The following is a 72089-nucleotide window of genomic DNA, read 5'->3' on the forward strand; positions in this document are numbered from 1 at the left end:
CATAAAATTATATATATCAATATATGTATCATATATAAGAACATACATACACATGCTAAGCTTTGCCAGATATAAGAGATCCTTCTTTTTCCTTCTAAAAAGAGACTTTATTCGAGCAACATTTTGTAAATGCTTCTTTTGGTCTAAAAAAAGTAATCAAATTAAGAAAACCTAAGGTAAAAGACTCTAAATACCTTTTGATACTTTAAAAAGAAAAAAAAAAAAAGATTTACCACTAGTTTTTTGTGTTACCTTCCTCATGCTTAAGAGGAGACGCAGTTTCAGCCCTTACCTTCTTTTAAAGGGGGTAAGGATGGCTATAAACAATATTATTTATACACAGTTTAGAAGCCTGCAAAATAACAAGTTACATTTCTAAGTAATGAATTTTTTTTCACTATAACTAAATATACAACCATTTAATCCGGTTAAATCCACACAGATGGTTTGTGAGTTTATGCAAATAAGCTTGCTCACAAATGTATCAATCATCTGACATTTGAACCTTCGTATAATACCAAAGGGTTTTTTCCAATATTTCACTCTAATCTCTAGTCCCAAAGACTTAAAAAACCCAAATAACTCCCAGGAGAAATTTATAGATAAAAACAATAAAACACAGTGTGCGTGTTTTTTCCCCATGCAGTGTTTTTATATACTTACTTTTCTTTTGAAATCACATTTGAAACAGATTTCTTTTGTGAAAATACAAACATTGCATCCACCTTGCTATTGCTGTGTTTCTTTTTAAAAGCACAATGAGGAAATAGTTATTACAAAATTCAAGACATGGATGGGTGTGCAATGTCAGACCAGTAGTATTAGAACATCACAAGGATACAGATTATTGCACAGGTTTTGAACTGACTTCAGTGAATCATAGTTAAGTATTGAACAAACAAGTGAAAAAAAGTCACGAGAATAAGCAACATAATCCCCTACTCTCAGTCAACAACCATCTACACCACAACAGCACCTCTTACCTGCTTGCTACACTTCAACTTAACATCTATCTTACCTTAAGACTTCAAAGTGGTCAGACAGAATCATAGCTTAGATTTCCAGAACCAAGTTTTGTAAAATACACACCTCAATCTACTACCAAAAAGAAAACAAAAAGGAGCCTTTAGACTTCCCAACAACAATGCTAAACAGCACTCAAAGCACATCAGTACAATACTAATAGAAAAAGAACTTGGTTCTTAAGAAAAGAAACGCAGTACATGTGAACAAATGCCCCCTGAGCCACTTCCTATAATCAATTATCCTCATTACTCACCCAGGATGCTTAGCTATTGCATTTAGACAGTTACAGGCCAAAGCCCTGCCTTTGATGATAGCTTACAGACTTTTTGCCTGTAAAACTGCTTACTCCCTTTCTGAACCTGCTGAAACACCTTGCCTCTATAACTTCCCATGCTAATAAAAAGAAAATCAAGGTCAGCTGCTTTTCCACAACAGCTTCATTCATCTCTTTAATCTGTTTTGATACTTGCTGCAGTTGGTATCACCTGGTTCTTGGATTACAGGATCTGGTGAATAACAGCTGTGTAGGTATCGCCTCTACTCCCTTCACAGTTTTGCAAATCTTGACCATACCTTCCCTCAGCTTTTTCCTTTCTGCAAAGAAGAGTTCTAGCTTCTTTATTCTCTGCTCGTAAGGCAGCTGCTCAACCTCATTTGAAGTGCTCTCCCCTGTATCTTCTCTAACCCCAGTATGTCATTTATAGAACAGTGAAGTGGCATTAACAGTTTTAACACTTTTCTACATGCAAGGCATAATAAGAGATGAGATCTCACTTGAGTTTATAAAGGATTCCTTCTTCTTTTGTTGAAGTTTTGATGAAGGTAAAGGAACATGATGTTTTGTAAGCACACAGGCTGCCTTAGAGAACAACTGCAGGTGTATCACAAGTTTCTCCTCTAAGAGAAAAAAATGAGACTCCCCATGTTCTGCTGCTATGCAGATACCTGACAATTAACTAGAAATGACCATTTCACACTTAAAAAGTCCTACAGCAGTTATTTTCTTTTGGGAATCACCACTCATAGCTGTAAGATACAATTATGGGAGTCACCCATATAGGTAGAATAAGTGCCACTTTTGTGTTAGTGTCAATTATGGGAGATAATAAGGCCAGCAGTTTCCTTCAGCAGACAGACTCTTATGTACACCTTCATTGTGATGTGGGATCTGCAAACGAGGTCACAAGGCAGATCTGGAAGGAATAGTTCTCGGGTAACACTGTAGTTAGATTAGGTAATATACATTGTAGATGATTAGTTCCATCTGCGAAATTGGTAAGGAAATAGAACTGAACCCCTTATTGAAATAAATTAGTTTGGCTGCTTATGATATATGAATCAACTCACAAAATTATCTAACACTATCTTAGATACAAGGAAAGTTGTACTTCTACTTAGCTTTGTAGAAACTCAAAGTATGTGTACATATAGTCAAAACAATCAAGGCACTAGGCAAGAAACACTTGAAGAACTGTGTGTGAATCATCCTGATCCAGAAAACCACAGAGAAATTAGTATCTCTTTAGGCAACAAACCAGCGCAAATCATGAGAAAAGCACTAGGGACATAATCTTCAATTTAACTTCCATACATTGTCCCGTCCAATGAACCAGATTTGAAGAAACACAAATCTGGAATTAGCAGTGTATTTCTATATTCTTATGATAAAAACTCCAGTGGGAAAAAAATGCAACAGGAAACAGTGCTCTCCAGCTGCTGCTCTCTTTCCTTCATCCAACAAATCCCTCAGAGAAACATTTCATGTTGAGATGTGTTTCTTTTTCCTCAGTTAGGAAAAAATACCTTTGATGTCATCGATGTTCAGGTTAAAAGCAAATGAAATAAATTACTCTCTTGAAAAATAAGATGAAGGTGTGCCTTTGGACAACAATAAAAGTGATTATTTGCCCTGTAAAACTTCAATGAAAATAAAAAATTCTTATTTATAGCATTCTGTGACTTTTCATTGTTTTATTTGAATCTGATTTATCACCATTTGGAATGCCAAGATTCCCAAATTTTTGCAACAGAGAATTTCTGTATTATATTCTGGAATTTACTGGAGATACAAAATTTCCACGTTTCAGTATTGAGCTGTATACCTTAGATTTATAATAACAGCTTAACTATTAATTGATACTATATATTTACTGTCCCCGCAATTGGGTTGTGGTAACTATGCAGTAAAAAATACAGCAAACAGTTAAACACAGAAAAAACCCCACTTACTTTGCACTATGCACGCTTTTTGTTCTGAAAACAATCTACAGTTGACTTGTATCTCCTTAATGATAAAAGAAGTATATGAAGACCACTATAGTTTATCAAAATAAAAAGTCAGGCAATAAAAGATTGGAACTGTCATGTGCAAGACATCAATATTCCAGAATAAAATACTACTTTATCTGCTGAAACCCCATAATTTGAGTGTCTGGGAGTGCCCGGTATTTCCAAGGGATATTAAATTGTGACTAGATGAGACAATGGCAAGGCAACCAACATACAGTACATCTGGAGTGTTCCAGACCAACAAACCATTGAAAAGATATCCAACTACAGCCGCTATTTGAGCTTGCTTTTCCTGTTTTAATTGAAGAAAAAAAATCACTACAGGATTAGCTACCTAGAAAACAGTAAACAGATTATGCCACCTGAGTGTTCAAGTTTGAAGATACTTTTCCAATCCAAAAGTCAGTCTGAGAGCAGGTGCTATTGTAATGTGAGGTACCATATAGTTCATTACTTGCCCCAAATGAGAACAGATCATCTTTCAAAGAAATACAAGACTATAGACATATCTGGAGTTTGAAATAAAACTGATTTTACAATATCATATAACCATAACAGGCAAAGACAGGACAGTATCAGGTATTCTGAATTGAAATATTCTCACCAGGGAAAGATCACTACAAATGTACAATGTTATGAGGATCATTAACTTTTAACACAGTAATTTTCAATGAAGTATTTTATCTGACCTATAAATGTTGAAGGATAGGAAGCTGGGTGGGCAGAACATTGATAAAGCCAAGCAACTTTGACTTCCTGACAGGAACTGTAGAAAATGTGGAGACAAATAAAAAAGCTTCTAGAGGTAACACTGTCTTCTGAGTTAGTAATAAATATTACACAGTAATTAAATTCAAAATACCACCGTAACTGTGAGCCATTTTCAGTACAACATTCCATGAAAAGCCTCATAATTTTTCATCAAGGTCTGATAAGTAATGTTAGTGAAATTCCCAGACAGTTGAACCAATTGCTACTTCTCAGCATTGCTACTTCCACAGCAAGAACAGCTTTATTAAAGCTTCTACCTGAGAAACAAAAAGAATACTCATAAACATGCAGAAGATACCAACATATCGCAGGGAAGTCTGAATAAAATTTACACTCACTTCAAATATAGGCTTAAACCAATCATTAACCTAATAAGGGTTCTGCTCTGTTCAGATTTTACTAAATCAGTTACCCCTGGAAGAAAAAGGAAGTTCAGTTATAGGGAGGAGCTGAATATTTTGAACTATTACCTATTGTCTTTAATTAGTATTACAGGTTGAATTTTATTTTCCCTAAAGGGGGGAAGGTTTTGATGAGATTCTAGTTCTTTACAGAGAGTGGTGAGGTGCTGGAACAGGCTGCCCAGAGAGGTGGTGGATGCCCTGTCCCTGGAGGTGTTCAAGGCCAGGTTGGATGAAGCCCTTGTGTAGCTCCAGGCTGGAGGTTGGTGGCCCTGCCTGTGGCAAGGGGGTTGGAGGTCTATGATCCTTGGGGTCCCTTCCAACCCATGCCATTCTATGATTCTATGTTCTTCTGCTAGAAGCTAACACCTACATAATGTTAATATGTCAAATGGGGCACAAGATTTCAGAAACTCTAATGATTCATTTTATATGTGAGAAATAGAAGAGCTTTTAAAAGGCACTATAATAAGTATCATGAGAAGTTCTACACCCCAAATAAATTGGATTAATTTGAATTAAAGATTAATTTTCTTCTGCAAGCTGTCCATACTAGAATGGAGATCAATTTAAATCTTATGTTCAGTTTTCTTATCATGCGTTTCATTAACTCATCATTCAAGTTTCATTAGCTTTCTTGTTTTGTCTGATGAAACTTAAGCTTTTAGTTTTATTAAAGAAGTAATTTGATCTGTCAAATCACAATAACTGTCTGAAAGTTTGTTACCTTTAAAGATTATTACAAAAACTTCAAGGATGGAACCTTACTGATTCCATGAAATGCTTCTGAACATAAAATTTCAAGCAAGGAGGGGAAAAGTTTTGGTTCTAATATCTGCATGGCATACAGGGGGGGGGGGGGAAATTTTGTACTCTTAAAAAACTGTTGTCAGCTGTGAATTTGCACTTGTATATACTAAGTGGGTAACAGAAAAGAAAAACAACCAACCCCCTACACCTGAACCACACACAAATCTAATCGCAGAATTACCATTAGTATTTAAACGTTACCAGATGTTCACTTGGGGAACTACTGGTGGGTCTTTCCTGGGATGATGGAAGTCTTACGTTACTTTTAGTCAGCCTTTCATAGGTGGAGCCCAACGTGGTGGGGAACTGAGCAGCCTCTCCTGTATGTAAGAGAGAAGGGGGGGAAAATGAATCTTACGTGACTCAAGTAGCTGAGATCAGTTAGGCAACTGCACTTAGCCCTAATGAAGCGGGGAGGGAAGGCTTTGGGTTTCGGTATGTTTTGCCTTTACCTAAAGGGACTGAAAAAGGAGATGCGATAGTAGGACGTGCTCAATTGAGCCGCCCGTCGTGGTTATCACGAGTAGGGATACGGAGTCCCGTGGCGGTGTGGTCCTGCGCTCCGTGCACCCGCCGCGCCTCGCAGCGCTCTCCTGAGCGCGCGGCCGGCTCTCGGCGGGCACGCGGGGACCCCGCGAAGCTCCGCGGAAGCAGCCTGACCGCAGGCAGCGGTGCCGCCAGCAGCTTCTTCTCCGCCACCGCTCCCGCGCCCTCCCCCCCCTCCCCGCCGCCACGGGCGGGCCCGACGGTTCCTCCTGCGGCCTCGCCCAGGCTGATTGGCGGAGGGCGGCTCCGTCCCACCCGCCAGAGGCGGGCACGGGGGACCTATCCTGGGAGTTGGGGCAGTGTGTGGGGTGGGAGGGCGTCTGGGGACGTGGGGGGAAGTTCTCCGCAACGGTGCGGGTGAAGGGGTCGCAGTAGTAAGCAGGGAGTCTCTCCTCACCTAGCCGAGGGTACCCTTGTGGCAGTATCTCCGTGGGGGTCGACGGTAACGCCGGTGTATGCGTGGGGCGGGCGGCCGTGTGACGGGCGGCAGCGCGGTGGAGTGGAGCGGGGGTAGAGAAAAGTGATGAGAAGTTGAGGGAGGACGGAGCGACGGTGCCCTCTCCTCGGCCCGCGCCGCAGGGTCAGTTCAGCCCCACAGCAGGTGCAGCAGAGCCTGGGCGGAGAGTATAGGCGGGCCTGGCGCTCCTGGCGCCGCAGCGCAGAGGGGCTCTGGCGGGAGCAGGGCCTCAGGCCGGATCGGAAGGAGCCGCGCAGCCCCCGCTCGACTGAAGGAAAAGAGTGGCAAGCGGAGCTCCGAGCAGCGGCTCGCTCCGGTCTTCAGCTCGTTATCAGAGGCAGCGACGCGAAGAAACGGCCCTGAAGGGAGAGCGGTGAGGGAACTCGTCTATACCCCCCGGGGGGTCAGCGGGAGGTGGATTGGGGAGGGTGAGGTAGTCCCGGCTTCGGCGCTCCGCTTTGAGGCGGTGGCGCGGGCGGAGGGTCCTTGCTCGAGCGCCGCAGGTGGGAAGGTGGGCGAGGAGGAGGGAGGCTCTCATTTCACCTTGCTGCTCTTTTCAGTCTTTCCCTCAACTCCCCCCCCCCCCCCCATGCCTTTTTTTTTCTTCTTCCCGCCCGTAACGCGAGAGGAAGCCGTGTGCACCTTGCATCACCCCGCGGCGGATGGTCTGGAGAGGGTGAGGTGGGACTGGAGAAGGGAGAGGGATGGGGGAAGGAGTGGGGTGAGGAAGTCGCAGGCTGACTAGAAAGAAGCCGCAGGGGAACGGGAGGCCGTGGCGATGCGGTGTCCCTGAGCAAGGGGAGCGGCGCGGAGGGGGGACGGGGTGACCTGGAAGTGTTGGGGGGAAAGAGCCGCGTCCTTGCGAGGGTGCCGAGGGGCGTCATTTCTGGGTGAAAGGACACCGCGATGCCCGCCACCCAGAGGTGAGCTCGGGCTGCTGCTGTGGGGAGATGAGGGGCTTGGGGGCGGCAGGGAGTGCGACCATCGCCCTGCGAGAGGGTTTCGGCGCGCCGGGCACGGCACCTGTGTGGCACGGCCTCTCGGGGCTTGCGGGAGTCAGGCGGTCCCTCCGGCCGGCCGCCCTGCACCTCGGACTCCGCGGCGGGGAGTGGCAGCGGGTCGCCCCGCGGCAGCGTTGGAGGGAGGCCCGGCCGCGCCCGGCAGGTACCCGCGCTGCGCCTTACGGAAGTTGAGCGGCGCCGAGTCGTGTGAGGAGGGCGGAACCGGGACCGCAGAGCTGTCGCCTCCGAGGCAAACGATTAGTCGCGCTGTGCCTGAGCGGAGAGCGGGCAGGCGCTTCGGAGAAGTTGGGCACGAAGCAAGCGGGGACAGGACGAGACGATGGGGCGGCGGGGCGTGCGCCGGGGCTGCTGGGGAGAGGTGGCAGCTGCCGCTCGGTTACGTTCTGGCTTAGTTTAGCCTCGCGTTTCGCCGCGCCCCTTTACATGAATCGGAGCGGTTACGGGGCCCTCGGTGAGGGGCTGTCAGTGATAGCCTTCCCGAAGTTACGCAAGTCGGGCAACCACATTTGCTTGTTGATGCCTCGTAAGTGTCGCTTGCCGCAAACCGGGAAGATGCGATGCGAGGGAGCTCTGCGCGGGCATTTGGCCTGGGGCGCGCCTCGAGTGCCAGTGTTACCCGAGCTCCCAGGGAAGCTGCCTTGCCACTGAAGGAAGAACGATGCAGAGTTGTTGCCGTGCCTCCCTTATGGGGTTAAAAAGAAGGAACACGGTTAGGCATGCAGTTTTAAGGGAATATGTCAATAAACTTGCAGTATTCAAACAAATATTAAATGGTTTCTTGTGTTTTATAGCTTGTTTACATAGTCATTTCAGTACTGACTATGGAAGGATAGGAAATCATTAGAAAATATGCAGCCTGTTTTGCATGCTCATCAGAGTTGCCGGGGGTGAACAGCAGTGGGTCTTAAACAGTAGAGATCATTGGAGGGCTTTCCCCCAGCAAACACCTTAAGAGTATTTTTGTTTTTCGTGTTATGACTAGTTGGGTTAGTTTTGGGAATAATTCACACAATATCATTTGCTTCTACACATTTATTCTAAAGATTGTCTTGTTATCTGAAGCTGCCTGCCTGGTTTCCTGAGCAATTATCACACAAGGTCATTTACCTGTTTTAGCTGAGCTAGTTTTATAGCACCAACACAATGTAGTATGCAATTAACCTTTACTTAACTTTTCCTTATTTTTGTTCTTCTGTTTTGGTCATTGGTTCAGGCTGAACATTGCAAAGGCTGTTTATTCAAAACTACTAACCAGTTTGTGCTAGACACACTCAGGTGGCTTTGATGCTATTGTGAAAATAATTTTGTTGAAATACAAGGCAATGAGTATTTGGCCTGAAATGTTTGTGGGGTTTTTTTTTGATTTTTATGGGCAATGCTTGCCATCAACTGAAGCTTTTTGCAAAAAGCAATTAATTTATTTAGTCATATGTCTGTGAAGTGTATAAACTCTAAGGTGAGAATAATGTTTTTGTTTGGTAAATACCCCTTACATTTTTATGTTCTTGGAGTGCTCAAAGCTGCTAGGTTGTTTTGAAGCAGGATGTGGATGGAGAAACCTACGGGACTAACCAGGGCTTGATGAGAGGGCATCTCAGACAATCATGGTGTCCTCATTGTGTACAGGGTGGGGTCACCTGAGCTTTGCAAGAGTCCTCTTACCTGGGTGAGTGGAGTAGAAGACAGGTGACTCACTAAGGAAGTAGTAACAAAGCAATGGATTGGTTGTGTGTGCTGGTGGCAACTTTACTTGGTGAATGGCTACTAGCTGTTGTAGCTCATTGGCGGTCATCACAGCTACAGTTTGGAACTGGCCATTGTCAAGGCAGGACTCCTGTAACTGCAGGCTGGCACCCTGTGATTAAACCTAGCTGATTTAGGTATTGTTTAGAGAAATTGAAGGTAATCAGAACCACTGTGTTAATGAAATTTTAACGCTGCAGCTGTCATACCTAAACCACTCTGGAGGTTGTTATTCAGATCAACTCTTCAGAATGACACTGTTGGTTCACTTGGAGGAACTGTATTGGGTTAGTAAATGAATACCGGGGTTCTGTGCATCATGACAACACAGTGTAACTAGTTTGTAAGGAAAAAATAAAGAGAACCCTGCTTAATTCTCTGTTGTATAGAACTTGCTACAGATTGACTTGGTTGATTTCTAGCAAATTGTTTTATTTCCAGGAATGGAAACAAAAATCAAGCTTTTTAAGGTTTTCTCCATATGGCAGGTGTGCTACTCCTACTTATGCAAACACTAGGTGAGAAGGGACTATGGTAAGCCTTATCCATGAACAACGCCACTGCATGTAGCTGTGTCTATTATATTGAGAGTGGGACGGAGGATGTTTTGCTGCAACACTTCAGAAATGTATTGCAATTAATTAATAGCTGTAGCAACAATGACTATCTGGACTTGATTATTTTATAATTGACCTTCCTGGGCATGAACTACATTATTTCTGACTTTAACTGCTGACTCTTGTATTGCTCACATCTACCTGCCTTAGAATCATAGAATGACATGGGTTGGAAGGGACGTCAAGGATCACAGAGCTCCAACCCCCCTGCCACAGGCAGGGCCACCAACCTCCAGGCCTGGATCTACGCAAGGTTGCCCAGGGCCCCATCCAACCTGGCCTTGAACACTCCTAGGGACGGGGCATCCGCCACCTCTCTGGGCAGCCTGTTCTAGCACCTCACCACTCTCTCTGTAAAAAAACTTCCCACTAATATCTCATCAAAACCTTCCTTCCTTTAGCTTGAATCCATTCCCCCTTATCCTGCCATTGTCTACCCTTTTAAAAAGTTGATTCCCCTCCTGTTTGTATGTTCCCTTCAGGGACTGGAAGGCTGCAATGAGGCCCCCCAGCAGCCTTCTCTTCTCCAGGCTGAACAAGCCCAGCTGCCCCAGCCTCTCTTCATAGGGGAGGTGCTCCAGCCCTCTAATCATCTTTGTGGCCTCTGAACCCTCTCCAACAGTTCTACATCTTTCTTGTATTGCAGGTCCCAGATCTGGACACAGGACTCCAGATGGGGCCTCACAAGGGCAGAGTAGAGAGGGACAATCCCCTCCCTGTCCCTTCTGGGCACCTCTCTTCTGGTGGAGCCCAGGATACCATTGGCCTTGCGAGCTGCAAGAGCACACTGCTGGCTCATGTTAATTTTCTCATCCACCAGAATCCCCAAGTCCTTCTCAGCAGGGCTACTCTCAAGGAGCTCTTCTCCCAGTCTGTATCTATGTCTGGGATTCTTCCAGCCCAAGTGCAAGACCTGACACTTCACAGTGTTGAACCTCATTAGGGTCACCTGGGCCCATCTTTCCAGCCTATCAAGATCCCTCTGGATGGCTTCCTTTCCTTCTGTTGTGTCAACCACACCACTCAGCTTGGTGTCATCCACAAACTTGCTGAGGGTGCACTCAATTCCATCATCGATGTCATTGATAAAGATGTTAAAGAGACCCAGTCCCAAGACAGACCCTTGGGGTACCCCACTTGTCACCAGCCTCCACCTGGACATAGACCCGTTGACCACCACCCTTTGGCTATGTTCTGTCAACCAGTTTCTTATCCACTGGATGGTCCACCCATCAAATCCACATCACTCCAATTTAGAGATAAGGATGTGGTGGGGGATTGTGTCAAAGACCTTGTACAAGTCCAGGTAGATGACGTTGGTTGCCTTCCCTTTATCTACTGATGCTGTCACTCCATCTTAGAAGGCCACCAGATTGGTAAGGCACAACCTTCCCTTGGTGAAGCAGTGTTGGTGGTCCCGGATTGTGCGCTCATCCCTCATGTGCTCCACCATGTCATCCAGGAGGATCTGTTCCATGATCTTCCCATGCACAGAGGTGAGGCTCCCTGGCCTGTAATTCCCTGGGTTTCCTTGCTCCCTTTCTTTTAAATGGGAGTGACATGACCTTTTTTTCCAGTCCTCAGGGACCTCTCCTGACAGCCACGACTTTTCAAATATGATGGAGAGTGGCTCGGCAACCACATCAGCCAGCTCCTTCAGGACCCTGGGATGCATGTCATCTGGCCCCATGGACTTGTAGACATTCAGTCTCATGAGGCAGTCTTGGACTTGCAGTGAGGGGGCTTCTTGTTGTACACTTTAGGACCTCCTATTACAGAAATGCTTACTAAATCGAATACCGTTTCTCTCTAGATCCTGACCCTTAACAAATTTTTTATAATTCTGTCAGTGTTACGGAGTGATAGTTGAAAAGAGAATCATGTTTGAGAAATACTGGTATTAACAGTTCAAATATTTCACCTTCTTTTGTTGGAATTTTATCCTTCACGATATCTTTGGGCTTCACAGTATCTTAGGGCTGAAAGTTGACATTATGATACAGCTCAAAGTGTTTGTGAATAGACACTGTAGAGGGCTTGTTCTGGTTTCCAGGAAGTAAAATACACTAGAGTCATTTAATACAATTCTCTCTTCTGAAATGTGTGATGCTTTTTCCATTCCTTCGCTCCCCCTTCCTCCCCGCACCCACTTCCCCCCCCCCCCCCCCCCCCCAGTCCCCAGACAATTATGCTTGGAGTGAATTTTTCTTAATGACAAAATGTTTTTTAAGTCTTGTGCAATGTTTCTAAGTTTTATTACACTTGGGTTGCATACATCTCAAATGGTTGATGTGTTAAGGTCTTGTTAATACTCCTTGTAGGGAAGAAGTCTTTAAACTGTCTGCAGATGTGTAAAGAAAGTCTCATGGGAACTGGCCACCAATATTTTTCATTGCAAGACCATTAAAATATTTTCCTTCATGGTGTTTTATTGTCTATTAGGAGAAGGATTTTCAGCTCCTCTTGTTGCCATTGTGTAATCATACTATGCTACTTCTGAAATTTTATTTTGCTAATTGCATGAAAGATTTTTGTGCTCTAATTCTTGGAGCCAGTGTGTTAGAGTGAGTCTTTTGGAAGTTTTTCAAACTGCTAGTTTTAACATAATTTTGTGTGATTTTCATTCCTGAAACAGGACAGTTACTGACATTACCTGTGCTTTTATAGAATAACTTTGTTGTTTAGCTGTTGGTACACTTAACTGACTACACCTGGGACTAAGGGACACTAACTATAGTCTATTTAAGTCTTGAACTCTTTGATCAGTAGGCAGTTTTTAGCTACTGGTCCAGTTCAAAAAGGTACTTTTTAGTATGGTAAGAAGTGATGGTGAATAGAGAAAATGCCATCAAACTTTGAATTGTTGAAAGCTGTCAGCGTAACAGTTGTGATTTCAGGGGTTTGAAAGACAGTGTGGATAATTGCTTTGTAAACTCTACAGCTTGGAGTTGGAAAAATTATAACCTGACATGATGGTTTTTCTGAAGTAGCACAGTAGTCATACCCATGATTTTATTTGTAGAGGGGGACAAGTATAACTTTCTTCTTATCTCTATGCTGTTAATGCGTCATATTAATGGATGGCTCAGCTTCATGAGAGAAGTGATTTAATACTGTTTTCTCTTCCTAGTCAATAACTGAAGAAAGTGTTAATTTGAAAACCTGGTTCAGATGCTGAGCTGAAAATAAGACTTGATGTCTTGGTGGAATATTGTACGTTTTAAAAATCAACCCCAAAAATTAAGGGCTTCTCACTGTATTTAAGAGAATGTAAAAGGTACAGGACCTTCTGACTTCCGTAGTTTAAGGCACTGTATTCCATTAATGAAATTGTTTTCATCTGTACATCAACACCAGTCTTAAAGTTATTTCATACAGTGTTACACAGGAGCATGTAACTGTGGAACAACCTTCAGGCATTAAGTTCTGAAATTCAGGGCCTCAGTTGTGAAGATGCTAATTAAAATGCAATTGCATGTGCTGAATTTGATTATTTCTTTTTCTTCTGTTCTACCCTTCCCACCTAGAAAGCTGGAAATATATGACTTAAGGTTTTGTAATGTAATACCAAGAACACTAATTCATAAAATAAAGGTATTTTAAAAAGAATTGGCCAACTTGCAATGAATTACTAGCATTAAAAAACAGTGTGGCCAGTACTCATGTGTTCTTACTTATCCTTATCTTTTTTCTAGAAGTTTGTCTTCAACTGCTTTTCAGGGCCTTTTTTTATCCCTCCAATTTAATGTTTAAAATGAGAAATTCTCAAATTCAGTCAAGTCCTGTATTTCTTAGTCCATGCTGTGAAGGGGGTCATAGCAGTGCATGGTGTCCTGCCTGCAGAGCAAATCTCTTCTGAATGCACCTCTCCTCTTGATTACGCCTGCCCTTGAACTGAGAGTGCAGGTTTAGTTAGTAATCTGAATATCTTGTTTCATGGACAATAATACTCTCCTTCCCCATTGCAGTTTGATTAAATATTTCTGTTTAAGATGAAGCATAGACAATAGTCATAGGACTAATGCAAAAGTAGGACATGTTCTGCCAAATACATAAATGTTTCTGTTGGAAATTCTACCACAAAATAGTCGTTCAAGTGAGTGCTTTTTTTTTTTTCTCTTGCTTTAACAATGGTTACTGAGTTGTGGTAGTAGTCCACATCTTGCTTGTTTCAGATTGTAAGATTTAGTTTGGGTTTTTTTAGATGGGATAGTCATTAGGGAACACAGGTGCTGTGAGCAACTAGCTAAATGTTTATTTTGTAAGTTACAACTTACTGTAGTGTAAACAGGTGCTGAAAAGTATACTTTTTCAATAGCATGGGCTGTGGGGGCATTAAACTGGACCTTGTGGCAATATTTTTCTTGAGAGCATTCTTGACTAGAATTTAACTGTTAGTGAAGAGCTTGCAGGTGAGGTTTGGTACAGGCAAGACTTAGGAGAGAGCATGTGCTGTAGGCAGCACTGCCTTCCGGGTGCTACTCTTGGAGAATTAAAGGGTTAATTAAATCTGGTTCCTACAGAGTCAGTAAGTCAGAAATATTGGCTGGAAGGGTCTCTGGAAGGTCTTCTACAAATTTCTGCTCAGTACAGAGCTCTTGGACAGAAAAGCCACAGCTGACTTGATCTTACGTTGCCAAGTCCTAGGTACCTCCAAGCAAGTTTCTAAGTGCTTAAAATTTTCATACAGCTGCTGTAAGAAAACCCACAGCAAAACACCCCAAAAAACTCCCACAAAGCCAAAGGTCTTTTTTTCCCCTTCCTGGAGCGTAGCCTGTACATTTTAGAGGATCCTTGAGTTGATTTCTGTTCCTTCTCAAGCTAGTAAGTGATGCGGTCCTGCTTTTGAAATTGGAGTCTGAGGATTAAACCACAGAGAGGGGAGATTTTGCATACAGGACATTTATTCTAATAACTGAAAGCAGACACTGTAAAACACAAATCTGAAAATAAGACAATTTCCTTAAAAAACCCCTGTCTATACATGTAAAAACAGAATCTAATGATGAACAGCCTGACCAAGCTGAGTTGCACTGTGGTGTGGTGTTGCTGCATACAGTCTTAAGCAATTACTTTAAATGAACCGAACAAGAGCAAAGCATTATTAAATTGAGGATTTAAACTTTGAATAAAGTTGTGTTTCCCATTGCAGAAACAAACCTGCTATGGTTTCCCTTGTGATTCTGTTTGTGTGGCTTAAAATGTAGTTATTTGCTATAGGATGAAGTCAGAAACTGGAACAAAGATACTCATTCAGTGCTTCTAGGTGTCATGTGATGGTGTGACCAGGGAGAGCTTGTACCAAGCTGGAACTAGCTGTAGTGAAAAACTAAGCATCACCCCCCAATTGATTATTAAAGATAAAAGACTAGTAAAATGTGTTTGAAGTTTATGTTGTTTGAGATCCTGAGGCTCATTTATAAGGTAAAAATCATGCTTGTAGCATGTAACTGTAGGCTACATTTGTTCCACCAACCTATTAGCACGCAGTTGTGCTCTGCAGTTTCTTCCAGCACCTTCTTTGGAAAGCCCTTTTATCAAAGGAAAATCTGTCAATGATAAAAGTACTTAAGATCAGGCAGAGTTGTAATTTTTCTTGTTTCCTTTTTAATAATTGAATCAGCTAGTATTTCAGCCTGACTTGGGATGCCAATGTGAAAGAAAAGTCTTCCTGGGCAGCTTTGACCCCTCAGTGGAGACACCTTATCTCCATCACTTGCTGTAGCACTTGTATTCTCCACAGAGAGGTTTTCATCTTTTTCTTTTTACCCCTACTCTCCTAGCTCTTGACTGTGCAGCATGAAACATGTTGTGAGATGAGGGTCTTCTGAGAAAGTGCAGTGTCACACCGCATAAGCAGAACCAATGGCTTGTGAGCATCTTGAAAAGCAAGTGTCTTGAGGAAATGTGGAGTAACCTGTTGGTTTCTCTGTTAATACGCCCACCCTTGATGTCACAAGGTTGTTTCTGATTGCTTGCTTTCTGCTGCAAAGTGGCTGGAGAAGGTTGAGAAACATTGCTTTCAGATCTCTGTATGAGGACAGAAGGTCGCCAGAAGTAGAGGGGACTCTGTCATTCAACTTGAATGTTGGTACCAAAACCCTGTGACTTCTGTAAATTTGCGCTACCTGAGAGAGAGATGTATAATTTGGCAGAAAACACTTTTGTGTTGCTTTAAATGAGCTAGACAAATCTCTCCACAAAGAGTATGTCTCAAATAGATGTTTTATCACTCTGTGTAGTCAACCGTTATCTTCCCATATGCTGGGGGTGAACTAACTATGGTCAGCAAGGACAAGACCTGCATAATAGTGCATGCTGTGTGGAGAGCTCAGTCCTGTGCACTGAGTCAGGTTGCATTTGGTTGGAGGTCCTTAGGTTTTGGAGCAGGTTCTTAATTTCTTGGGTTTCTGCAGTGTGCTTCCTTTCTGTCCTCAGGTCCAGGGTGGCTTGTCACCTCTTTTGCGACACCATGTGCCTATGGGCTCAGTTTTGCTCTGGTGCTGCTCCTAAAATAACAAGCAGAGCCTGAGCTGATTGATGTGTCTCCATGCTGTCTTCTGCTCCCTGTTCTGGAGCAGCCGAGGTGCTGGAGCCAGGAGCCCATTCTGGTCTTGCTATGCTGCTTTGGACCCAGGCCAGCAGCAAAAAGGATGGGGTTTTCCTTTATGTGGCTTTTCTAGGCCTGGCTAAGTCTTACATAAGAATTTGCAATAGCAGTTGGTTTTAGCAAAACAGTGACAGGTAGACTAGTGTTTGCAAATGCTACTCCCCACTAGTGAAGGTTTACAGGTTACAAGGATTTCAGAAGGCCTTGTTTGAACTGCCCAGTGCATAGCAGGACAAAAGAGAACTTGCCTTTATTGCCTTTTTTACTTTCCTTTGGGTTATTAAGGTACGTTTTTAAGGTAGTTTGAATTAACTGGCTTACCTGGTAGGCCCATGAAAATTAGTGTTTAATTGGATGTAAAATCTTTATGGAACTCACTTTCATGCAGCTGATGGGACTGACTTTTGGAAATGGATACTGATAAACTAGTGATAGTCAATAAAATGTACATGTCTTAACTGAATAGCTTGCTCAGTTCTGGAGCGTAGTGTTAAGAAATGTAAAGTCATGTGAAGGGGAATGTGCCTTTGCCCTGTTGCAGCATATTTCAAGTTGTGAAAACATTTAATTAGACTTTAATCCTTTACCCTCAGGTAATCTCTTCTTGACAGATGCTGTCAATAAATACTGCAGTACTATCATCCCAAAGTATGTGGACCTTGCTATAAGTGACTTAATTTAAAAAGTTGAATGTACTATTGTTAATAACTTTAAAAAACTTATACGGACTTAATCTATTAATAGAATAATAAAGGCAGTCATCATAGCTTTTTAATCTTTTAACATGCCCTCAATCTCTTTCAAAGTTGAGGATTGTTTTCCATAACCATGAAGACTCATTTAAAGGTGTTCTTTCAGGGAGCCTGTGATAAAGTGCAAGCAAGAATCTGAACTTGGTCACTTGCTATGCATTCATCTTAATACGTTATGCCTTGCATAAGATTTCTGTTCCCATGTAGCTTTGTAAGGTCTATCCACTAGCATGTATGTTGAAAATAATTTTGCGTACTCACTGGAAAACCACTGTTTGAAAGGGAAGTACCTCTTCTACCTTGCTACCTTCCGAACAAGGATTTTAAAAATTGTTTTTCTACAACTCTTGAGTACAAAAGCTTAGGTAAAATCCTTCAGTGTTTGATAAAACCTGTTGCACAAATAAGCTGCTAATAAAAGGGGTTTCAGAAATTGCATAGCTGTCTGACTTCTAAATAACTCCTTTGCTGTTTGTGTAAGTGACACAGAAAGCCTCTGCCAGATGATTACAGCGGCATTGTAATGCCTATAAATCTTCCTGTTTTATCTGTAGATAGGATGTTCTTGTATGAAATGCTTTAGTCACTGGATAGAAGGATATAGTTGTTCAAGAAACTGTACAAAGTAATTGCAAAAGCCTGTCCTTGTTTACGTAGATGTGATTTCTACCTACAATTTCCACTCACTTCTTAATTTATTCATTTGGTTGAAATAGGATCCTGTACTTACAAGCTGAATCTTACCACTTATCTTAAAACATTGCAACACAAAATGACAATTGTAGCATGCACCACCTCACCATCAACAAGATGTGTGATAGGAAAAATGTAAGAATCTAAGTCTAAAGGTTGTGCAATACCTGTTATCAGAGTCTCTTCCTGGATAATGGAATGATTTCCTGCTCCCAGGCTCTATGCATTCACGCATTTCTGATGCTTTCATCTGGTTTACAAAAGCACATGGGTTGTAGCAAACGCTTCCTAATCTTAAACTGCAGTTTTCTGTCTGAAGTCAGTTTATAGGGCTGATTTACTTTAAAGCTCCTAAAGGATTATGGACTAGTATTTCCTGTTGCTTACGGAATATGTACTGTACATCAAGTATTAAAAGTTAAGAATGTATTCTACAGCTGCCAGCTTAAAGGCTTTAGGAGTTAAGTTGCGCTTCTAGCTTGAAGAATTTAGTCTTTCTTGCTGTTGCCTGTTATGCCACTAATTAAAATCTTCCTGTCTGTGATAATTTGACCATCTTTTGAGATTTGCTGTTTTACATAATCTAATCAGTGCATTTTCTCACTTAAGTAGTACTTTCTTACTCTGGTGCTTGGTCAAAGAAAACTGATGTGAACTGGTATTAAATCTTATAGGAAATGTTTTGAGGGGAATTTGAGAAATTATTTGTACTGCTTCAAGAGATGTCTTAGAAGTCACAAATAGAATCTTTTCTCTGGTCCCTCTTCCCCAGTTTTGAATCAATGCACTGCATTCATGCCTGTGTGTATGTATATATTTTTGTCTTTATCAGCCACGTGTGTCTGGCTGATACAACTAAGGTTTGGTTTGGGTGTATATGTCGTTATCACTAAATCATCCTGTAAGAAGTATTAGAGAACCTTTTATTTGTCTTGGAGTATTTTTCTCTTTTAGCTTTACACCTAACTAAGTGCTTTTTGTTAGTCGTTCCTTGCTATCTTAGATTTGATAAAATGCTTTGCTTACAGGGCTTTTGGTCACGCAGCTAGCATTGTAGGGCTTGGCTCTGTATTTGTTTAACTGAAGCATTTACAAGCGTGTAAGGCTGGATACTGTGCTTTATCTGTAAAACTGTTTAATAACAGCTAAAGAAAACAGATTTGCACATGGGATTTTGAGTTGGTTGGAGTTTCAATTAATTGGGTAACACAGGTAATTCATTGGATGACAATCTGAGATTCATGCTCATTTCTTTCTCTTTAATGCTTCTTTAAGGGTGATAGTAAGCCATACCCAGTAGCTGCTTACATGCTTTTCAGAGGGAGCTTGTGGTGATCTCAATAACAGGTAGTCTTCCAGTCACAACATAGCTCATCATTTTTCTTGCCACACTTTCAACCTTGTGCTGCCTCTTACAGCTACAAAGCATACTGTATAAAAAGAAATGAAGGCATTATGTATGTTTTCCTGTAGTAAATGCTACCATTGGGTGTGGTAAGGTGGATTGGTTGCTGAAGTGATGCTGTGCTGCTTGTGGTTCTGGTCTTTGACTTTGATGTGAGTAGGTGGGGTAACTGATGTTCAGTTTGGCTTGCTGAAAGAAAAGCAATAGGCTCTGTAGCAGCCTGCCCCATGGCATGTAACTGCTCAAGATCTAATCTCCCTATGCAGAAACATCAGATTTGCAATTTCTATTAGAAAGTTTAGCTGTTGGTAAAAGATGCCTTTTCTGTTCAAAAGTTTTCTTTTCTGCCTTTTTTTGATACTATGAATTGGCTCAGATCACTAATGTGAAAGTTCACAGACTTTACAGCTGTACAAGCAGGATTTGTAGTAGTTTTCCTTCTAAAATACTTAGTTCTGTGCAGTGAACTGATAGGAGTAAAAAGAACTGTGAGCAAGATTACCTCCATATTACCAGAACTATGGTGGTAGCTAGTAGTATGTATTGTTTGCTGAAACGCATCCAACTCTCAAATCCCCCTTCTTATAATTACGTTCCTGTGAGGCAGGTAATGGGCATTGTCACTTCAGTGCTGCTCAGCACCCCTGCTTGGGTTTGTAGAGGTGGTAGTTGTGTTGGTAAGCCAGCTTCTTTTCCTGTGCACTGCTGTTTAGGTGCAATGGGTAGTTTGAGCTCTTTGAGATTGCACCTTTGCTGTCAGAATAGTGCTGCCCTTTGCTATGGAAGACACGGTTGTGTGCATCGATCCTGGGCTTCTGACCAAAGTGCCCGGGTAAACTCAAACCTTAGCAAATCTAAATAAAGGCTGAAAGCAAGGGAGGAACTCAAAAAAGCTAGTATAGGAGCACTGAATTCAACCTCTGTAGAATCTCATTTGCTACTTTGGAAGTCAGGAGGGTTATATGTTACTAGTGAATAGTATTATGGTGTGTGTAACAGTATGCAAGAACTGTTAACTCTTTTGAGTAGTAATGCTCAGGTGGTTTGAATGCAAGCTGTGCTGCACCTGGAGGTGCTTGAGAGCCTCCTTTGCTTCTAGATCTCATTACAATGGAGGATAGCATTGCCAGCTTGAAAATTATTATTTCTGTGAGATTCAGAAATGGTAGATAGGTAGTCAGTGGTATAAAATAGAAAAAAAAACCAAAAAGCACATTTCAGTTTTAGGGGGATTAGCAGATGATTAAGGATTGACAGTAAATCTAATCCTTGGTATGTATGCCAGTACTGAAATTGACTATAGCATGTACTATTAATTTGAACAATTAAAAGATAGTTTAAGATTTTATTTCATTTTTATATTACTAAAATATTCAGACTCTGTCATGTAATTCATATAAATGTAAAGATCATTCAATTCAGTTTTGTGTTTTCTAGTCTCAGCACCTTACAAATCAGAGGAAGAGTCGTTCTCCTGATTTTTTTTTTCCTCTGAAAACCACCAATTTCTGTTTGGCTACACTTGGACATCCAGATCCTTCTTGGTCTTTCTGGATGAATGGAAAAAAACTTTTTTTTTTTAACAAAAAAAAAGCAAACCCACACCAGAATTTAGGTCTGTTTTGGTCAGCTGAAAACAATCCTCCAGCAGTTTTCTGTGGATGTGCTTGGTTTTCTGTCACACACTTTAAAACTGGTACTTTCTCTTTAATTTGAAAAAAACCTCTCATGTAGGTCATTAACTTTGAGAAGTCATAGAAATAGGTTTAATGTTTAACCTCTTGGTATTTATTTAATATTTGACTTCACTGGTGAATTCTTTGCAGTTGGTTTCACTTGTATAAAGTGACTCTCTTTTTTTTACCTACCATTGCTTTTAGGGCTTTTTGGCTGAAAGTAATAACGGCTTCAAATTGATAATTTTGTGGGATACTGTTTGCTTGGTGATGCTTGGTTTTGTTTTTTAATATTAGAAAGTTTGGATTTTTCTTTTCACCTTCTAGTAAAAAAGGTTGCTATATATCAGCTCAGACATCAAGAGTATCTTGTTTAATGGAAGCAAATCCTAAGCAGAAAGACTTTGGATAGTTAAGAACCTGTTTTTTATCTTGGAGAAATGCCTCATCGTCTAGCATTGGGTTTTCTTTCTCCTTTTCTGTAGGATACTTGACACTTTTTCATGCTCCTGATACTCAGAAACAAAGCAGTTCTGTTAAACATTGATTCTTTTTATTTACATTGGCAAGTGTTTTATTCTGAAAGTTAACTGCTGGAATATGACGAAGTTATTGGGAAGAGTCCCGGTGGTCTGGTTTTGGATGAGCTGGCTTCCAGCAGAGCACCACCTCACAATTTCCCCAACTCGTGTAAAGTCCTCTCTGCCTAGGGGATGCTCATTGTTTTTGGAGATGAGCTGAAACAGAAAATCCCACTAAAATCCATAGGGCCTTCACAGCACTCCCTGTGTTGGTGGAGATACTTGATGTGCTGGAGGAGTTTGTTGCTGAAGACAGTTGGAGTGAAGGGGCATCCCAGAGCTGAGCTTGTGCAGTCACATGTAGCCCTGCTCATGGCACAGGGCATCCCCTTCGGCCTCTCTCCCAGTCTGCCAAATGGGAATTATGCTCATGGTTAATAGTTACAAGGTGCTGTTACATGTTGCCTGCCTTCATGCTAAATGCAAACCATCCAAGCTCCCTGCTTCTGTCTGGCAAGACTTCATCCTGCAGATTCCTGCCAAAAGTTAAATGCAAGGTCAATGCTGTTTTTCCCAGTAAAAATGTTGCTTAATTAGAGTTTCTCTAATAGTATCATGTTTAATATATCTCTGGCTTGGCAGGCATGTACTTTTTGCTGTCTTTATGGAGGATGCTTGCATGAGAAGTGGAAGTTGCAAAAGATTTTTGAGTATTGATTATTTTTATCAGTTCTGAAGATACCAGAAACGGGAGACTGCTAGGGAAGTTTTGTGTCATATCTTGATGCCAATAAATGTCAAGAGGTGAAAAACTAATGCTTGCTCATTTGTTGGTAGTTTTATTGACAGGTGTTCATGTTCAGTAGATAGTGCCTTATAGTACTTTCATAAATGTGAAATACCCCATGCAATTCCCATTTAAAGGTTGCTGCTGGGTGAGGGTGGGGATAGGAAGTGGTGAGGTGGTACTGTCATTATCACAGCAAATACAGCTGTAGTTCCCATGGCTTTTGGTGGCATGTGCTTAACTCTGCCTGCAAAAAATGTGCCTTAGGGCTAAGGGTGGTATCTTCCTGTGCCCTGCTCCTGGGCCTGTATCCTGACTAGCCATTAGGCTCCTTGTACCTTTGATTTGTACTGCTGATAGAGGTGCTGCTGATAAGAAGTGTTAACTGTTTCTTAGTTTCCCAATCCTACACCTCCATTCATGGTTTTGTAACATCCCTAGTGTTGATGGGAGCAGTAACTTAATACTGTGGGAATGCTTATAGCATGGGGAGATGTAATCAATACTGGGTTCTTTCCAAGTTTTATTAATTTTTTTTTCTCGGATATTTCATTGATGAGCCATTATTTACTTATTCTTTTTCAAACCACACTTACCTAAGAGCCTTATCTTCCAGTGGAACCCTCTTGAAGATAGCTGAGCATGGCTTCTTGGTACCGATATTGAATGCTATGCCAAGCTTCTGTATTTCTACCCTTGCCAACCCTCTGCTGTGACTTGAAACCTGCCAGATGGGAGTAAAGTGGGATGGCGAGCTCCTTGGAGGGCAGCAGAACTGTGGGGGTGCTGTGGTTTTCTACGAAGCCTCCAGTGAAAAACAAAGGCCTTGACTAAAAAAGCAATTTAATACTTTAAACTCTTAGGCCTTTATGCTGCAAGGTAAGCAGTTTCTCATGTAGTAAGAATGCTTTGTCTAGTTTTACCAGAGAGTGAATAGGATTTCTGGTTCAATAGGATAGAACTACTACTATTTGCCAGGGAATGGATGTTTTAGGGTAATCTCCAATACCCTAATTGGAACAGCTGAAGAAAACCCAAATTTATCTGTCCTGATTTCAGTGACTGGTGCAGTTGCAGCAAGTAACTTCTTCCCTCTTCCACTGAAGCGTCATCTCTAAAATTGAGCTTTGGGCTTAGAAACAGTGAAGCATTCAGGTGCTTCCCAGAATGCAATGTTAACCTGTGAGTGGTGGTGATGTGGAGATCTCAATGAATTTATTGTGTTTGTTACTACTGGCCTATGGGTACCCTAATGTTTTCATAGACTCCCAGAATCACTAGGTTGGAAAAGACCTTTGAGAGAGACTTGAACTGTACCTGCCCACTACTAAACTATATCCCTAAGCACTTGATCTACCTGTCTTTTAAAAACATCCAGGGATGGTGACTCAACTGCCTGCCTGGGTTGCTGTACATCTTCATGCTGAGGGCTTTGTCTCAGGAAATTAACAACCCCTACAAATAAAAGTGCATCTGCCCAAATGAATTCTTTTCTGCATACATATCTGGGTGCACAATACTGCTGGTGATAATTAGTGATGGGTCAGTAATCTTCCAGGCATTGGTTAACACTTTCTGAAGGCAAGTGTGGAGGAAGCTTCAAATCCAGTAAGAAAACTTCTCTTCATGTGAGAAAATTGTTTTAAATAATGTACCTTCTGGCAACTTTCCAGCTTTACTTGGACTTCATATTTGCTTACACATGTTTCAAACTCAAGCCACTTGCAGAAGTTGGAATAGGAGACAATTGGGGCATCTTTCAGAAAGGTCAATTTTATATAGTAGTGATGCAAATATGAGATGCTGTGTTTGTGTAACCCATATAGCATTAAAGAAAAAAAAAATTCTTAGTCCGAAGAGATCTATTGTAGGAGGGCTGTAAAGCTAATACTGTAAGGAGACAGTAAGGACTGAGTAGCAGTGTTAGCTGTTTCTGTTGTGCTGCTTTGTAGAGGACACTGCAACAGACTCAGGTTTCCATGTGGCTTCGTTTGGCATGAGAAAAGAGCAGATTGTTTGGTTTGGCTTGTACTTGTTTCTCTGTTCTAGGAGGGTTAAAGTGACTGAGGAGCTTTCTGACATGCCCCCTCTGCACTTCTAATGCACTTTACTTTCATTGGGTGCATACAGTGTTTTATAGGCTTTACCTGAAAAACTAAAGGTGGGGGGAGAAGGTATTTATCTTCCCTTTCTCTGTCAACCTGCTACTGTCAGGAACTGTGTGTGTTTAGGAAGTCAGTGGGGTTTTCAGCATAGGGTAGAATTAGCGCCCAAGTACTGATTTAAGTAGATTGAGGAATCATGTACTTCTAAAAGTGCTTCAGCAGAAGTTGTGATGTGCATGACTGTAGTACTAGGTCCCATTATCTCACTTGCTCTTATTACACAAAGTATAATGTTGGAAAGCTCAAAGTAGTTAAGTTGGTTCTTATTTGATGTCTGCATCTGATGTCAGATTGTGACTGTCCAACCCCATATATTTGATCGCTGTTGATACTGAAGAAAAACATGGTATGAATTTGTCCTTTTAGGAGAAGATCTTTATCTTCTCTATTCCTGTTGGCTTATATCGAAACAAAGGCAGAAAAAGTTAGTCTTAAATCAGAGTAGAGTTGCAGCTTGAAGGGAGGACAGCTTGAAAGCTGTGGGTGACTGTCAGACAAGACCTCGTGGTATAAATGCTTATAACCATGTTAATAGTAGTGTGGTGCTTTCAAACTGCAAAATTAAAATGGACATATTGGGAGGAAGTTCCAGTTGAGGGGGTGGGACTGAGTTGTAATCTCCATGGAGGGTACCAGTCTCATTATTTCAGTTGGTTTTCCTGCGATTTAATGTAGGTCTCGTATTGAGATCTGTGTTGGAAGGAGTCTCCTGTCTACCTTTACTGCGGAATGGAAAGGGAGGGCAGGTGACACGGCAGATTGCATTGGAAACCGAGCACTACCAAATGCTCTTTGAAGCTGAGTGGCTTTCTGTTACCTATGACCACATCAGATGCACCTTCAGAACAGGGAGATGCAATTAGGTTTTGTGGAACAGCCACGTACTAACTTTTTTTAATTCCTAGGTAGCATACAAACCTGTCCTCTGTTGATGTAATGCTTTTGTTTCTCGTTTCAGCTATGAAGCTGTACGCTCCAGCTTTCATTCTCCTGTGGAGTGCTGTCGGGATAGCGAGGGCTGCCAAAATTGTCGTTGTGCCGCCAATTATGTTTGAAAGCCATCTTTATATCTTCAAGACTCTGGCCTCAGCCTTGCATGACCAAGGTCACCAGACAGTGTTTCTCCTCTCTGAGGGCAGAGAGATTCCTCCCTCTAATCACTATAGACTCCAGCGCTACCCAGGGATCTTTAACAGCAGCACGTCGGATGATTTTCTCCAGTCTAAGATGAGGAGTATCTTCTCTGGGAGACTGACAGCCCTTGAACTATTTGATATCCTGGACCACTATTCCAAGAACTGTGACATGATAGTTGGCAACCAAAAACTGCTGCGTGCCCTGAAACAGGAAAAATTTGATCTGCTCCTAGTAGACCCCAATGAAATGTGTGGATTTGTTATAGCTCATCTTTTAGGGGTTAAATACGCTGTCTTTTCCACTGGCCTCTGGTATCCAGCAGAAGTGGGTGCACCAGCTCCCCTATCGTATGTTCCAGAATTTAACTCCCTGCTTACAGATCACATGAACCTATTTGAGAGGATTAAAAATACTGCTGTTTATCTTATTTCAAGATTTGGAGTCAGTTTTTTGGTTCTGCCAAAATATGAAAGGATAATGCAGAAATACAAGGTTCTGCCAGAACGGTCCATGTATGACTTGGTTCATGGATCCAGCTTGTGGATGCTTTGTACTGATGTAGCACTGGAGTTTCCAAGACCTACACTACCCAATGTTGTTTATGTGGGAGGAATCCTAACCAAACCGGCCAGCCCTCTGCCAGAAGTAAGGTTTGCCGAGCTTTACAGTAATTTCTGTGGTATCTGGTTGACCTCGTATGAAGAGTCGTGGTTTTTAAGCAGTGAATTTCTAATGGTATCTGATGTCTTTTGTTGCTGTTTGGTGAAATAGACTTTTAAGAGTCACTAGAAGTAGATTGGTGTGCTTGTGAGGGAAATTCAGACACAGACTCATCAAAAAGAATTTTTTGTGTGGTTCAGGAAGTACTTTGCTTTCAAGTACGGTGTGAATTTTGCTTTTGAGTAGAGGAAAAAACTGTGCATGCTGTCTTGGAAGTTACATTTGTACCTCCTAACTGTTAAAGTAGGAAGAAGGGAGAATGGGTAAATATCGCTGATGTTTAAAGAAGCCTGATAGGTTATTCTATCTAATTTCATTGTATTAGTGTTTTTTTACAGTGAGTTTACTTCCCTTGATTTGGGACATTAAGATGCCTTTAAAACTAGGTGTACATAAACATGAACAAACTGCCTATTGTACTCTGACATGAATTTCTACTGTACACCACTAGCTATTGGGTACTGAACTTTACCCTGAAATAGTGATAATGACTGGCTTGATTCCAGAAATCCTGGCTGCACAGATTAATTATTAAGTTTGATCACTTCAGTATACCATGTGATCTTTGATATGGATACTCAGTACCTCTGTTCAGCGACACAATGGTGAGCACAGGCAGAACAGAATTTCACAGGAGCCCATGTCACTTACACTTTTATTTATGTACATGTAAACAAATAGGTCTTGACTTGGAGATAATTATTAATGGCTGCTTCTCCCTAGGTAGTAGAGAGGTAGGTAGACCTGCAGTGCTCAACAACTTCTAAAAATGCTTTGTTCTGCCTGGTTTTTTTGCATGAAAACTGCCAGGCCAAATTTTCACCTGTTCTAGCCTGAAGGTGGAAGTCTGGGGGGTTCTGTTGCTTTATTTGTTCTTTGCACTCTTGGTAGTATCTTGACTTAGCACTACTTTTTTTTCCTGCACCAACCTAAAAAGCACCAGACAACTCTGATTTGGACAGCAGGATGTGGAGTGCTGAGCTAATTTCCTCATCTGTTTTTCCAACCCTGTGTTGACTTGCAGCTCAGATGCATTTAGGACAGGCACTTACATTGCACTGTGCACTGGTGGCTACATCCCAACCTATAATATTGTCTGTTCTCCAAAGTGTCAATGGTGGTGCTGCTTCTAACTGGTTCTTCCTTCTGTGTAAGTTAACATTTTTGCTTAGGAAGCCTCCAGCTGCAGAGATATCCTGAGGAAGCAAACTAAGAGTAGCACTGTGCTGTCTAAAAGTTCAGCTGTGTTCTCTCCAGGAAAACCTTGCTGGCTGTGTTGAGTTTCACCTCTTTGCTATCCAAATGGACATTTTCTTGTTCTGTAAAAAGAAAAATACCTTTGCTTCATAAGTTTGGGCACACTATCAACATTGTCTAGTTCTTGTCTCGCTAGATTGATCTTCAGGGTACACAATTAATGGCTCCCGAAAGCAGCCACTGTCTTTGCTATAAAATGCAGTGAAAGAAAACAAAAGGAGCCCGTTTCCTTTCAATGTTTTGCTGTAGGGATGTGTGTGTAGATATATATGTATTTGTAGAGACAGATATATTTGGAGCCTTTTCAGAATATATTTCTGTACTTTCTAAATTTACTATGAAACAATTGATGTCAGCCTGTTAAAGTATCTTACAGTGGAAGAAGGCAGAACAGTAAAATACTAATACAACCAGAATGATGGTGACCTTGAACAGGCCTGTGCATAGAGTACGTGCTGGCAAATACGGTGGGATGTCCCCTCCCCCCATCCCCCAATAACCCATAACAGTTGTTTGTGACCGGAGACATTATTTACCTTCTCTTCAGCTTTATCCAGCAATTGATTCTTAATGCTCTAAGAGTGGGATTTGATTGAGAGGAACAAAGTGAGTGTGTTCATCTTTTATCATATAAATTGTCCATGCCTAAACTGTTAGACATAATCCACTGTGGTATGTACTGTAGGTAAATTACCAGCAGTCAGCTACTTTCTACCTAACAGTTAAAATTGGTAACTGTTGCTTTATCCTGGCAAATTAAAATTGCATAGTTAGTGCTGTGACAGTTTTCAGCTATTACTACACCTCTGAAGCTAGGTGGAACCTTTGCTTTATTTTCGGCAGCTTTTAGCCTGATGTGTTAAGGTAAACCAGAAGAAGAGCTGGTTCGTGTTTCTGGGCTGGGCTGTAAACAGTGATGCTTTAGGGTCTCAAAAATGAAAGCGATGTTCTTGCCTAGAGATGGTTGTCAGAAGAAAGGCAGGTGTGTGAAGGTAACAGCTTTAGTAGACAAACTTAAGCTACTATTACAAGCTGTTCAGCTTATGTTCTCCAAAACCACTTGTAAGTTGCCTCATCCACTTTTTCTGATGGAGATGTATTAGGAGAAGAATCTGTGGTGTCTCTACAAGTCTAAAATACCTGCTGAACACAGAATACCCAGGCAGCTTGGCAGCGGCTTGTTGGCACAGATGTTGGGTTTTTTTTTTTTGAGAGTGGGTGGAAGAGAAGTAATTTGTTCAATCAAATCAAAATTCCTACACATAAGAGAAAGTAGCAGTTTTCTGCTAATAAGTAACATCTGCAAAGGCAGATAGTAATAATAAACCATGACTTCTACAAAGGTCAAGCCTTTTAAACTGTTACAGTTGTTTAATTATAGGGGATAGGGTTTTATGGTTGCCTAGTCTGCATCTGTGTTTTTCTTAAACTTTCTTTCTTTGAGGAGAAGTTATAAAACCACTGCTTTAAAGGTAACACATAGCAGGAGGCGCTAAATATCCGTGCTGTGTAACAGTGCATGTGTGAGAAGAGGCAAACCTGACTCTTGCTTTGCTTTGTCCTTGTCTCATCTACGTTAAGGGTTTTGTAAATCCCCCACTCATCTGTACTTACTACATTCAGTTTCCCTTTGTAAAAGTATCTTGTGCAGGTTTTGGAGGCTAAGATGGAAACCTTTTCACCTGTGAACCACATACTTCTGATTAGGAGACTCTTGTCTCCTACCAGACTTCTCTGGCATTTTGAAGGGCTCTGTGATGTGCTTTACGGAGGGATGCTCTCATTGACCACAATAGATGCAACTGAAGTCAAGCTGCTGGACCGTGCAAAGTGCTGGCCCCCATGCCTTGATAGAGGCAGGCTCTCTATGTTAGCTGTGCATCTTGTGCATTGTCTATGAGGGGAACTGGCCTTACTGGGGTGTTCCCTTCCTGCCCAGCACGATTCAGTAACTAGCAGTAGCTGGTCAGGCAGCTGCAAATCACACCTGCTGTGTCAGATAGCTGCTGCAGAGCTCTGTCAAAGCTCTGTCTGCGGTGTGCGGCACCTGGCTGCAGTATGCAACTTGCAGATCTGTCTTTGGGTTGCAGCCTGCCCAGATGTCCGTCTGCACTTGGCACTCTCTCCCTCAGTGTGGTTGCAGGGCTTAGTGTGCCGAGGAGTGGGAGCCAAGAGCCAGCGAGGAGAGTAGCAGGTCCTTTAGAGGTCACCACTCTGGTGCCTTGCAGCACAGCATGGGCAGCTAGGACCTTTCTGCTCTGCATAGCAGGGTCTCTCTTTGCAGAGAAGCAGTATGTCAGTGTCTGAAATTCCTGGGTGATGGCGTGTTTCCTCTTGTGCTGCTCTTTTTCCTGATGCACGTGGATGAAGCTGAGCATAACCTGTGTCACTGTTTTTCATTGTGGTAGAAGGGCTGATCGTGGCTTAGCAAACTTGATGTAGGCATCGATGCAGTTAGGAATCTCCTTCTGTGGTAGGAATCTCCTTGCGTAAACTGTGCTCTCTAAAAGGCAAGGAGGTGGTTACTGTGGCTGTGCCTGTAATGGTGAATGAAATCCTGTGTGCCTGTGGGGAAGTGTCCAGGGTTTGTACAGTTAACTCCAAAAAGCGTATTTTGAATCAAACAGAGGACATCATGTTCAGAATTAGCCGTAAAAGAGCAAAAACTGGAGACAGACTGAGTATCAAGTCTCTAAGATTATTGGTGATTGAAACTATGAAGTGTGCGGTGTTATGTGACAGTATTTTCTGAATAACTGCCAGTGGCTGTTGGGAAGGTAAAAGGCTCCTCTGCCTCTTTCTTACCATATTTCTTCAGAGGGATCTTCTGAAGCTGAACAAAGCTGGCTTTTTCAAGTAAGATACGCTTTAAGAAACAATGGAGAAATGTCTGCTATGGTATTTATTATCTTGTGACTAGTTTAATATGTAGTTAGGCGTTAATCAGCCTGATAAGACATGTCCTTGAATGAGGGTAGAAACCCCAAGGGTGCTATGATCAACTGCTTCAGGAAGTACCTGGTCTCTGGTGAGGAGGGGGCAGAGGACACTAGAAACAAGCAGACACCTTGACTGCAAGAAAAGCAGGAGAACAGTGTTTGAGGAGGACTCATTTTCATCAACTGTTTGATGTATGTGTGTTTGGATTTAGGTTGGATCTTACAGTTTGGATACAGTTGTACTTCAGATAATCTGTGTCAGTGTTTACAACAGAAAATAGTCACTAACTAAAACAATAAACCTGGTAGGTTAAGGTGAGCTGCTTTTTTTTTTTTCACATCTGTGCAGTTTTGAAGTTCCATAACTAATAAGTAACTACCTTTGTGTAACACAATGCTTTTTTAAATGCTAACTTTCAGGTGGTACTTTGGCGTGAATGCCATTTGTCGTAGATAGGGTAAGAGAAGTACAGGACAGGTTTTTTTCCTGTACCTGAATAAACTAGATTTATGCTACAAAGGTGGTTGTTCATGTTGCACAAGTAGAACCTGTCCTTTCAGCCATAGCTGTCAACAAGTAGTGATTACAGTCACACTACTCTTTCCTCCCCATAGATGTCTTGTCCTATATAGTAATACAATTAGATTAGACCTAGGTATCAAAATGCTGGCATAGGACCATTACTTTTTTTTAATCTGGGGAATAGTTCTTCAGAGCTACTTTTGACAGTAAATTTCTGGTGATGCAAAGCAAGTCCAGAGCCGTTTTAAAATGCATGTGACTCTCATCTGAGGGGGCAAAAGTCTTTTTCCTGATGATAGAAATGATGGGGCACTGTGTAAATTTTGTGCTATATGGTGATGTATTTTAACTCTGAAATACACTTCCACATAAAGCTGCTGCTTTCCCAACAATCGATCTTCTGCTGCACAACTAAGCCTTGCTCTTCATGCACCCACAGTCAAACTACGGAAGTTTTATGTTTCAGACTCTAGTATGGCCAGGTTGATGAATTCTGCCTATTCCTGCTATACTGCTGCATTTTAGTTTGAGGAAGATAAGACTTTGGATGTTGCATAGGGCAAATTATGAAAGGTAAAACCTAGAGAAGTTATTTTACTGTATTTATGTACTGACCAGAAACCATTCATGTTATCAAAGATGCTCTAAACAATTTTTCTGGTTTTAAATATTCTAATTCATCCTTCTTGCATCAGAATATGCAGATCAACAAGACTGGTTTATTTTGGTAGTGTGCAGTACTTCACCTGAGTTTCACTTGCAAGTTTTTAAGCCTGACCTGTATGTAGGATAAATAATGAGTTAATGTTTTTTCCATGGCCTACTTATCTACCATACTGTAGGATAATTTCTAACATTATGAGAAACAGAGGATAAGGACTTAATTCCAAAGACATACTTTTTCTGTAGTATTTAGGACATACTTGAGTTTGAACACCGTTTTTTGTATAGTTTGGCACATTGGGATGTGTTCCAAGCTGACATTTACGAGCAGAAAATGTTACTGATTTTTTAAGTTTGCATTCAAGCTAGCATTTCTTTTCAGATGTCCTAACTGTTTAAAAGGTGATTCAAGTGGGTAACTCCGTGTTCAGCTAATCATCTGCTTCAGATCCTGTGGCTGAGTGAGTGTTAGCATCAATTGTTTGGAGTGGTGAGGTGCCTGCAGCAGGGGTGTCCGGAAGCTGGTGAGGAGGAGGAGGGACCATGCCATGCCTGGCATGCCATGCCTCCCTGCTACAGGATTAGTGGCTGAGAGCAGATGGGGTGTGACCTCCTTTGTGGTGTGGCTTTGAGCACCTCTTAACTGACCTTTAAGGAGTGCTGGGAAAATAAGGAGTGCATCTTCAGCTTCTTTGCCTTGCAAACAATGACATTCTCATTAAAAGCTTGCCTTCAAGGGAATCATACAATTTGTGCTTGGCTGAAACCTAATGTGCAGTAATTTTTTTCAGTGCATCATGGCCTGTCAGGTGAATAATGGGGAATTGCTCAGCAAATGCTGCTGTGGTGCTTGGTCTCTCCTCATGCTTTCTGCAGAAAGATGAGGGGACATAGGTACAGTACAGGGCTCTCCTAAGAGTTTGGGGTCAATTCTGCTCACCCCAACCAAGTGGCAGAGCAGAAGAGGTTAGGGTAGCCTTATTATAGAAGGATGTGAGATTTTGCCACTTAAATGCAAGCTCAAAAGCCAGCTGATCTTAAGTACAGATAAGAGATGATGACTGATGGCCTGTTTAAAATACATAAATATTGTTTAAAAATGGTATATATGTGTGTGTATGTATTATAAATACCAGAAAAAGAGAGAAGGCAGGTGGTAAAGTCCAGGGAGAAAGCCATTATTTCATCTGAAGAAGACATGAAGAACTTGCAGCTTTGATTTCATAATAACAGGTTAGAATTATCTCCTACCACCCACAGAGCTCAGGTGTCATACTGGAACAATGAAAGGCCAAATTTCTCACCTAAATTAGTTCATAATGTGGGTTTATGGATGTGGCTGTATGCCAGTGTCTGTAGTGCAAAAGTCTGTATTTAAAATTCATCTTCTTTTCAGTTTTTTTCTTGTATTCCCTGCAATTTAATTTAACCTGATGTTTTATAGCTTAAGTAAAAACCTCTTGTTACTTGTACAGCTTTTCTACTGCATACGCAGCTACTGTAACTGCAGGAGGGTTGGCAAAATTTTGGTTTGCATTTATGTTTAATAATCATAAATTTGCAACTTACATGATAGAGCTTCATGCTTAGGAAAGTAACTTTCTTTGGCATATTTTTTTAAACAGAGTACTGCTCTGGGATAATGTCAGCCAGGTTTTTAACCTGAATCCTGGGTTTGAGGATATTTCTGCTAGTCTGTGCAGTGAAGTTAATAACCTTTCCTGAAGGGCAGCTTCTTATTTTCCACTCTCATTCATTTGCAAGGCAAGGTTGCTTTCCCAGGGTGCCTGCCAAAGGTCCAGTGAGTAATGGATTTTTGATGGAGAGTGTTGCATCAGGGAAGTACTTGCACGGCAGTTTTCTGATTGACCTCTAGTTTTAGGTAGACTGTGTTGTCAGAGCCTTCATTGGATATGCCTGTAACTCTAGAGAGGGCTGAGATACAGGAGAAAAGACAAAGGCTTGTGGTACTGTATTTCCTGCCTGCATTTTGAAGTCTGGATTTCATTCCTCTTTAAAGTTAAATGGGCTTAAACATTAAATGGGAAAAGGTAGTAGAGGTCAGGGATGAGAAAGTGCAGTGCTTTAGACTTTAAAATCCTCATAAGATTTTAAAGGCATTTTTTCCCCCAATGCATTTTGATAAGCCATGTATGGAGTAAATACACCAAATAATTAGCAAGGCATGTAAAAGGCAAAAGTCTGTATTTCAACAGGGCTGAAGCTGTGTCTAGTGTTATCACAGAAGCGCTTCATTAATGGCATTGTGGTATTAATGTGTGATGACAGTGCACTTAGCAGTGCTTGGGGTCATAATAGAAAACAGTTCAGATGTTACAGCTTCTTTTCCCAACTGTGAGTATTGGCATGGCTTTCACTAGCAAGAAAATAGAAGAATTTAGTCTAATGCTGTAATCTGTCTGTGTAATTCTAATGTCTACGAAGTATTGGTTTTGGAATCATCTTCCTTTATGCTAATAGGAATTACAAAATATGACAATGCAAATACTAACTGCATGGATTTTGCATATGGTAGATCTCATTTATAGAATGAAATTTGTCAGCATCTTAATAATATGTGGCTGCAGGTCAGCCAACACCTGCATATCTAGGGAGGATGAGATGTAAAGCTTGTTGAGACTTGACAAATACCCTACCTCTTCTGTTTCACTTTGGGGAGTTTCAGGTTTACCTCAGACAGGAGAATAAATGGAGGGACCAGAAAAAAGAGGGGGTCAGTGACTGACAGCAACTTATATGTGAGGAAGGAGAACAATTAACTTACTATTAATCCAGAGGGAAATGGTGGGGTGGGGAAGGGATCTTGCCCTAGTTGGGAGCAGCGTGGCTGCTATTGGTGGAACTGGCTGAGCCTGATGATATGGAAAGGAATAAACCCAGACAAAATGGAATGTGTGCATTTGCCTCATGCAGTTATTTTTAAAAGTTGGGAGTCAAGTGGAAAAGTAACCTTCAGAGTGTGACACTGCACTAGCTGATGCAGAGATGTTCGGCTGAGCCAGCAGAAGGCATCTGGATGTGTTGAGTCAGGAAGGTGTGAGCCATCCTCTGCTCAAGGTGTTCACTGTGGTGTCCACTGTCCTTTGCTTGAAAAGCCCTGTTTCTGGGTTGTAAACTGATTTTCAAATACATGGCAAGCAAATACAGTGTGCTTTGCTTCAAGTAATGGTGTTTCTTTAGGTTTGTTCTAGGCTGCTGTGTTGGTTTTTAACTTTCAGATTATATGGTAGGACCTGTTCTATGAGAGTAAAGGTTATGTAATGATATTTATATGTCTTTAACCACCTGTACAGAAATGTTGTTCTTAGTAAAATTTGGGAAGAGGTTAAAAATGGATTAAAATAATATTTAAATATTTAATAAGTACTATTTACGAGTTGCCACAAAAGGGTGCTAGGAAAAATGTTCTGTGTACCATTCGGCTAATCAGTCAGCATCTCATTTCTAAAGATCATTTAATGAGTCTGCCTAACTGTTTATTTTGAGATAGATCTGGTTTTGTCTACTCCAAGCAGCGTTTTGTAGATGCCGTTGCATAGTATGCCTGTGCTCCCCACTGGGGAATGCTGGTTTGCAACCATATTCAAAGAACAGACACTTGTGCTATTACACTTTTGAATTGAGCAGCTGAAACAGGGAAAGCTTCAGATATTAAACCCGGTTATGTTTGCATTTGTGTACTTTGTTTATCTGAAACAAAGCTCAGTATTAGGCACCACTGGTTACTGCCAGCTGGGTCCTCACTCTATAGTCACAGCTGTGCATTTAGCATCTAAGCCTGCTAAGAATAGCTAATTAGAAAATCAAACAGAACAAAGCTCACATAGTAGGGTTGGCACAAAGTATTCCTGTCTGAGAATGGTAAAAAGATTTATTTTTTTATTCTTCCCCTTCTCCCTCCACACACCCCTTTGCCCCCCTTCCCGCTGCCTATAGTACAGCATGTACAGCATAGATCAGAAAGTGCTTATTCTCCTTATGTGAGCACAGGGAGAACCTCAGAGTATGTATTGGTTTCTTACTGAAACCTTCGCTCTTCAGTAATGTGTCACACAGAAATCATTACTCATAGGCAGCCAAATGCAGAGAAGAGAACCAGGCAAGGTCGTAGTGTCTGCTGCTGTACAGAGCTCTGACTGCAATAAATATTACTCGTGTGAAGGGAGAACCCTGCTTAGACAGCCCATGGCTAGCATATGTGAAAGGCTCAAGGCAGAGTTTTAAAAGCCAGCGTGCAACTTCTTGAGGGGGTGGAATGGTCATAGGTCCTGTCTGCTACCCTGTGAAAGCTCCCTGTCTAGGGAGGGAAGGGAATAGTAGTGCCTGGCCATCTATGCCTGACCTGTGAAAGTGTCATTCCTCCTGAAGACCTGTGAGTGTGTTTTAATTATCTCTTATTAAAAGGGTTTATGAAAGTACATTTGATGTAGAATATAGTTGAAGATGAGTTATTACCTCCTTTGGGATTTTGTATGCCAGGGTCAGACAGTCACTGTAAGTGAAGCTAGAGATTTGAGTGAACAAGTAGGGAACTTCAGAAGAGACTTGTTTACTTCAGTCTGTTGCTCGTCTACTTTGCCTAAAGAGCATGCATTTGTGCAGAAGCTAATGGGAAAGGAGGCAGGGACAAGATGATGTGTGACGTGTTTAGCTGTAGGTGCTCAGATTTCTCCTTTGGACAAGCCTATTCCCTGATTGTTGGGATAGTCGGGAGAAAACAGCCTCCCCCACTCAAGTCACTCAGATATACTTCTCCAATCCTGGACTCTTCAGAAATGCTTAAGTGTGTTAAAATGTCTGGAAAATCTCAGTATGCACCATCTTAATACTTCATTAATGTTAGCTTGTATGAACTTACAAAGAAGAATAATTACACTTAAGTTTTAATTTAAAATATTAAGTATTTTTTCCCTACATAAAAAAAATTGCACTCAATATAAAGTGAACCTGAAGGTTATTTAAACTGGGGAAGAGGAGGTTCATTTCCGACTGCAAGCAAGGAGCTGTAAAACAAGGAATTCTGCTTCTAATGACTCATCCTGATTGAGTGCGTTTTCATACTCCATGTAATCAGATTGGGAAGAAAGAACGTGCTGGAGGTCAAAAGTGTAAGTGGATTTCAGGACAAGGAGCAAATTCATAGAGGATGGGCCTAGGTGTCTGAAATGGTTTAGCATACAGTGCTGGAGTGGTGATTACACTGAGACTGGTACTGGGGCTGCTAATATGGCTGTATTGAATGGGAAGGTAAGGAGGTGACTGAAGGCTGTAGTGGCTAGCTGGGCTGAAATTGTAGGCAAACCAAATTGCCCTTATATCAAATTGCATCAGCGTGTTCTCCTCCGTGATTCAGGTTTTGAGAGTTGCTCAAAGACTATATTTTGCATTGCTTGTCCTGCATCACAGCTATCGCGGCATATGCTTTGTCAAGTGAACACTAGGAATGTGTATGTGTGAGTTAAGTGGGGTACACAGCAGTAATGCTGAAGTATGTCCTCCACACGCCAGAATCCTAGGCGAGTTTTCACCTACTGTGACTACCACTTCTCTGCCATGTATGCCACAAAAAACAGGGCAAGTACAAGAAAATACTGAGCCTTTGTGCTTGGTACCAGATGGATCTTGCAACCAAAGGCCTATAAACACAATTCACTCAGATGCAGTTTCATTAGATCTTCAGTTTAGAAAGTCTGTGCTAAAAAGCTGTTGAGAGAAATAATGATAAAGGAATGTGTGAATAATGGACTCTTCCAGGTCACAGACTTGAGGAGCTCTACAAGAAAGCAGTGTATGTCCCCTCATTCTTAATTTCCCAATTTTTACACAACTCCTGCATTTTTAGCAATGCTTAGTCATCCCATGTAATTAAGGCTGTTACACTAAGAATTAAAGAAATGTATGCAAGAAACACGCTTGTCCTGAGAGGTCTGTATGTAGTTTGTTTTCTGCAGCCTGTGCACAGTACTGATCTCCGGCACCCCTCTGGGAAAGCAGATTGGAAAGGGGCTGTAGATCAGAAAGCAGGCAAGCAGTTCCTCTTACTACCAGCTTGATGTAAAGGTGAAAATAAATTGGGACAAATTTGAGGCGGGGGGGAGAAGCTTTCAGTTGATGCCAAAATAGACTAAGCAGAGTTGAAACTCTCTGAATCTTCTTGAGGTTGGCACAGAACAGTTGTTGACCTTGATTGTGAGAGGAATAAAAATAATTATTTTTAGTTTAACACCCTAAAAGAAACCCGGAGGATGACTTCAGGTTCCTTGGCTTCTGATTTAGGATGGCCAGGCATCATCCAGTTCTGGTCTGGAAGTGCCTGTAGCACTTGTATTTAACACTTATGTACCTGTTGGATTTGCCTCGACCAACTCAGAGCATGACAAACCTCATTTCACTTGTCCCTTCCTTGTGTGGACCTGTCTGTAGAGGAAGCATGCCTGATTTCTGAAGTTAATTAAAAATCTTCTTATGTGAACTTCTCTTGAAGAGCTCATGAGTTTGTGTTGCCATGCTTTGGAAGTAGATCATGAGAGGGAACACTGGGATAATAGCACAGTTTGTATTCTGTTGATTTTGAATTTTTTTATGTGATCCCATTTAATATGGCAAATGAATTCTACCTTTTGAGTCTGATCTTGTTTTGCATATCAAGAGTTTAAGTTCCTCTTTATATGTGTTGTACTCCACCGAAGCAGTGGGTTAACCTTCAAAGAGAAGGGCTGCAAAGATTTGGATGGGAAATCATCCATAATAACATGAAACAGGTCACTTCTCACACTATTGCACAATAAAATGTGAAAGACAGGGTTCCTCTGATTCCATGGTATGTAGTAAAGTTCCTTTCTTTCCCCCCTCTATATAAAATTTTAAGTGTTTAATTGTTTCATATATTGGGCTTTTTGAATGCGGTTTTAGAAATTCCATTGTAAGGAAGCATTTTATACCTCCTTTATATTTATATAATGATGTATATCATTATTATTATGTGAATATACTAGAGTTGTGAAGTCTCACAGAATTTCTAATTAAGCACAGAGGAGCAGTAGTAGCCTTGGGAGCCATTCCTCAGCTAGAACAGACTGATCTCCAGGAGCAAAAACCACATGTCTGACCAAGCATAAGTAGTCACAGGTAGGACTTTCTTATGCTGAATGAGAAATATTTGAGCAGTAGTGTCACCTGTCTTGGCTGTGTCCTTATTAAAAAGGAACCATACCTCCTGCTGGACTGCCACTGATCACAACCATGGCCCTGCAATTTAGTCAGTTTTCAGTCCTACCTTGCTGTCTGTTTGTGTAGCCAGTACCTCATCAGTTTGTCTGCGAGGCAGTGGTGGGAAGCAGTGCTAAAAGCCCTGCTCAGGTCAAGGTAAATAAGGTCCACTGCACTTGCCTCATTCACTGAACCAGTTTTCTTCACTGTAGAAGGCTGTTGGGTTCATCAAGCTGACTTTTCCTCTGTAAATGCATGCTAACTGCTCCATTTGTGTTGTCCTTACTATGTGTGAAAATGTCTACATCACTTCTCAAGGGTTGTGGTGAGGCTGAGCAGCCCACTCCCTGGATCATCCTTCAGAAAACCGAAAGTGACACTTACTTTTTCTCCCCCCTCCCAGGCGACAAGAATCTTTTCAAATTGCCCTGACCTTTCAATGATAGTTGTGTTGGAATGACACTGGCCAGCTCCTGGTCACCTGCGACACTTCTGGGTGCATCCTATCAGTTCTCATATACTTGTGTATGTCTAGTTCCTTTTGAAATACCCTACCCTGATGCTCCACTGAGGGCTGGGGGAGCTCTTACTTGCTCCAGACTTTCCCTCTGGTCAGGGAACTTGGGGCTGCTGAAGGTCAGCTTTACCTGTAAAGAAGTGTGAAGTACCTTAAACTGTACCATGCTTTTAGTAGCTAGGTCCCTTGTCAGAGGTCTTCCTTTGTCTGCCTATGCACCTTGCAGCCCTTCATGTCCCTTACCAGATTCAGCTGCAAATGGACTTTGGTATTTGCTTAAGTTCCTGCTCATCAGCATGGACTATGCTCAGACTTGAAAGAGGTGATGGTTGAATATCAAGCAACTCCCCTGAACTGCTCTTCACTTCAGGGCTGTATCCCATGGGATTATTCTAGGCAGCCCTCTGAAGAGGCCAGAGTCAGTCCTTTTGAACTCTGGAAGATTCTGCTGCTATCTTCCTTGTCCTCTCAGTATCCTGAGCTCCTCTGTCTCATGGTCACAGCAGCTGAAGCTGCCCTTCATCTTTGCATCCTAGACAAGATCTTCCTTCTTTATATGCATGAGGTCCAGCAAAGCATCTCCTTATTGGCTTCTTGAGCACCTGCGTTAGAGCTACCATCAAGAAGACACTCCAGAAACCTCCAGGTTGCAGCCCCTGTAGCAGATATCAGGGTAGGTGAGTGCCCTACGAAGACCAGAGGCTGGGAATATTTGGCTTCTTCCAGTTGTCAGAAGAAAACCACCTTGTAATGGGTGGCTTCAGCTCTCAGAATATAACTTTATTGAATGTCACAAATGGGCAGAGAGCTGTCTTTTACAGCATGGTACTGCTTTTCAGAGTGGTTTCTTCTAGAACACACAGAAGGTTATTATCTATTTAGCTTTACACAACAGAAAGGAAACAGTTGTAGATGTAGCTGGTTTAACCACTAAGTAAAAGAGACTATAATATAATTACATTTGCAACATGCCTTAGGTCCTTAAGTAAGATTCAAGGAGAAACTTGAAATCACAAAACCACTTGGAAACTTTCATGTCAGAAGTTCAGCCCATAATAAATGATTCAGCTTTGAGGCAGGTCAGAGACAGTTCCCCTCCTTTCCCTCCCTCTGCAGATACAGGAAAAAAGGGAGAAGTGTTCTGGAAAAGGATGAAGAAAAAATTAAAAGTATGGATTATAGAGTGTAGTGGGCAGGTCTTCCTTTAGCCTGCTGGTTTTTGTGGTAGTCCTTGTGGCTGTGTGCTCAGATAAAATATCACAGCATTGCTCTGTTACAGTCTGGCCTGCTGTTTATTGCAGGACAAGAGGCACATTGTGAATGGGGCTCTTTATTTTCCTTTACTCATTTCTTATTGCTGCACTGGTGTTGAGCAGTCTTAGGCTTAAATTTGGCGGGACAAGAACTAAACCATATCCTTGGAAATACCAGGTATTTTTTGGCAGACTGACATATCTGTATGACAGTGGTGTAACTTCTTGGTTCCCACGCCAACAATTGAATTACAAAAAATCAGAATTTAACTCTATTTCCAAGAGCAAAGGGCACATGGAGGCTTTTTACACTTTTTTCTACTGTTTTCCCCCTCTTCCTGAAACCAAATGACATTGGTTTTGTCTGAGAGTTGTTTAGCTCTGCTTCTCTCATATGCTAGGATGTGTTTTCTTTCCACCCTGCAGAGCCCTGCTGTCCTGGTGACCACCAGTGAGCACAATGTCTGCTGACTTGCCTTGTCATGAGTAACACAAACCCCACTTTTCACCACATCAGTCCTGGCGTTTGGATCTTGTGGGGTTTCCTTTGCCACTGTACTGTGACTTGCCCGAAGCATCAGCTGTGAAAGAATTACCTGTGGTTGAAACCAAGGTTTTTAGTGCAATTAAACCCTAGATCTGCTGTGGGGTGCTACCATGAGCAGGCTGACCATCTCTTGGTGGGAGCCGAAAGCCCTGTGTAGCAGAAGACAGGGGGCTTGACCTGCTTCAGGAGGGTGCCCTGTTATAAAAGCCACTGCCTTCGAACCCAAATCTTATGGTGTGGGTCTTGGGTTCACCCCAGGAGATTGATGGTTCTGCTTTTGGAGTGTTTCTAAGCACTGCTTTCTGTGTGACAGCTTTCCTTGCCCAAGCTGAGGCAGCCCTTGAATCCAGGAGGTAGCAAAACTGCAATTCAGGACAGGCTATTTCAGGCTAATGACAGGTGGAGAGTGAGCATAAGGATGTAAAGGGCTTTGGCCTTTGTTGCACTTGTGCATGTGGTAACCTGCTGTGGAAAAGACATGCAGTTAGGTCTAAGATAAAGTATCAGAGCAAGGAAAGGGACATCTACCTGTACTTGCCCTACAGATGCAGTGTTGTTGTTTTCTCCTTGAAATGTTCAAACAGTGGAAACTGAAGTGTTTTTTGAAGCTCTGGCTTATTTCACGTTGTTTATTATTTTTAGAAAAATGAAATAAAAACAATCCTTTTGAAGTACTCTCTCACTTTTTTTAAAGGCTAGAAATAACCCAGTTGAGTCCCAGGCTTCACCCACATGTATCCTGTGGTGTACTTCCAGTCTGATACTACAAGATAGATCTATTTATATTTTGCAAAGTTAAAATATAATGTGTTAACATGTGAATGTGTGTCAACTGATAAGTTAAGAAAGGGCAAATTGTCTTATCAAACTGGTTGGTAATATGTAAGTTAAACCCCAGAATTTTGCTGTTCTGTACCGTGGATTCTGAATTATCGAGTCGTCGTACTCTGAATCCTGAACTGTTTTTGACTTTGGAAACTTGGCTTGTGAAGTAACACAGGGACCAACAACCATTCTTCTCGGGCAGTATTTATTTAATCAGTTCCTGTGCCTTACCTATGCTTCTACAGTGCTCAGTATGAATTTTAACTTTAACAGGATCTCCAAGCATGGGTGAACGATGCTAACGAAAATGGCTTTGTCCTCGTTTCATTTGGAGCTGGCGTGAAATACCTGTCAGAAGATGTAGCAAATAAGTTAGCACATGCTCTGGCAAGACTGCCTCAGCGAGTGATTTGGAGGTAAGTGCAATGATAGATGTACTAGGGTCCATTTGAAGCATGCTTATTTCCTATTGTACCATCTTGTTCTAGAGTTGTGGAAGCTGAAACCAAGATGGTCTGGGTGGAAGAGAGGACCTGAATCTTGGAAGACTCTTTGTAGAGATGTTGCGATCCCTGGATAATTAGGGGGAGCAATGGTTTTGTGGCAGAACAAGGCATAGGTTATACTCCTATACTGATCTGATACCCTAGAAGGACCAGGGACAGTGAAAAGAGTCTGAGGCTGTAACATTTGTGACATACTGTCATCATTTTTGATAAAGAAGCCACACTAGGGAGCAGGAATGACATCCTGATGATTTAATCCTACTTAGGATTCTTTTTTTACTTCTTTCTTTCTCTTTTTCCTCTTTTGTGTGGGGCCTTTTCTCCTTTTTTATCTATAAACATAGAATTTTATAATTGCTTTTTTCACTTTGAGAAGCTGGATGGAAGAAAAATCTGTAGGCGTAAAAAAATCAGAAATAAACTCTCAGCTCTGAAAATATCTTGAGTGGTGCACTCAACACTGCAAAAATCCAAGAACTGTGTAGTCAGCTCTGCTTCACATGGCGCGTTGCTCTGCAGTATAATTCAGAGGAGGTCTTGTGAACCACTCGTTTCCAGATAATCAGTGTCTTACCACCTAGGGCTGCTGTCCTTGCTGCACTTTGAGTTGTGTTAGCAGTCTATTTAATGGCCTGTTCCCTGCCATCTCTTACACACAGTTTCACTGCTGTGTGTAACTGAGTTAGTGAACTCCACTACTTAACAGGGAAATGATAATTATTCAGGCTGTGGCACAGAACTTTATGTAGTTGCAATAAAGACCGCCTTAGTTTTTGTTTGGTATGTTTGTTTCTTACAAAGCGTGCCACACTACTTGGCTAGTAATAGTCCTAGCTGATATTACTGTTTTTTCTTTTGTTTTATGCCTGTAACAGGTTTTCCCCAGAATGTTTTTCTGTAGGAAGATCCACTTGCTACAGTATATAAATCAATCTCTATGGATTTTTCTTGGGGATAGCTATTAATGCAAAAGTAACAACTTCAGTTGAAGCCATCTGTTAAAATTGTCATTTTTTTTCTTGCCAGTATTTCCTCACCAATGCTTTTTATGGTTTGGTTTTTGTTTGGCTTTTATCTTATTGGCTGAATGGCTTTTTGGGTAGGGAAACCCACCTCTGTATCTTTCTGTCATGATTTGTGGAATGGGATGATGCCCCTGGGACTAGATCTAAAACATGGTCTTTGGGAGACCTGAGTAAGTGGTTTTGGTCACCCCGGTGGGCATCTTGAGATCAATAATTAAATACTTAAATATGAAAATATGAGTCTTTTGATTTTTTTGTTCTTCTGATTGTTGAACTATGGTCTATGTTGGATGCAGGTGACTTTCATATGAGACACTTGTGAAGATGAGAGGTAGGACTGCTTGGCAGTCTTATGTCACGATGCCAGATCCAGGAAATCTTTGTAGTTCAATACACGCTTCTGATTATGGAGTACTAGTTAGACCCCAAACCAGTAACATAGTTTATTTGGTTTTATATAACTTATCATAAATAATGTAGCCTCTTTTCAACATGCAGAATGTACAAGCCAGGCATGCTTAATTGGGAATATGTAGGTGATCCTGTGTGCAGTTATAGTTGTAATGATCTCTAATAACCAGTATGCTTGTCAGTCATTTGATGGACCTGTCACGAGACAACTCTGTCCTCTAGTTGTCACTGGTAATCTTTCCCCCTCTTTCTTTTCTGTTTAGAACATATTCACATTTCTGTATGAACTGTATATAGCATTAATATGCAAACCAGTTTGTGTTTTAAGCCTCTATTTTATGGGCTAAACTTTTCCAGCAATCTTGGTTCAGCAAGGTATTGCTGTTGGGTTTCAGGTAGTTGAGCAAGTAATAAAAATACACTTGTCTTGGGTTGATCCCGAACTTTTCATTGATAGCCTCTTGCCTTATCAGCTGAGCTGTCAGCCTTTCCAGGAATTAGTAACTCTTTTTAAAAGACAGTATCAGCTAAGAGCTACAGGACTGAAAGGGAGTGACTCATGTTGATGGTAGGGATTGTTACTTGTGTGCTGATGGGATGTTCTTGGAGTTAGTTAGTTACCTAGTACCTGCCAGAGTTTTCAGTTAAGCAATAGGCTTGGAACCATAGAGATGTTATCAAACCTCCTGCCGGTTGTAGTTGTAAGATTATATAGGCTTTGAGAAAGAACTACATTGCATTACATTAGCAGAAAATGTTGCATTTCAAGCCAGATTTCAGACCTGAATGATAGCGAATAGCTTCCAACTTATTTTTATTTACAGTGTTTTGTTTGAGCCTATTTTTTTTTTCTTGTAATCATGAGCAAATGTTATACCCATGTAACTAGAAATCTCCTTAGGCCTTGTAGGTCATTTGTTTTGATTCTCTGGTTTGAGTTCATTGATTTTGGAGGTCTGTAACTCTGTTTCCATTTGGTTTTTTTGTTTTAGGTTTTCAGGAAACAAACCAAGGAATCTGGGCAACAATACAAAGCTTATAGAATGGTTACCACAAAATGACCTCCTTGGTGAGTATCTATTTTGATATATCACTTACTCTCATTCAGATTCCTTTTCCAACAATATTCTACTGAGCTAGCAGTCACAAAGCTAGGATAATTTCTGTAATGGAAGTCACAGAACAAGGATATAGAATTTGTCAGAACTATAGAAATTATTAATATCAGAAAGGTGTTTGATTTCATCATCTTTCCCTGGTACTAACTCCATTTCTTCCTTAAGTTAGTAGGGTGAAAGAACATAGCTATTCTAAAAGCACTTTGACCTAATAAATGGGGAAAAAATGTTTACAGGTGTCTTCTACACTATGGAAGCTATGCAGCTTGAGGGGAAAAAGTAGGAATTCTCTTGGATCTGCTCTTGTAGGAAACTGAAGAATAACTTAGTCTCCCTGTTACAAAAAAGCATGGCGTGGTGTTCACTGGTCTTTTCATGGAAAATTCATAAAATTGAGCATACAGAATTTGTTCACATTGCTTCAGAACAAGTCTTAAGGGTCTGTACATACTGCTGTGTATACACACGTTTATTTCTCTCAAAAGAAAGCTTTAACAGAATTTGGGCACGTGTTGCAGGCTCGTAATAACCTTTCTGTTTAACCCGATGAAGAGATGAGTCTTGACGTTCTGTCTTTTGGTAGAGACTACTTCAGAATCTACGCATTTTCTTTTTCCCCTTCCTTCCCTGCCAAAGGATAGCTGAATGCATTGCAAATCTGAGGGGCCACAGAACATTACAGTTGTCTCTGGTGTTTGTTTGCAAAACAACTCCAGTGTTGTATGGGCACTCATGAATGCATTGAGCAGGCCTGTGCGTGTGTGTGTGCGTGTGTGTGTGTGAGCTGGTCTATTTATCACCATTAGGCAAATCACTTTTCAACCAGGTAGGTTTGTTTTGAATACTGAATTACTCTGAGGCAGTCTCCTTTTTCTATTACATAAGGTGGTGGTTAATATTGTCAGATCTTGCTAGCCTGAAGTAAGGCATATGAAAATCTTAGAGAGACTGTAACATCAGGTGTCATGTCATTAAATATCTTGGTTTTAATATGAATAATGAGGAAAAAAGCTCTCTCCCTGGCTTGCTTGTACTACTAAACTGGTTGTAGTCATGACCTGCAGCTACTCAGGAGTAAACAATGTATATCGATTACTCCATTAATAACTGTACACAACTTGTATACATGAGAATTTTCTTTGTGTTGTCCATTCCCTCTCTTGATGTATAAGGAAATAATCTAATACATGTGAAATGTCAGTGGGGTAGGTTTAAAGAGAACTTCAGAGCACTTGGCATTCATTTTTGTCTTCCTGAACTAGTCATAGAAACACAGTGATGAGTGTGTTGTACTCAGTTACTGCAATAACTTTACGTTGAGAAGATATAAATGTTTTGGGGTCTCTCTTTAATCTTTGTGCCTCTTCTGTTTTCAGGTCATGCTAACATTAAAGCTTTTCTTAGTCATGGAGGTTTGAACAGCATTTTTGAAACCATGTACCACGGGGTCCCAGTGGTGGGGATTCCCCTTTTTGGAGACCATTACGATACTATGACTCGTGTGCAGGCCAAAGGCATGGGAATATTGTTGAACTGGAAGACTGTCACTGAGACAGAATTATATGAAGCCCTAGTAAAAGTTATTAACGATCCCAGGTATGGAATGAGCATTTTTTTCTTTTATTTTCAGTTGTTAGGAGATAAATATACGTATTCAGAATCTTTGTGCAAGGAGGTGGAGGGAAAAGCTATTTTGTGATTTGTTTGCAAGTCTTTGAACAGTTGTCCCATTTCATGGGATTACTAAGCGATGATGTTTCTGTGTAGGTGCTAAGCTCGTTGCTCAGCATACTCAATTGCTCAGCAAACTAAACTGTCTCATTGGCTTTTGTTGTGACAGTTGCCATGTGAAGGGCGGAAAGGATATAATAGAAACAAACCTGTCCTGACTTACTCCTTATTGCAGACCAATGTCTGGTTTTGTGCCTTGATTACTCCATGTTTAGCAGTCTGACCCTTGTGCTGCTTAAGGGGTCTGGCGCAAAATACAGCTATGGAATTGTAGGGTGGCATGTTTGTGTTGTAGCTAAAAATATGGATGTAGTCAAAAAGAGGGGCATTTTCCTAAAGTCTCATAATTTGATTAAAAAGAAAATACTGTTTTCTGTTCTGGACAGTAATACCTTTCTTAAGGTCAGGAGAAGGTCCTTTGTGTGTATCATAATTACAATATCCTGATAAATTATTAGGAACTGTATAATCAGTTCGCAAGAGCATGTAGTGATAGAATGGTGGGTAATGATTTTAAACTCAAAAAGGGGAGACTTAGGATGGATATTAGGAAAAAATTATTAAATATGAGGGTGGTAGATCACTGACACAGGTTGCCCAGAGACATAGTGGAGGCCCCATCCCTGGAGATATTCAGTAGGGCTTTATGGGGCTCTGAACAACCTGATCTAGTGAAGATGGCCCTGCTCACTGAAGGAGGTTGGACTAGATGGCCTTTAAGGGTCCCTTCCAACCTAACACATTCTAGAAGCCTAGTTTGAGGACTCTAGTCTGGTCTTCTTTGTTATTTTTTTAGTTACTTGGACAGAATAAGGAAAAGCCTGTGAACTTTTCATAACTCTTTTTAATTCCATCAACTGAATTTGCTCAAGGTTATTAAAGTGCGAGGAGGGTCACTTTACAAGTTTGATCCCAAATCTGTTTTAAACATTGGTCATGACACATTAGCTGATCGTTCATATAGTCCTAGTTTTAGAGCATGGTGCTGACAATGCTTCTGGCTGTCATGAGGTCTTTTAGCTGTGCTTGCCTTGAGAAAGGAGAAAAACCTATAAGTAAGCAGCAGAACCTGCAGTGAAGCGGAGTGTCCCTAAAGGGATCTCGATAACATCAGTTGGATTACCTTTCCCTTGTGCAGTTGTCCTTAATAGAAAGGCAAGTCCTTCATAAAAACCTGGTGGCTCTGCAACTGCAGGGAGAGGGCGAGAGAAGGAATCTGACATTAGATGGGGATGGCAGCCTGTTGAGAAAAAAATGTTTGAGGCTGAGCTCTGGACTCAAGAGGAAATGGTTGATTGTACAATCAAGCAGAGTTCCTCCCTTTGTTCTCCATTTCTCTACTAATTCACAATACCGTGATGAGTGGTGTGTTAAATGGTGTATGTTGCCACTTCACAGTGGGGAAGGGCAAACATGTCTTACTCGATAGGATGAGTAAGTAACATGCAGCTCTGCTTTTCTACTCATTTTTCAGCAAAAAGCTGTAAGGACTGATGTAAAGGTAGATTATCTGTTGTGTCTAGCCTTCTGTATGCTGGTGGTTGCAAGAATCCTGTGGTAACATGCTGCTTGATCTGAAGAGGCTTAAACATATTTACATGTTTGCGGGCTTGCATTGCACATAGCACTGCTGATGGATTTTCCTTTCTTCCATTTTTCTTCTCTTTCTTCCCTGCAGCTACCGGCAGCGGGCCCAGAAGCTGTCAGAGATTCACAAAGACCAACCTGGGCATCCTGTTAACCGGACTGTGTACTGGATTAATTACATCCTCCGTCACAATGGAGCCCAGCATCTACGTGCCGCTGTTTACAGCATCTCTTTATATCAGTATTTCTTACTGGATGTTGCCTTTGTTGTATTAGTGGGTGTTGCCTTACTTTACTGTATTTCGGTCAGGATAACAAAATTTATTCGCAAACAAAGCAAACATCTTTGGTCAAGTGATGAACTTAGTGCTGTTAATGGACATTACCAGAATGGGATACCAAATGGCAAGTATAGAAGAAATGGCCATATTAAACATGAAAAAAAGGTGAAATGAGCCAACCCCTTATGTAAAGTAATAATGAATCAGATCAGTAATCGAATTTTATTGCTGTAACTTAGTCTAACAACTACTTAAAACCTCAGTAAGCAGTTCTAACACTCCCCTTCAGTATGTAATATGTGACAAAATTCTATCGAACTAAGAGTCTTTAAAAAAAAAAGCACAACCTAAAGTGGAAAATATTTTATTCTTAATACTGATGTTATTTTGGCACTGAAGTTTTTAGAAGCCTTAATTCTCTGAAGTTATACAGTGACTGTATTTATGAGTTTTCAGTTTTTAAAAACTAAATGTGTGTCTCAAATGAGGAAAGGTTTCTTTCTTTGTAGAGGTTTTTCCTTTTTTTATTCTAATCTATCAGTCTTCTAGCTGAGAACTTTAGTGCTAGCTCTGCCTTTCCTCTGTCGAAGGTTCATATTGTGTAAGAATGCTGTTTTAAAAAAATAGTTTTCCCCAGTCTTTGTGCAAGAAACAGCATGTTACAGACCAAGAACAGATGTGAAAAAGCCCAAACTTGAAATGAGCACTGAAGAAAACTGGCAAAAATATGTATTCCTTTTACTGATAAAGCTGCATGACTCTTCTGCTCACAACTAGTCCTTCGGAGAAAAGGGTCTTGATCAAGTTACAGTATGTCTTAATTCTTAATTTATACAAAATCGTAGTTGTTGCCTTTCTCTGCACATAAAAGTTAGGCCATAAAAATACTGGGGAGTATTGTTGGCTGTGTGGGAAGTAGACTTGTATAATTAACCCCACCCCTCCACGCCCCCCCCCCCAACAAACAGCAACAAAGAAAACCTAGCCCTGTGCTTAATGCAGAAGGCTTTGTAATGGCCCAGAGCTGTGTAGAATCAAACAGCTATTTGGGGTTGATTTCAGAAGCAGCAAAAGCACCCCTGCTCCCCGGAATTGAATGTCTTTCCTATTAATTCTCATTAAGTTCTTTCTAAATAGCAATGTCGTAGATTATCTCTTTTAATGGTTGTATCTGGAAAAATATTACCTTCTGTTAGTCTGGGCCATGCAATCCATGTTTCCCATAGTTGCCAATACAAATTCTCTGATGCAGGATCGGAGGCTGCTCTCCGGGTGGGTGACCGGCCTTCTTTCTGAGGTCTGACAGGACACGTGGGGTGAAGCCTGGCCACCTGAGTGCAAGGTTTGCAGAGGTGGTTTTGTCCCTCTTCCCCTGCTACGGCCCTTCTCTGCAACCATCTCTTTCAATCATTGTCGCCGACGTGGGATGCTGGCGGTGGTGCACACCGAGGGCGGGGATGCAGGGCACTGTACATAAAATCATAACTGCCCTGTGAAACCTGAGTTGGCAACTATGAGTTTATTTCCATGTCATTCTGTTTACTTGGAATTTGCACTACACATGTTGTGAGTGTCTGCTTTATTTATTTGTAGTTTGGAATCCCATGCCTGAAAGAGAAAGGAAAGAAACCCATTTACCTAGTGTTGTTCACTAACATGGGAAGAGTTGTGATGATTACAGGATGCTGAAATCATCTTCATACACAGTGATGCAATATTTCACTATCATTCCATCAGGAGCCTCCATCCTATAGCAATAAATAACAGTACAGTTATGTTTCTAATATACAGTACAGCTACTTGTACTGCTTTCTGAATACTTGAAGAAAATGGTATTATAAATAAGCCTATTAGCTATACCTTTTTACAATCTTGCAGTTTGTGGCAACTAAAGGAGCACACAGAGGCAATGAATGATGGGATGGTAATAAGACTTCGAGTGTATGAATGACTTGGTTTAAATGGTATTTTTTTGGCATTGAAGAAGGTATAGAAGCACTGACCGGGTGATTAAGCATAATTTAATCTCCACTGTGATAAAACTTAAGCAATAAACATGGATTTAATAGAGAAATTCTGTTGTTGGAAGTATATTTTTTATTCACATGAACGCTGCTTCTTTTAAAGTAGCCAGTGTATGCGAGTGTATAGATACTTTTTAGGATCCACAGATTCTTTACAGGATATACCGTGATGCATGATAGGTCTTTATTTAAAAATATATTTTGTGAACATAGATATTTTTCTTATAGGAGTGTCAAATCAATTGAAAGATGGAATGCTTATTAAGGCAGTCTTTTTAAACTATATGTACTTATTCCTGGTAAAGTTCTGGGGTTTTTTTCCTATATGTGGAGTTACACCCATTTCTTGGAAAGCACAACCAAAAGATTTCTTTCAGGGATATTAGGTGAGCAGATTGATTTCTGAATAGTCTCCTTAGATACAAACCTGCATCCTTCCACTTGGAAAAAGAAGTTCCCGCACTGTTTTATTACCAAGCTTTTAGATGGGTCTGATCCACCTAAACTTAGAGAAATGCCTGTTTTGGTCAGAGCTACTTTTTGTAAGTTCAAATATGATCTGATACTGTAGTTACTCTTCCTTTCCACTCCCTGCAGCATCACAGGAATTATTACTTCCACAAGACGTGTCTGACAGGAGGAGAGTACAAGCAGTGCAAACTCAGTCACTTCTCAGTGGTTCCTGGGGCAGGAGTGCAGAAGGCAGCACACCTGGGCAACCTGCAGCCATGGCAGCTTTCTAAAAGGGGTTTACTGGTCTCTCAAATATCTCTGTGTGAAAAGAAAGGTAATAGGGGCAACAGTAAAACCATTGTGTGGGCAAAACTAGCCACAATAAGAGGTATAGAAGATAAATGCTGCTTGCATTAAGGTATTTCGAAGAAGCCTGAGATGCTTGGGTAATAGCCACAGTTTTGGTATTCTGCTTTCAGACTTCCTTTGAATGGCTCAGGAAGTCAAGAAGAAAGTAGCTGTAGAAAAAAGGCAGTTTATCACCTACAGAAATAGGTTCTAGAGATGCTTACCAGGTATTCAGTTGAAGGAAGTCAGTGAATATGCTAGCAAGTATTTCTTACTCCTCAGGATTTTAATAGTGTTCTGTGTTAATGTCTTTTTGATGTTCCTGAAAGGTACTGCTTTTCATGAAGCTGACTGTGTTATGATTTTCTGTGGCATGGTGAGCGGGCAGTAGTTGCCATAGCTACTCTTGATGTGTGCACCTGTGGTGAAGAGATACAATTAAAATACTAGTGTGTGTGTGCCTTCAAGGAAAATCTTAACTGTATCCTTTTTGGGGTGCTAAATTTCCCCCCTTAATTTGTGTAGGTACATATAAGTGGATCTACTTGTATATGAAATCTAACACATGTGCATCTGTCTTGGTAAGAAACAGAAGAAGCTTGCTTCAGAGGCTAAGCTGTGCTTCAATTGCTTTGGTTATTTTTCAGAAAACATCAGCACCCAATAAATTTTGGGGTTTTATGATGTACACAGATGTGTGCAAAAAGTGGGCTGTAGGACTAAGAAATATCTTAACTTGTGTTTCCCTGGGATGGTAATGCTCTGATTTCCAAGATAGAAGGCAACACTTCTTATGAGAAGGTTCAGTTACATATGTATGAGAAGGAGCTCTGAAGTTGCATTGTTGCCTTTTAATGTGAAGGTGTTGGTGTGTTACAGAACAAAGGTGAAAGCAGCTGTATTACCCTGAAGAGTGTCCAGCTTTTCTTGGTGGATCCCAAGTAGGATGAAGGGGTAGGATGAAGAGCTTGAGGAGGAGGAAGAATTTTTCCTCAGAAATTCCAAGTTTACCTTGGTTTATTATATATCTGTTAAGAAAGCCAGATAATGTTGTTTTTGGTTTTTTTTTATTCTGGCGTGACAGCACTGATGGGAAAGTCGCCATAACTCCTCCTTTCATTTGGGTAATTACAACATTTTATGCAGGAAAGGGGGCAGATGTAGATGGACGACATGATGGGAGGGGACACAAACTAAAGCCAAATCCCTCCTGGCTATATTTTGGTAGAAGGAATGTTAAGAAGACGTGTTTAAAAAATACAAGCGTAACTTTAGACTAGATACTGAATCGTAATAGCAAGTTTGAGGTTTTAATCACCTGTTTGGTCAATAGTGTTTATGAATGAAATGGAGAAGATGGTTTTAAAAGAAATGGAATTAATCTGGTGAGACAGCCTTGTGCTGCTGTTCATTAAATACTGCAGACCAGTTGAGGCTTATTTGTCCCAACAAAGATGGTATCTTTCAGTAGTACAAAACTAATTTGTCTAGCAGTGTGGGTTTGTCTTTTGAACAGAAGACAGCCAATGCTAAGCATTAGTTCAGGGTGTGATAGGAAAAAATAAGAGCATGACATGGATCTGTTCAGGTCTTCTCTGTTACTCCGCGATGAAACAGGTTGGTTAGAAAAGAGCACGTCTCCCATACGTTGAGGGTACAGAAGCTTGAACAATAGTTAGGGAAATCTTGAAGTGTTTGCTAGAAGTTAGTCCTATTTTCATGGATTCATTAGGTTTACATTATTTAGGTACTACAGGGGAATTAGGAAAATGGAGAGATGAGGAATACCAATGCTTTCTTGATGTCATTGTGAGCCAGTTTCAGGAACTGCTCCTTAGAAGAGCAGACCTGCACACTTCAGTGTGAATTGGGGAAATCTGGGTTGAAGGATCTCCTGACTGACGTGTGTCAAATCGGTGTTTGAACCACAAACAGCAGCCTGTGATGAGATTAAAGTGCTGTTGTGAAAGTACTGGTGTATGGAAAATGCAAAAGTGTCAACTTTAGAGCATAATTGCACTGTGTGGAGCATTAATTGGCTTCTTAATGTTAGTATGATTAAATGTTAATGAAATAATTGTATGCTTAGGTCTAAGAACTGAGGCTGGTGGGTGATCACTAAAGCAAGAAACAACATAGACTGTAATTTTATGCAGATGAGCATGAAGGCTTTTGGCTGTCATAGCTTAATGAACACAGGGTATTTTAAAACCAGGTGTATTTCACATGCTTGCCCAGGTGCTCGGGGGCCTCTTGGTTATAATACCTGCTTTATGATGCTGCAGTCAATTAGTTGTAACATGAGTGTTGATGTAGTGTCTTCATCTCAGAGTTCAGATTTGCAGGTTATTTTGTTAAAGATGTCCTGCTGTCCATTGAGTCTGCTGCATAAATGCCACCTTAATTCTTTTGGTTTGCCTCAAACTCTGCACTGGGTGTCTCACATCTCTGAGATGATGTCAGTGCTCAGCATTGACTAACTGCTTGGCCCCTGCCTCTAGCCCACATCACCCTATTGCAGAAGCAACTTGAACCAAAGATTTGCCTCCTTTAGGGCATTTTTGTAGAGCAAACTTGGAGACCTCGATACAATGCTTGATAGAGAAGAAATAATTTTGCATACTGGTCTATAACAAGATTTTTGAATAAGGCTGCTCATACCAATTACCATATGCAGATATTTAATCATCTTTGGCTATCTTAGATTGTCTTGCACATACACAGCTCAAACAGTTTTGACTATATTGCTACTTGGGGAATTACTGAAATGATTTTAAGTGCTAAAATACATATTCAGGCAAACCCTTGGGAGCAAATACGCCAGCAACGCTGCAGCTGTAGTCACAGGCATGGGATTCTTGTTGCCTTTATCCTTTTTTCTGGATACAGAGAGAGACCATTTTTCAAAATTCATTATAGATTAAGATCTCAAATCTTCATGAAGATATTCCAGTCTAAGACACTGGAATACATCTCTCAATAGCCAACACAGGAGCTGGAGAGGAGGCTACTCTAGTGTGGGTCCATTCTGGTCTTTTGTTGCTTGTGATTGGTTGCTGCACAACAAATCACAATTTTACTGAAGTTTTATATAGTTTTTATATAGTTCCTTACCTGAGTTTAATGGTGATATTTTACTACATTCCTGCATATTTAAGGATTGCTTAGGACAAACCAAAGGCCAAAATTTTAATTTATTACCTACATTTCTAATCTGTTATGAAACAATAAAATCTTGCCAGATCTCAAACGGGGAGATTACTTATAAGGACTGTGAGGACATGTAGCTAAATACACAAGAACATATAGTTTCCTCCTTTATAGAAAAATCTTACACAGTAGAAAGCAAATTGCTGAAGCTGAGATTAGGAAATGAGGGAGGGGTGTGGGTCAATGTAATATTTCTTTTGAAATGGAGAGGAAGTCTTCATCCCACTTCACCTGATCTGTGTTGCACTGACAGCTGTGAGATGTCATAGTTTACTTGAGATACAAGCAGTATTTTATGTGTTACAATAAAATGCTAAACCAGAAGGGGCAACCTTGATGTCAAAACTGCTGCCTCTGCCGTCTGATTTTGGCAGGAAGGAGAAGTAGGAGAGAGGAAACTTTGAGTAAGTGGCTGCTTTGAGATGAGCTGCAAGCAGCCAGTGTAAAACTGTTCATTATCTTTTTGGCTGTCTTACCCACATGTATCAGCACAGGATATAAACTAACAAGAGATGAAAAGTTTCCTGATTCCTTGGGTTTTGGTTGCTCTCAACAGGCAGAATGGATAAAAGGTAGTTCCAGAAATGGGTGAGAGGTGTGGAAGTTGTTCAGTCCAAGGGAGGAAAAAAAAGATGTGTATTGCACATTAAGCAGGAGTAACCACTGCCTTAACAAAACTGTAATGTAACCTGACTTAATGAAAGGATCTAAAATAATAGTATGCAAAAGCAAAATTGAACTTGCCTTTCCCAGTGAAAAAAACCTCAAAATTAAAGAGCAGCACATTTAAAACTGATTCATGACAATAAAACACTTTAATTGCATATTATGCATTAACCCGAGATGTTGCCATGTGTCCAGCTCTGGAGCCCTCAGCACAGGAAAGACAGGGACCTGTTGGAGAGAGTCCAGAGGAGGCCACGAATATGATCCAAGGGCTAGAGCACCTCTGCTATGGAGACAAGCTGGGAGACTTTGAGATGGTTCTGCTCGTAGACGAGGAGGCTCTGGGGAGATTTTAGAGCATCCTTTAAATACTTAGAGGGCTTATAAGAAAGATGGAGACAGGCTTTTTAGTAGGGCCTGTAGCAATGAGACAGTGGTTTTAAACTAGAAGAGGGGAGATTCAGACTAGATAGAAGGAAGAAATTTTTTATGATGAGGGTGGTAAGACACTGGCACATGTTGCCTAGAAGTGGTAGATGCCGCGTCCTTGGAAACAGTCAAGATCAGTTTGGATGTGGCTCTGAGCAACCTCAATCTCTCACTGCAGGGGTATTGGACTAGATGATCTTTAAAGGTTCTCTTCCAACTCATTCGGTGATCTCATACAAGACTTCAGCAATAATGAAGAATCAGAATGGTTTGGTTTGGGTTGGACTTGTAAAGACCATTTAGGCCAATCCTCCTGCCATAGGCAGGGACCTTTTATACTAGATCCAGTTGCTCAGTGCCCTGTCCAACCTGACCTTGAGCACTTACCAAATGGTTTGGGTTGAAAGGGACATCCCTTTGTTCTTGTGTAGATGCCTGAATACTGCAGATACATGATGAATATCCAACCTCTGACTGAGGTTAAAAGGTTGCAGACCTTATCTGACCAAGATAAGAGAAAAGAAATATCCAATCAGAACTGGGAAGCAAGTTTCCCCTTTGGTGCTGCACAGTTTTATCCTTTCCCCTGGTATCTTAGGTGGTGTTTGCTTGGAGACAAATTGCTTGGCTTGGCTTTTAAGTTTCAGTGTAGTGATGCTGTGTTGGGCTTTAAAGATCATTAGTTAGGTGTCATATGGCAAGTTTGGACTAAGTATTAACCCTCCAGAAAGTGAGGAAAGGGGTGCTGGATCTCCACTTTGGATCCTTTGATAATCTTTTTTTGCCATTCTCTGGGTGGCTAAAGTTTAGATAGTAATTTTCAGAGTTCACTGGGGAAAAGATGTGCTGAATTTCTCTGCCAGCTTCACAGGAAGAGAATGTTCTCATTCAAAAATACAAACCACTTGTTTACTTCTTGAAGCTAAGCAGAAGATACGTGCTAATCTTTCATACAGGCTTTGTGTGAATTCCCGTCTTTAACCTCTGTGAGATTCAGAGTTAAGGAAGATTTTTTTTCAGCTCCAGGAGGCAGTCACTGAAAAAACCTCTTTGTACAGACAGCAAATATAGGTAGGAAAAATAGAGCTTTATAAGGAATTGAAACATTTGCCTATACTTCAAAGAGGTTCTTCTCTACTGTGCCCTTTCTAGTCTTGGCCTTTATGTCTCTTTTCTGTATGTTCTTCCCTGTTCTAGTGCAGCAGCTGTTCCTAGATAAAGTTCCTGGTGGTACCAGGGCTGTCTTAATAGCTCCATCCCAGTTCTGTTTCTATAGAAGGCTTAGGTAGCTCTTGTGTACTCCTTATGTCCTGGTTGGGCGCTCTTGGCTTTCTGGTGGAGGGGAACTGTTGCCCCAGGGAATGTTTCTAAGATCTGAGACTGTAAATTTGGTCATATGCTTTCATTGCAGATGTCACCTCTCAACTCTGGGAGCCTCACAAGCTTCTTGATGCAGTATGTGTTTATTTTGTTTTTCCTTGCTGTTGGTCTTGGTTCTGCAGCTTCTGCCTGATGGTCCAGAAGGTGAGGTCTTGGGCTTTTTGGTGGAGTCTGAAAAAAGCCTGACACAAAACATGCATGAGGTAAAAATCTTAATTACTTAAAAAAAAAAAAAAGACAATTAGGTTTTGGCTTTATTTTGGTTTAGAGGGGGGGAATAGTTTTTAGATAAAATCATAGAATTTGTAATGTGATTGATGGCAGCATCCAGCAAAAGGGACTGTTTTTTCTTTTCTGGATCCTATCACTTGTTATTTAGGTGCAAGAGCTTCTTTCATTCTTTTTTTCAAGGACCCTGTGCCACTGATTCTACTGTGAGCTGCAGCTTGCTGCCTCCCTGTTCGTGCAGGTGCATCTCTTTTGTGGAGCTGCACTGTAAACAAAACCAGTGAGAAGATCCAGGTTAAAAATAATCCCATGGAAATAAACCTGAGGTCATGCCTTGTGCCCTTTTCGGAGCAGCCTTACAAAAGCAGATGGAGCAATGAAGAAAGCAGTGGGTAAGGAATGAGAGGCAGGGACTGTGTGACTCCATATTTTTGCTGAAAACAGGAATGAATCCACATTTGTGTGTGGCATTTGAGATTCTTGAAAAACTCATCAGCTTCCTTAACCTATTTATTGGATGTAAAAGGAAGAGCACCAAAGGTTAGGTGAATGGTTTTGACATAGTCCTACCACACTGGACTTGGCCAGGAGCTCCTCCTCAGAAATACTGTTCTTTCACCAGGGTGGAGACTGAAGTTTTTTCATGTGGGAAATGGACCTGGGGGTTGTAATCCACCAGGGGAAAAAGATCCACCTGGATCCCAATCACAGTTCACCCCATCCATCTGTGCCCATCAGGGAAGTTATGTGGGTGGATGTAGGTTGTATAGCATGCTGTTCTGGAACCTATTTTAAAGGGACTTCAGAGCTGGGGCAGCTGGAACAGGGGAGTAGTGGTGGCAGGAGGCAGATGAGGCTACCTAGCAATCATGTCCTCTCAGGAGCAAGACGAAAGGCAGAGACTTACTGCTGGATCTTCTGGAGAGAAACCTGTCTCTGTCCTTTGGGTATAGACCCATATGATTTCACCAGATCTGTTCATATGGTCAGCTTCTGGGCAGTCTGCTTCCTTGGGTGTGGGAGGAAAGGACTACACTGTTAGGGAAGCTTGACACTTTTAGTTGTGTTATACAGGCCACTTATGTCCCGCTGTGTGGCTTCCAAAGGTGATGGCAACACCTTGATAGATGTGCAGTGCTGCTGTTGCTGTGAGAGAAAAGCCGGAGAAAATTCTTGAGGGGTGATGGAGGAAAAGCAAGCATGTAACCTTCTCCTTTCTCTGTTTCTCTGTCACATGGTGTGAGGAGCGTGAGACTTCAAGTCTCGGACTGTCCCACTTGGTGTCTTTGTAGTCTGCCTGCCTCATGGTCCCACCTCTGTCCTTGAATCCTTTTTCAGATCTTTGTCCTCCCCAACAGTGCACCCTGTGATGCTCCTCTGGCCTGACTCTTTCAGGATGCAGTCTTCAGCAGCACACAGAGTTTTTCCTTCCATCCTGGAGCAGAATGGGGACTATTTCCACCACATGCTGGTTGATATTGGGTGATTTATGTTCTGTGTAAGGGGTCCTTATGGATCCTTCCCCTCTCTCACCCACATCGCTCGCTTGTGCTGTTGACTGTGATCAAATATTGCCCTATGCATTGTTTGAAAATTAACAGCTTACTCATTTCCTTAAGTTACAAGGAAATATTTTAAAGATGCAACCACATTGCTCCATCTTTCTGACAGCATTGCTAGCAGCCAGGTCTCTTCATGAGAGTGGTACAGGAGAACCAGTATACTTAATTACAATTTTGTTGTCAGTAAAGCCATAATCTATTCAGCTGAGCCAAATACCAATATTCCTACAAATACTGAAGCACTGCTGGCTCTTCCTTCTCCTTCTTGCCTTTGTATTCTGTTTATGCTTGGCCTTGCTCCATAAGAAATGTCAAGACACCACAACCTCCCAGAAAAGTCCTTGCTCAATGGGACTTCACCTCCATCTCCCCAGCATCAATGTCATGAAATGCACATGTGATAAATCGCAAACAAAGAGGTTACACTTGTGGGAAAGAGGGAAAAGGGTGCTGTCTTCATCTGTGAGGTTGTGAAATGAGATGTTGAATGCTTAATATGCCTTTTGTATTGCCTGGGTTTTCTGGTTAGATTGCTACAGTGTACCTTTGGTCCTCTGCTTAATAAACTCAAGACCAATTCAGTAGCTGAGGAAGTGCTTGCCAACACCCAGCTCCCCAACAAGGGCTCTTAACCAAGATGCACAAGATGTCTTCAGATTTGCCGGAATTACAGGAGGAAGGTGCTGGTGGGAAAGAAGCCCTTAAATTTTCAGCGAACAAGGCAGAGGGGGCCACTTTGTCCAGGGGCAATGGCTGGGAAGTTAATGGTTTATCAGGTATTTGTGGGAGTGGATGCCGCTGAGGTTATCAAGAAAACTTCTGTAGAGACCAGATGGGCTGGGATACAGTTGGTTTTAATACTGCAGAGCTCACACCTGACCAACCATGTGGTCAAGGTTGTCGCGTTTTGCAAGGTTGCTCATTGTCCCTGTGGTGTTTGGGTGGTGCTCTTTGCTCTAGGCATTGCCAAAACTCTAGGTTTGAGGGGTGGTGGTGCCCATGAATCCATCCTGTCCTTCTGTGCACTTAGAACCAGGACAAACCACAGGAAAAGTTGGGAGCACCTGAGGCAGGAGCTGGCTGGGAATTTTTTGTGAAAGGGGATTGCTTCAGTGACAAGTTGTGGGCACTGAAAGTATCAATTTGGGAAAAGGAGAGGCCAATTCCCGGTGTGATGGCTTCAGCTGAAAAACAAAGGGTCCAAGGCGCAACAAACATACAGCACCACAACAGAAAAATGGACTCGGGAGGGTATTTTAGCCAAAGCATCGTGTCAGAACAAAACCAGAGGGGTAGAAGTTGGCTGTAAGAATATTTAGTCTGGTAGTTTTCTGGTTTTATGGTACAGGACTAGAACAGTCTTTTAAATGGAGTTACAGGAGGAAAATGCTTCCTGGTTTCACCCTGGAGCTTGATAAACTTACAGCCTCTGCCTTCTGCTGCACGTGTGGACTGAAAAACCCTTTCCCCTTGTTGATTGCTAGGCATTTCAGTGCCATCTCTTTCAAAGGGTAGCTTTCCTTAGAACCGCGCTGTTTTGCTTTAAAAAGACTATTTAGAAGGCCTAAACCAAACATGGGGATCGGCCCAAGGCAGAAGTTTGTTTCAACTCCCAATTTATAGCATTTTTTGAAATTTGTGTTCCTCATTAGAAATAAACTGGGTTTTTTTGTTGGTAGTTTGTTTGGGGTTTTTTTTGGGGGGGTGGGAGGGAAGCAGGTAGTGTGGGTAGGAAAGAAGAGGAACATGTGCAACTCTGTCCCTCTGCATTTCTGTATTCATTTGAGCATCCGTGTCCTCTGCGCCGGCCCCTGCACACGGCGGCTGGAGGTTGGGAACACCAGCATCCCACGGGGGCTCTTCCCGCAGCAGGGCCGCTTTCCCTGCAGGCAGCCTGTTAGAAAACCGCTGCTTTATTTTCCTCCTCCATCCTTTAGTTCCCCCGCTTCTTCCCGTGCCGTCTCCGTGCCCGTCCGCCCCCCCCACCCCCCCTCCCCCCGCCTCCCCCGCGCCGCCGCTGGTTTTGGCCGGGGCTGCGCTGCCACCTGGCGTTGCGGCCGGGAGCCGGAAAGGGAGGTCTCGGCTCCGTAGGAAAAGGGCTTTTCCTCTGCCTATCCCGGCCATGTTACCTTAAAAAAAACCCACCCACTCTTCCCCTCCTCTCGCCTCCCTCCCCCCCCCCCCCCCCCCCCCAACCCTACTAACAAGTAAATAACACAAAAACACGCGAAAAAAGGGAAGCAGAGTGAGGTTTTTAGCATCTCACAGAGAGCTGGACGAGCTGTGTTTGGTGGAGGTTGATTAGGTGGAAGTTTATGTGTAAGAATTAGGGATTGTGACAACAAGGGGAGTCTTTGTGGTTGGGGTCTACTACAGGCCACCTGATCAAGGGGAGCCTATCGATGAAGCCTTCTTTCTCCAGATCCAGTAGGAATCGAACTCCCAGGCTCTCATCCTGCTGGGGGCTTTCAAGTCACAGGGCAAGCTCTAGGCAATCTGAGACTCCTGGAGTGCGTAGAGGATAATTTCCTGAGACAGGAAATAGCCCTACTCAAGGGTAAGTGATATTGTTCATTCACATACAATGTGAGTGAACTCATCAGGGATTTCAAGGTCGGAGGCAGCCTGGGCTGCAGTGATCATGCACTGGTGTGATTGTATGAACCAAATGAGAAGTGTAGCCAGGACCCTGAATTTCAGGAAAGCTGAATTCCAGCTCTTCAAGGAGCTAATCAGTTGTACTCCCTAGGAAACGGTCCTCAAAGAAAATGGGGCAGAGCAGAGCTGGCAGATCTTTAAAGATGCTTTCAACAAAATCCAAGAGCTCTCCATCTCTAGGTGTAAGAAGTCAGGCAAGGGAGACAAGAGACTGGCATGGCTGAGTCAGGACCTGCTGGCCAAAATAAAAGGCAAAATACAACTCCACAGGCAGTGGAAGCAGGGACAGGTATTCTGGGAAAAGTATGGGGATGTTGCCCGGTTCTGCAGGGACGAGGTCAGGAAGGCCAAGGCACGGCTGGAGCGAAACTTGGTAAAGGATGCCAAGAACAACAAGAAGGGCTTCTATAGGTGCATGAACCAAAAAAGGAAGGTTAAAGAAAGTGTAACACGCCCCCCACTCCCCCTGATGAGTGACAACAGAGAACTGGTGACAGCAGATGAGGAAACAACTTTTTTGCCTCAGTCTTCACCAGTGATCTCTCTCCTCATTGTTCTTGAGTTGAGAGCTTGCAAGGTGGCGACCGGGGAGACAGGGTCCCTCCCAGTATAAGTGAAGATAAGGTTTGTGTCCATTTGAGGAACCTGAACATACGTAAGTCCATGGGACCTGATGAGATACATCCCAGAGTCCTGAAGGAATTGGCTGATGTAATTGCCAAGTCATTCTCTGTGACTGTGTCACGGCAGTCAGGTGTGGTCCCTGGTGACTGGAAGACTGGAAACATCATGGTCATTTCAAAGGGTAGGAAGAAGGACTCTGAGAACTACCACACTTTCAGCTTCACCTCTGTGCCTGGGAAGATCATGGAACAGATCCTTCTAGAAGCTATGCTGAGGGACAGGGAGGTGATTTGAGACAGCCAGCATGCCTTTACTAGGTGCAAGTCCTGCCTGACCAATCTAGTGGCTTTCTACAATGGAGTGACTGCATCAGTGATCAAGGGAAGAGCTATGGATGTCATCTATCTGGATATCTGCAAGGCCTTTGACATGGTTCCCCACAACATCCTTCTCTCTGAGTTGGAGAGATATGGATTTGATGGGTGGACTGTTCAGTGGATAAGGAATTGGCTGGATGGTCGTGTCAAGAAGGTGGTGGTCAATGGATCCAAGTCCAGATGGAAGATGGTAATAAGCAGAGTTCCTCAAGGGTCTGTGCTCAGACCAGTGCTGTTTAATATCTTTATTAATGGTATTGACAACGGTATAGAGTGCACTCTCAGCAAATTGGGTGATGACACCAAGCTGAGTGGTGAAGTTAATATGCCGGAGGGACAGGATGCCATCCAGAGGGACCTGGACAGGCTGGAGAAGTGGGCCCAGGTGAACCTCATGAGGTTCAACAAATGCAAGTGCAGGGTCCTGCACCTGGGTCGGGACAATCTCTGTTATCCATACAGGTTAGGAGATGATGTACTGGAAAGCAGTCCTGAGGAAAACGACTTGGGAGTAACTCATGGATGAGAAGCTGGACATGAGCCACCAATGTGCATCTGCAGCCCAGAAGGCCAGCCACATCCTGGGCTGCATCAAAATAAGTGTGGCCAGCAGATTGAGAGAGGTCATTCTGCCCCTATGCTCTGATCTGCTCTGGTGAGACCTCACCTGGAGCACTGTGTCCAGCTCTGGAGCCCTCAACACAAGAAGTACATGGACCTGTTGGAGTGGGTCCAGAGGAGGCCACAAAAATGACCAAAGGGCTGGACCACCTCTCCTATGAAGACAGGCTGAGAGGGTTGGGCTTGTTCAGGCTGGAGAAGAGAAGGCTCCAGGGTGACCTTCGAGCGGCCTCCAGTACCTGAAAGGTGCCTACAAGAAAGCTAGGGAAGAACTGTTCCTGGAGGCATGAGGACATAGGACAAGGGGTAATGGTTTTAAACTCAAAAAGGGGAGATTTATATTGGATATTAGTAAAAAGTTCTTCAATATAAGGGTGGTGGATCACTGGAACAGTTTGTACAGAGAGGTGATGGAGGCCCCATCCCTGGAGATACTCCAGGTCAGGCTTGATGGGGCTCTGAGCAACCTGATCTAGTGAAGGTGTCCCTGCTTGCTGCAGGTAGTTGGACTACGTGGCCTCTAAAGGTCCCCTCTAACCTAACACTTTCTATGATTCTATGTTACCATGTATTTTTTATATTATTATTAGTTTAGTTGGGATTTGAGCCCTTCTGCAGTACACTTTCCCTGTCCCCTTCCTTATCCCTACGATTCGCCTGACGTCCTAGACTCTTCACAAGCATCACGGCTGAGGGCAGAGGCCTCAAAATCTCGAGCCTTTGCTGTCAGGCAAAAATCATAGCTGTGACTATGCCTGCCTTTGGAGTTTGAAGGCTGGTGAAAGATAAGGATAATATTTATTTTTCCTTAGAAATAGCTCTTGTGCAAGAAATCTGCCCCACAAATGCTAGCTGCTGTTTTCCGGTCTCGCTGCTTTCTTGCTGGTGGGATGGTGCCACGTCTCCAGAGCCAATGAGCATTTTCCTGCAGATGAAGTCCTGGCAGAGCCTCGCTCCTGACTAATCACTGCTCAGGGTGAACTTCCGGGACACAGGGATGAATCACAGCCATCTTTCCAAAGCATAAACTAACTGGATCACTCCTGTTTCCAGTCTGCTTCACCTTACATAATCAGTCTGCATCAGCCCAGGGCACCTTGTGACAGCCACTGTTGCCCTGTGATACATCTGGTTATGGTTTTAAACAAGTGCTACTGCTGCAGAAATGGAAGTCCAGGGACTAAATAACACTGATTCCAGCTCCAGAAAAATAAAAAAGCATTGCTCCCTCTTCCAGCCCTGCCCAGGCTTGTCTCCCCAGTGCACCGGGGATATGTTCAGAGATGCCGCTTTGCAAAAAGCCAGATAATACAGAGTGCTGTCTGCAACCGAACACAAGGCGGTAATTCAGTGTGGTGTTTCTGTTGATGCCATAAAACACAAAAGCATGATTCAAGTGGAGCAGCCGAGTCTTGGGGATGAAATGAGGATTGTGCATTGTGCTGAGTGTAATAAGTAATTGTTCTCAAACCTTCTATGACTGTAAATAAGCAACTAGGGCAAAGGGGAACCATTGTTCCATCACTAGTAACACCCTGAAAGAACTTCAGATCTTGCTGAGTTGGTGCCTGTGGTAGACTATGGCTGTGAATAGGTAACCAGGTCAAAAGGGGAACCATTGTTTTATCACTAGCAACATCCTGATAGGATTAAATGAGTTAACCAAATAAGATACTGAACACAACGTAGAGGAGGACTACGGGGGACCAGGACGACCCCCACTACCAGCTTACACAGCTACAGAAAAACACTGGAATATGCCACGTGTACCCGGAACTACAGGACTATAAAAAGGGGACTCCAGAAGGGTGAGGTGCGTGCCGTTTGCAGGAGCAAGGGTCTCCTCCGGACGCCCAGCGCTGATATTTGCCTATATCTTGCGGGCTTGCTTAATTAATAAATTGTTGTTTGGCTTTATCAACTGGAGTATGTCTCAAATTTATAACAATTTGGTGCCGTGACTCGGATGCAACTCACGAGATGGGACTCTTGGTCTTATCAGGGAGGCGCCCCGCCTGTTGTTTGGCGGCCTTGGTAGCCCATTTCCCATCTCGATTGCACCGACGAACCCAAATTCCAAGATATTAGGCAAAGGAGGCCGGCAGACCCTATAAACTTTGTGCACAAAGGTCCGGACGAAGACGCAGGACGCGTGAGTATCTGGGGGGGAAATCCGTTCGGTCTGGGTCGGGGATCCTGGAAGCGCGGCGAGTGTGTGTGTGCATGAGAGGGGGACCGGCAGCTCGCATTCCCCAAGCGAGTGCGGACCCTCAGTAGTGCGGTTCTCATTGCCCGCGAGGGCGTGAGCCACGAACCAGGGGAAGCGAGTGAATATATTGTTGACTGAGTGCGCTCCAGACGATGGGACAGAAGAGCAAGCTGTCTGATCCCATGGGTAGCCCAAGGACGGTGCTACACGGTAAGCCGCCAGACAGTCCTTTGGGGTTAATGATTGCCCACTGAGGGGACTAGCTGTCTAGGCGATGAAAGAATAAAGAGTGTATGATATGGGTAACGTAAACTGTGTAACTACAGTGTGACCTCCTGAGAGTGAACAGGGGAAATTTGGATACTACAGTGTGGCCCTCTCAGGATGTATTGCCCCTGTGAAGTTTCTACGTAATTATAGGATGGCCGCCTCTAAGGCAGTCAGTATCTCTAATGATGCTTCTTCCCTGGCCTGGGGGATAGATAAGTTTTGCAATCTTGAGATGCACTGATCTTGTCCCTTACCCCAGGGACAGGATTGGGTGAAAAACTGCTGGCTCCATTAAATTATCTGGGCTGGCAGAATCAGTGCAAAAAGGCTGTGTGTATTCAAGCATGTATGAGCCATGGAGGCAAGGCATTCCCCTTGCCACACCTTAAACCACTGATTAGGGGTCTTCCTGATAGCTTGAAAATCTATGTGCAAAGCCTAAAGGAAAAGATTCTGCGAGCAATTGATCACAATACTTGCTACCCCAACTAGCAGAAACAGCCTGTTTTAACATGGGAGATTTAAGAAACCTAATCATAGAAGGTATAAAGGAGGCTGCTCCTAAGTCTCAAAACTTTACTAAAGCCTTTGAGATTGATCAGGAAAAAGATGAGACACCCTCAGTGTTTTTACAGCAACTGAGAGATCAAATGAGAAAATATTCAGGTATGAATCCTGAAGATCCCGTAGTACAAGGTCTTCTGAAAGTTTATTTTGTGACTAAAGCATGACCTGATATTAGGCGAAAGGTACAGAAGATAGATGGTTGGAGTGAAAGATCTTTGGAAGATTTACTAAGAGAGGCTCAGAAAGTGTTTGTGAAAAGAGAGTAAGAAAAGCAGAAGCAGAAAGCAAAAATGATGGTATCTGCTGTTGATGAGGTAGTAAAGAAAAGAACAGAGCCAGTCTCACCTAGAGATAGAGGGAAAAGCTGGACAAAAGGAAGTGGGAGGGGTGTGAGAAACATGAATGAAGGAGGAATTGGCCGAGGTAGGGGAAAACTTTGGCAATCCCTATGGGCTGGTTTTCTCTCAGCAGGATGTTACGGGTGTAGCAAACAGGGACATCTTAAGTGAGAATATCCTGAGCTAAGAAAAGAAGAAAGGGTAATTCCCTTCATGTCCTTTGAACATGAATAGGGAAGTCAGGAGTTTATTAATTTAAGGTCCTACCAAGAATCCTTGATAAAATTGAAGGTGGGACCCCAGGAGGAGGACGTTGTCTCCCTGGTTGAGCTTCTAGGACTTCCTTAAATTTTATACAGACCAAAGTATAACTGCATCGGGGTAAAAGGGAAAGGATTCCCAGTCCCCATGTTTGAAAATACCACTTTAAGATTAGGTGATGAGAAAATTTGTGGGCAATTTATATATCCCTGATTCCGGAACTAATTTATTGGGAAGAGATTCGATAATACAATTAGGATTGGAATTGAAAACCCAGGATGACCAAATTGTGGTATCCATGGCTTTACTAACAGAGGAAGATGAAAACCAAATTGATCCAATAGCGTGGGTGCGAGAGGGTAATCGAGGTGGATTAAACATTACCACTTTAAAGATTAAACTTAAAAGGGACAATGACATTATTTGCCAAAAACAGTATGCTATTTCATTGGAAGGCTGTAAAAGTCTCCAACCATTTATAGAGAGTTTAATTAAGGATAAGCTTCTGAAACCATGTATGTCTCCTTTTAATACCCCAATCTTATCAGTAAAAAAAAAAAAAAAAACCACCCAAAACCAACCAAACAACAAAAACCCCGATGGGTCATATCCTTTGGTACAGGATTTAAGACAGTTAAACCAAATAGTTCAAGTGCATCACCCAGTAGTTCCTAAACCTTACACTCTATTGAGTAAAACACCAGATGACCACAGATGGTTTAGTGTGATTGATTTAAAGGATGCTTTCTGGACCTGTCCACTGGACCCTGATAGTAGAGACATGTTTGCTTTTGAATGGGAAGATCCTTTCACAGGACAAAAGCAACAATTTATTTAGATGGACAGTTTTACCTCAGGGATTCACTGAATCACCAAATTTATTTGGACAAGCATTGAAACAAGTATTAGAAAAGTTTAAAGTCCCAACTGAAGTCACCCTTCTACAATATGTAGATGATCTTTTAATCTCAGGGAAAAATAAGAGAATCGTAAAGGAAACAACAAATGCTTTGCTAAATTTCCTAGGGAAACAGGGACTAAAAGTATCAAAAAAACCAAACTGCAGTACATGGAAAAGAAAGTTAAATATTTAGGACATCTAATCAGTGAAGGGAGACAGAAAATAAACCCTGAGAAGATGAGTAGTTGAGTTACTTCTCCTGAAAACTAAGAAAGAGCTGTGAAAATTTTTGGGATTGACAGACTATTGTCGCCTATGGATTGAATCATTTGTACTAAAAACAAAGGGATTATATTTTAAATTGTTAGAAGAGCCTAATGATTTGGTATGGAGTAATGAAGAAAAAGAATTAATACAAGGATTAAAACAAAACTTGATCAGTACTCCTGTGTTGGCACTGCCCTCCCTTAACAAACCATTCCACTTGTTTGCTACCATAGATAAGGAAACAGCCCTGGGGGGGGGGAGTTACTCAAAAGTGGGGAGGCAAACGACAGCTAATTGCCTATTTATCTAAACTGCTGGACCCAATATCCCGAGGGTGGCCTGAATGTGTACAGGCAGTAGCAGCCACAGCCCTCTTGGTGGTAGAAAGCAGAAGGCTAACTTTTGGAAGAGCACTTATAGTAAGCACTCCACATCAAGTAAGGACAATTCTGACTCAGAAGGCAGGAAGAGGTCTCACTGATTCTAGGATTTTGAAGTATGAAGCAATTTTAATGGAAAAAGATTATTTAGTTATAACTGCTGAATCATGCCTCAATCCTGCCACCTTTTTATCAAAAGGGGAGACTAATAACCAAGAACTTGAGCATAACTGCTTAGACATAATAGAATATCATATTAAAGTGTGACCTGACTTGAGGGACATACCCTTGCCAACAGGTCGCTGTTTATTTACCCACTGGGTAGTACAGGCACTAGTGGACCACTTTGGAACCAAGTATATGTGTATTGGAATTTATAAAATCGCCAAAAGGATGGTGGGAAAGTGCCTGACATGCCAGAAGGTCAATAAACAACAACTCAGAAAAAAAGATACCGGGGTGGGGGAGGGACCCTTTCTTGTGTTGCTTACCACAGATCCTGCGGTTTGAACGGCCGAAAGAGGTTGGACGCACGAGCAGAATAAAGACCAGTTTGAGAATCTCGGTGGGAAACTACAAACAATCCTGACAACTTAAACGCCACCTTTCGAAGAACCAGCGAGTAAAACTGTCTATGAATGACAATTTATTTTGTTCAAATGTTGGATGTATATGTTATACTTTCTTTTGTTTTGAGTGTCGAGTGTGTAAAGACAATTGGTGGGTACATTATAGAGAAAGAGAATATACCCCAGACATTTGTGAAAAATGTTACTGGGCAGAAAGAAAACTAACCAAATTAACCCTTAAATTAGCAGTAAAAATCGGAGAGATTATCCAAGGGTCTGAAGAGTGGTGGAGGATATATACAAAAGGGATAAATCCCAAATTAGGTTGTACATATCCTAATGAATATAAACAAGCTAGCTCAAAAATAATTCGGGTAGTGTGCCGGTCCCAGGTGAAACATTTGGATTGTTCAGCCCTGGAAGTGAAACATAAAAATTGGGAAGCCTATAACACTCGTAAGCAGAGGACAGGAAGAACCCCTGAAGACTATGACTGCTGCCGAGAAGATGGAACACCTTGCTGCTCCAAGCAACGGAGTAGGCAAAGGAGGCAGAGGCATAAGGAAATCGTGGGGTATTAAGCCCTCCAGTCCTATCACGAGGTGGCTCCATACACCAAGGCTGAAAAAGGCACCAGATACCCAAGAACCAGAAAATACCAAACAAAAACGATTGAGTCCAAGCGTCACCACTCTAGAATAGTTATTATGAACCCACCAATTGCCTTAAATAAAGGGGGGCTAATAATTGTATTTTTATAGATTTATTTAAATTTTGTATTTTGTTATTTGGGGACTGGGACCGCATTAGATCCAAGGCAAAACGTATTGGGTTACATTATCTCAAGCTTTGAATGCTACTACTTTTTGTGCTAGTCTTGCCACACCAAGTACTCCATTTATCACATGTTTGGTAGGAGTGCCACTGAATAGTTCCACCTGGAAAGTTTTTGAGGTTGCAATGAGTAAAATAGCAAGATGTCCTTATATTTATAATGCCAGTGAGGGCATGACAAGGTATGATTCTTGGGATGATAGAGTCCCAATTGGTCCAGAACCACAGGAACTGGAATTAATGGATTCTTTGAATACCAGCTATTGTATATACATAGATGCTGCCAAGTACCCATGTAACGAAGGTGATCACGTTAATGTTTCTTGAATGATGACCTAAAACCGATTTAGAAAAAGAAGAGGCATCGATGCTATTATCTCAAAAAGCTGTTAGTCGGTTTGAGAAACAAATTGGTCAAAATTGAAAGGGGGGATTGTAATAAGTAATTGTTCTCAAACCTTCTATGACTGTAAATAAGCAACTAGGGCAAAGGGGAACCATTGTTCCATCACTAGTAACACCCTGAAAGAACTTCAGATCTTGCTGAGTTGGTGCCTGTGGTAGACTATGGCTGTGAATAGGTAACCAGGTCAAAAGGGGAACCATTGTTTTATCACTAGCAACATCCTGATAGGATTAAATGAGTTAACCAAATAAGATACTGAACACAACGTAGAGGAGGACTACGGGGGACCAGGACGACCCCCACTACCAGCTTACACAGCTACAGAAAAACACTGGAATATGCCACGTGTACCCGGAACTACAGGACTATAAAAAGGGGACTCCAGAAGGGTGAGGTGCGTGCCGTTTGCAGGAGCAAGGGTCTCCTCCGGACGCCCAGCGCTGATATTTGCCTATATCTTGCGGGCTTGCTTAATTAATAAATTGTTGTTTGGCTTTATCAACTGGAGTATGTCTCAAATTTATAACACTGAGGATGGGGCCTTGTTTTGCTAAGCCACTTGCAGCTCTGCAGCGTTTTCACTTTTAAATCCGAAGAAAAGAAAATCTGGATGTAAATGCAGCTGTGAAAGGAGTTACTGATGGCAGTGAAATGTGATAGAAGAAAAATATAGTCAGGATGTGCAGGCAGAGATTTACTTTGGGCAGGGGGATTGCATCCGTGCACGTGAGCACGAACCCAAATTTCCAAGTTTCTCTAACTGATCAGGGAAGACAGCCTTAAATAGGGGTGAGCGGTGATGTGTGGTGCTGTCTCCTTTGGCAGGGTCGATTTTAAAGTATGCAGGGTTGTGTCTTACCCCTTAATTATGCTGTATCCTCAACCTTAAAGAGGGCATGCATGTTTTTAAAATGTATTGCCACCTTTTTTTAAAATTATTTATTGAGGAATTCCTCACCTTCCTCGGTGAGAAATGAGCACGTTTTCTCAATGTATTTCCCCTTACTGTCGGATGCAAAAATAGCATAGATCACATCAAGTAGATTGTATAATTGGGTACTAAGTACTGGAGGAAAGCTGCCATTTCAAGATTTTCTCCTGTCCTTCCTCAGGAAAGATGCAAATGAGTCATGGAGTAGAAATCCATGAATATCGCAGATAATCTTTTCTTCCTGATAAGTTAACATGCTAACCTCCTCAAAGCAGCTTCAAAGGTTGTTCAAAGAATTGGTGACATTGTTGAATTCTTTCCTATGCCATTCATCTTCAACCCAAATGAATTCTGCAATAGTTTAAAAAAAAAGAAAAAAGGGAGGGAGCTATTACTTCAAAGGCTCAAGAGGCAATCTGCTTGGCTGGCCCTCGCCCCAAGTAAGTACCTGTGAATGTTTTGTTTCTTAGAGATGCCCTCTTAAAAAACTGTTATTTTACACCAAGACAAAAGAGCTGCAATAGTTTAGTCAATCTAGAGTAAAGCCAAATTAAGCTGGTAAAATACTTGCTCTTTCCCTAAAGGCTGTTACATCCTGACCACTTGGCAGAACTGGAGCCTGGGAGGCAGAGTTGGGATGCTCCTCGGGTGGCTCAGGACAGCAGACTATGCTCCAGGCCTGGATTTCAACAGCCAGGATCTTGTGAGTTCCTCTTTTTGAGACAAAAAGGGGAAAATCTTCCATGGTTAACTGTTCTTCTGAGATTTCAAATGCATGAGCTAGGAAGCCTGCTTTGGCAGGGGGGTTGGACCCGATGATCTCTCGAGGTCCCTTCCAACCCCTATGGTTCTGTGATGCTGTGATTTAAATATACATGGCAGGGGAAGGTCCTCCAGGTGTTATAGCTTCAGTGGCACCTCAGGTCTGGAATCAGACTGTTGCAGAAGTGAAGGTTTTGAATTCCAACTTCTTATTTCAGTTTAACCCATAGACAAGCCATGTTGCTGTGTCAGT

At 42.0% G+C, this 72089-nt stretch overlaps 1 protein-coding gene across 1 annotated transcript; it reads left to right on the forward strand.

The window, feature by feature from the left end:
- Window positions 1-25251: 25251 nt before the first annotated feature.
- UGT8 (UDP glycosyltransferase 8) lies at window positions 25252-48735 on the forward strand (the record flags this gene model as incomplete). The annotated part of the gene is made up of 5 exons (XM_084263825.1): window positions 25252-26073; window positions 42176-42318; window positions 44837-44913; window positions 46339-46558; window positions 48372-48735. 5 exons carry the CDS (start codon window positions 25252-25254, stop codon window positions 48733-48735), a joined length of 1626 nt encoding a protein of 541 aa, XP_084119951.1.
- Between the last annotated feature and the right edge of the window lie 23354 nt (window positions 48736-72089).

The sequence above is a fragment of the Gallinula chloropus genome (assembly GCF_964237585.1).
Source record: "Gallinula chloropus genome assembly, chromosome: 4".
In the NCBI taxonomy this organism is placed as follows: Eukaryota; Metazoa; Chordata; class Aves; order Gruiformes; family Rallidae; genus Gallinula; species Gallinula chloropus.